Genomic DNA, 72,089 nt, shown 5'->3' on the forward strand with positions numbered 1-72,089 from the left:
GGCATTTCAGGTGAGCTGCTGCTCTTGGTAGCTGGGACTGCTTCATGGAGGCTGAGCTGCTGCTACTCAGTGGGGAGCATTCTCAGGGGTGGTCCACCACTGGATGGTGAGTGGTCCTGTTGGCTGGGCTATCACTCTGAAAGTGTTCGCATACAGGCTGGGCCACTTCAGCCTCCTCTTACAGTTGTGCAAGCTGCTGTGTCAGGACCTGTGACCCTGATTGCTGCCGCTGAAAAGGGGGAGGGGTCTTCTTACCTAGTTCCACTGCTTCCCAAGGATCCAGTCCACCCATCTTGAGATGTATGGCTGCATGGATCTCTCAGGCATCCTAGTGTTCTGTGTAGGAAATCCTCTGTTGCTTAATGAATGTTTAGTTTTAACCGAGAGAGGAGAGACAAAGGAAACAACTCACTCTGCCACGATGCTGACATCACTCCTTCAATGATTTTTAATAAACTTACCGAGTTATGCAACTATCACCTCAATCCAATTTTAGAACATTTCCATCACTCCAGTAGGATCTCTTGGGCCTGTTTACAGTTAATCCAGAAAGGGGGTTTTAATCTCAGTTGGGCACATGTATTAAAGGCGAAGCAGTGCACATCTGTGGGACAAAGGTATGTCAAGATGGGAACCCCCCTCAAGGGGCATAAAACTATGTGTATCTGAGTTAGTCATTGACATCATGTCATTTCCACCAAGAGTTCCTTTTCATGAGCTTTTCTTTGCTCAAATCTTGGGTGATTGTGTGTTTTAAGAAGGGAGACCATTCACTAATGGGACCTCTTCACCCTTTTATTTCCTAATGTAGCTAGTGCTAAATAATTCTTAGGCAATCAGGAAGCAGTTATGGGCTTGCTGCATGGATAAGAAAGTAGCTAGATGTTCTGGAGATGTTTCTGTTTTCCAGTGTTGTAGAAGAAAAAAGCCATCAGTCATAGCACTGGAGAAGGAAATAGGCAAGGCAAATCTGGAGTCCAAGAAAGAATAGGGATTTCAGCAAATTGGACCCAAGAAGGTACCTAGTAGGTGTCTTCAGCTCTTTGCAACTGTGCCTGATTGCTATTTGTCTACTGCTATGTAGAATTATGACTTTAATCTGCCTGAGTTTTGTATGCCTATATATAGTTAAATTATCTATCAGGATAGACTCTTAGATGTGAAAGGAACTCTAAGTATCATCTATCTTGTCAGATTTATTTATCAATATTTTACACAATAGATGCCGACAGAAGGGAAAAGATTTGCTTAAGGTCACACAACTTGTTAGTAAGAGAAATGGGACTAGAACCTTAGTTTTCTGATACTCAGCCCATCACATCAAATATACAATGCCCTAGAACTAGAAAGAAGCCAGAAACAAGACTCATAAAACAATATCTTAAAGGCAATTAAAAACATCTTGAACTGATTTTTATAATTTCTTTGGGAGGAGATAAACATGTAATATTAAAGGGATAATTATTCCAAATAAATAAACTTGCACAAATCCCATTTCAATAATAGTAGATGAATAATTTTTGCTGGTATTTAAAAATGTTTCCTATGATAGTTATGCTTTAATAAATGAAATAGTAGGTTCTGCATTAGTTTGATGAATGTAGGTATGTGAGACATAGAAGCTGCAAAACATTTATTTTAGCAGATTAAAATGTATTCAGTCCAGTTATCAATCTCAAAGGATATTTTAAATCAAAAGATATTTTCAATAATCTCTAAGAAAGATAAAAATATGAAGGAGACATACTTTGTAGGATGTGGATTCATACTGTACCACAATTTAGTTTTGGTGAAAACTATTTTATATTTTCCATATTTTAAACTATACCTCAAGTTCTAAATTGAACAGCAACCACCTCAGTCAACATTCCATAACATACCACAAATCAGTGCAATACTCAGTGAAAGATAATGTCATTGGACATGCCAAAATTATTAGCTCACATAAAAATTGACACTTTTGTCTAAAATTTATGATTTTCAGTTTTGAAACACAAAGAGAAAACTCTGAAATAGGATATAATGTTTAAACATTTTCAATATAGGTAAGAAACAGTCTTTTGGAACGGAATGGATAATGTCTCCCTTGCAAGATTGCCAAAACAGCTCCTGGAGGATGAATTATGGTAATAAACAAGAGATGCTTCATTTGTAACTAGAAATGGATGTGAACACATAAATTTTCAGAATAAATCATTTTAATAGACCGTGTAAAAATATGAGTCATCATATGTATAATGTTTCATCATTCTGATTAGAGGGGTGATCAACACTGGGTGTGTTTTAAAGAGTTTAGAATGCTAGTATAAAATGGCTCCCCACTTCCCTACTTCTACTCCCAAAGTGCTATAAATTACTATTTTCATACTATCAAAGTAATTATCAGGGCACAAGCCAAACAGCTGAATATGTTACTTTGAAAAAATTACAGTACAGAAGGTTGGTATATGCTTTTTTATTATTTCATATGAATGTAAGTTGACATGTAGAATTGATTTTTCCCACTTTGTTCTAAATAAAATTCCAAAATGCTGGTATTCTCTCATACTTCTAAAAAGTTTGCAAAATATTCATTTGAAAAATTAAGGCAGAGAATAGTTTTCATGAGAGGTTTTAGATGGTTGTACATAAAAGTGAAAGTGTTTTTATTGCTAAAATTCACAAATTTAAAATAAAATTATTTCCTAAAAAAATATCTTCTGCTGTCACATCGATTTTCTTGAAAGTAAGGCAGTTCTTTTGGTATCAGGTAAATGTTTGTAAGGATTTCTACTAAATGAGATTTACTTGTAAGTAAGAATTGAAGTGTATCTAGCAATTTCTATATTTTATGTAATTTATTTTAGAACTTCCTAAAAAAGTAAAAATGCAAAAAAATAGATTAATTGATTAGGAAGTGTTGAATTGCAACAGCACATAGAATGGCAACTAGTGCAAATCCTATCACAAGGATTAGAACAAACGTATCATCACTCATCTCTATCCTGGTCTTTTCATTTTTTTCTTCACTCAGGCTGCTTCTCCCCTTTCCTCCACGGCCTTTGCCAGCCCCTGGCTGTTGCTTATGAGTTGAGAGCAGAGCACTGGGGCTATATGGTCCCCAGAGCTCTTGTATCCCAGCAGAAGTCTGATATTGGCGTCCAGCACAGACCTTGAAGCGATAATGTGAATTTGGGAGAAAGTTCGAAAAGGAGAATGAAGTGTTCGGTCCTTTGTAAATCTACAGGAAAAGGAGTCAAAGTGAAAATTATATTTTCTTACCAAATAAAATAATATGGTATGGTTTTTGACAACAGAAAATATATGAATGCATCCATTCATTTCATGAATATGTGCACAACAAAAACAGAAATTTACTCTTACAGTCTCTAATGTCCTGAGGACCCAGTACTGTTTAGGTAATTTTGTTCAATGTAAGAAATAACAAAGACTTATAATTGTTAAACTTTAATTGCATTTGGTTTGGAATGACTTGTGCGTGTGGTCAGCAGAATCTAGAAATGACAAATCATTCAATAGTAATAAATTAATTAAATGAATAAGCTGATTATTCAAAAATAAGTATTACTTACATGAAACTTCAGGGACCAGATAGGGATTATAGACAATATTTAGTTACTTTAAACATCCTAAAACAATATCTTACTCCTTGACAAGAGCTTAATCCCCAGCAGGATAAAAAACTATAAAATTTTAAAGATTAAATGTGCAAGAATTTACCAGGTCAGTTCCTTTTTCACTGATGAGTTGAAGATTGTAAACAATGTGATCTCCTTTTATTGGCTCCAAAGATTCCCATTTGACCTCGCAAATATTGCTATTCACCTGACGTAATTTAGGTGCTAGAAAAAGAGAATTTCAGTTTAGAGGATTCCATTTGTCCTAGATGGTCTTGAACACATTGAAGTTTCTCATACAATTTTCTATGGTTGTTAAAAGGCTGCCTGTGTAGGCTTAAATCTAAGAAATATATAGTTATAGTTCTTATTGTTAAGCCTTTTGCTACACCATCAGGCATCTTAATAATTGTAATAAAAACTTTAAGAACTTAAAACTATCAATTAATAATGCATGTTTCATTTTTCTAGTAAGATCTTATTACAACTTTTAAACTATTGTTTAATCCCAACTGGTATAATCTCTTGCATCATATTTATATGATGCATCATACATTTGGAAGCATTTTCACATACATTAATAATTTTATGATCACAGCAACTGTGTAGAGCAGGATCTTTATTTCATGTTATTAATCTCTCTACATTTCAGGAAAACGGGGCTTAAATACATATAAAGAGAACAATGCATTATTGTGGTCTAAGTCGTGTTTAATTCCAATATGTTCCAGTTAGCTTTACACTGAAAACAAAGTATTTCATAATAGTGATTGGACTCCTGTGTGGATGGACTGGAACAACTTTCAAACTGGGAAGGAAAAAATCATCAAAGTTCAAGCTTTCATGACTGCAAATTGGCCTCGTTATACATTATAGACAGCAGTTTATTTTACTGTTCAAAGAAGAGTAGATTCAGAGTTTCAGAAATTACCAAATATGTACTAATTGCCAAATACGACAGTACAAATTTGTACTAAATATGTACCAAATTCTAAGTTTACATAGTCTTATTTTTTCAGCTTTAATCAATATAATCACACCTATCAGTTGATGAGTTTTGTGTATTAATCCATTTGAGAAAATATAAGACATAACAAGGAAAGGATATCATGACAAATTTGAAGGAGAACTATGACGAGAATCAGGAGCCTACAATTCTAATTTTGGCTCTGCCATTGGCTCATAGTGTCCTTTAGCTGAGTTACTTACCATTTTGGGGATTCAGTTCCTTCCCCTTAAAAAATGGCAGTGGTGATAGAGTGATTGGCTGAATTGGTTGATCTCAAAGATATTTTTTAAATATTATGATTCTGGGAGTCTCATTAAATTCTACAATGCTCTTTGAATCCATAATTGAGTACTAGTTTCTTTTGGTATTATATTCTTGAATACTTAAAATAAACCTTACTGTGGAGTTTTATATATGAGCTTTTGGAACTCAAATTAATGCAATCTTCATTGTCATGGCTTATAATACTTACCTTTAAGTGTGGCTGGTGGGGTTTTGGTTGTAGTGAAGGTATAGATACCAGACAGTGGTCCGTCACCAGCTTCATTACATGCCTGGATTTTAAATTTGTATTGAGTATATTCACTCAGTCTTTGCACTTTGTGAGTCTGACAAGGTCCATTGTAAATGATACAAAATCTGGGAGTGAGAATTGAGATGGGGGAAGCAATATTATTAATCAACAGGGATACAGGTACAAATAATTCTATATAACTGACTTAGAACTGGTTTTAAAACTTCAATAAGGCCTAAATAAATCAACTTGAAGCCTAATAGGTAAAACACAAAAGAAAAAAATCAGGCTGTAAATATCATAATAGCAAGGTGTTGGCTTTCATATATCTTTGGTAACTTCTATTCCCTGGTATTAATGTATGTTGTATAAAGAAAGAAGTGTTTTAGAAGAACACAAAAATAGAAAGCTAATGGCCCCGTCGTGTAGTGGTTAAGTGCGTGTGCTCCATTGCTGACGGCCCGGGTTTGGATCCCGGGCATGCACCAATGCACCACTTGTCAGGCCAAGCTGTGGTGGTGTCCCACATAAAGTGGAGGAAGATGGGCACAGATGTTAGCCCAAGGCCAGTCTTCCTCAGCAAAAAGAGGAGGATTGGCATGGATGTTAGCTCAGGGCTGATCTTCCTCACACACACACACACACACACACACACACACAAATAGAAAGCTAAGTTATCAGTAGAAATTTAAGAAAGCATATCTAACATAATGGGCTGCTTTCACATCTATTAGTTCATTGAAACCACTTTAGATTATAGGATTAATGTAGAAAATTTTAGAACATTCTTGTTATAACACATGTTAAATAGTAAAAATAGTTTACCTGCCAGATCGATCTCCCATTAACAAATTGTAGCTTATAAGGTTGGAAAGTAACCCTTTGCTTGAAGAGTTACCCCATTTCAGTTTGAGGCTCTGGTGTCCACAGACCACACAGTCAAGATGTGGAGGCTCAGGTGGTAGTGGCTTGGTTTTGGCTCTTATTGATTGGCTAAAAGGGCTTAGTCCATAATGATTGATAGCTTGAATTCTGATTCTAGTGGTGAGAAGAAAAAAAACTATATTAATTTAGATTTAGAAAAGAAAATAATTTTCTACATTTAAGCTAAACCCCTAGTAACCCTACTTAGGATATTAACCATCATATTATACTAATTATTAGAGACAAATTTTTGAGACAAAAATCTTCAATTTTCATGATCACTACTGACAATTCTTTTTTTTTTTTATGAGGAAGATCAGCCCTGGGCTAACATCCATGCCCATCTTCCTCTACTTTATATGGGATGCCACCACAGCGTGGCTTGACAAGCGGTATGTCAGTCCACGCCCGGGATTCGAACCTGTGAACCCCAGGCTGCCGAAGCAGAGCACGCGAACTTAACCGCTACACCACCGGGCTGGCCCCATTACTGACAATTCTTGATGAGAAGGAGAAAATGGCTGTTAGCAATGCCAAGTTTTTCTAAACAGTGGAACTTTCTTTCAAAGGAAATATTATGTAGACCATATAAAACATACAAATGTAGATTTGCTCAAAATTTTCAAAAAACTTTCCATCTACCCAGAGTAAGATATAAGCCACTTACTTGTATGTGGTATCAGGCTGTAGATTTTTCAGAAGACATTCTGTTACTCTATCAACAGTCAAAAGTTTTCTGTCTCCATATTCAACGTTATATCCAGTGATTGGAGAGCCATGGCAATCCGGTTCCTCCCACTGAATAGCAATGCAAGATGATGCCAATTTGGCTGGAACTTTGTTTTCAACCTCATGTAGCATTGGTACTACTGCTGGTACAGTTGCTGGTGTGGTTACCATACCAGTTCCTCCAAACATTCCAACTCCAACTATATTTACAGCCTGAAAAAGTGTACGCTCTTAGAGATTCATTATTTTTTTGGTGCATAAACCAATTTGTTGCATAAAAACAAAATAAATTTTCTTAAACTCAAGTTCTAACAATATAGTTCTTTTTTAATTTGAGATATAATTGACATATAACATTGTGTAAATTTAAGATGTATAACCTGTTGATTTATATATTGTAATATGAAACAATATAGTTCTAAGATGCTGACATACATGCTGAAATCTTTAGGTTGCATATTTAGGAAGATGAAGAGTCTAAATATGAGAAGGTAAGTGAAGAGTGCTAATATGGACACTTCAGGAAAAATATACCCAAACTGAACTCATCATTTACCCCACTGAACTTTCTTCCTTTTCTTCATCTTGTAGTTTCTGCTGGTGGTAGCCTGAAGTTCACATCCATTCACTAAGTTTCATTGATTTTGTAAAACCTTTTCATTTTGAGATCATTGTAGAGTCACATGTACCCTTTACCTACTTTACCCCAAAGGTAACATTTTGCATAACTATAGTACAATATTACAATCAGGAAATTGACATTGATAAAATTCATTAGACTATTCAGATTTCACCAGCTTTACATGCACTCATTTGTGTGTGTATTTAGTTCTGTGCAGTTTTATCACTTGTGTAGCTTTATGTGACCACCAACACAGTTAAGATATAGAAGTTCCACTACAAGAATGCCTTGTGCTACCCTTTTATAGCCACAGCAACCTCCCTCCCTCTCCCTTTTTCTAATCTGTGGCAACCAGTAATTTCTTCATCCCTATAATTTTGTCTTTTCAAGAATGTTATATAAATGGAATAATGCAGTATGTAAATTTTTCAGATAGGCTTTTTTTCAGTCAGCATAATCCCCCTGAGATCCATCAAAGTTGTTGTGTGTATCAGTAGTTTGATTCTTTTTATTGCTGAATGGTATGCCATGGTATGGATGTACTACATATTGTTTAACCATTTGCCTGTTGAAGGACACCTTAGCTGCTTCTAGTTTTTGGCTCTTACAAATAAAAGTACTATGAATATCCAGGTACAGGTCTTTATTCTGGACATAAGTTTTCATTTCTTTGGGATAGTGCCCAAGAATGCTGGGCATATAGTAGGTGCATGTTTAGTTTTGTAAGAAACTGCCATAGTCTTTTCGAGAGTGGATTTAATTCCCACTAGAAATGTATGAGTAATCCAGTTTCCCAATCTTTACCAGTATTTAGTGTTATCACTGTTTCTTATTTTAGCCATTCTGATAGGTGTGTCATGGTATCTCATTATGTGTTTCCCTAATGGCTAATGGTGTTGAAGGTCTTTTCATGTGCCTATCTGCCATCTGCATATCCTCTTCTGTGAATTGTCTGTTCACACCTTTCGCCCATTTTCTAACTGAGTTGTTTGGATTTTTAATTGTTGAGTTTGGGGAGATCTTTTTATATTCTAGATATTAGTTCTTTGTCAGATAAGTGTTTTGTAAAGATTCTTTTTGAGTTTGTAGCTTGTCTTTTCATCCTCTCCACAGGGTCTTATACAGAGAAAAAGTTTTTAAGTTTGAGAAGGTCAAATTTATCAATTGTTCATTTTATGGCTTGTGATTGTGGTATCTAGATTAAGAACACTTTGCCTAGACTATATCCTGAAGATTTTCTCCTGTGATTTTTTTCTAAAAGTTTTATAGTTTAATTTTCAGTTTTCTATGACCTATTTTGAGTAATTATTTGTATAAGGTGTGAGGTTTAGGTTGATTTTACTTTTTTTTTTGCCTATAGATATCCAGTTTCTCCAGGGTAATTTGTTAAAAAGGCCATCCTTAACTTATTTGCATCTTGTCAAAAAACAGTTGGGCATATTTGTCTGGGTTTATTTCTGGGTTCTCTCTTTTGTTCAATCAACTTAGGTATCTGACCATACACTAATAACTATACTGTTTTGATTACTGTAGTTATATAGTAGTATATAGTATACATTAAGTAGAGTGATTTCTTGAACCTTAATTTTCTCTTTCAAGATTGATTTATCTATTCTAGGTCCTGTAACTTTCTATATAAATTTTAGAATGAGATGGCATGTATTGATAAACAATCCTGCTGGGATTTTGATAGGAACTGCATTAAACCTATAAATCAATTTGGGGGAAACTGACATCTTTACTATGTCAAGTCTTTTCAATCTATGAACATGATATGTCTCTCTAGTTACTTAAGTATTTTTGATCAATCAACATTTTGTAATTTTCAGCATACATGTACAGTACATGGTTTGTTGGATTTATACCTAAATATTTCATTTTATTTGGACTGATCATAAATCGTATTGTATTTTTTAAAAATTATTTTATCGAGGTCATATTGGCTTATTTTGTGTAAATTTCAGGTGTACGTTATTATATTTCAGTTTCTATGTAGACTGCATCGTGTTCACCACCAATAGTCTAGTTTTTATCCCTCACCATACATATGTGTCCCTTTACCCCTTTCACTCTCCCCCCACCCCTTTCCCTCTAGTAACCACTAGTTTGTTCTCCTTGTCTATGTGTTGGTTTATTTTCCACATATCAGTGAAATCATATGGTATTTGTCTTTCTCTGTCTGACTTATTTGGCTTAGTATAATACCCTTAAGGTCTATCCATGTTGTTGCAAATGGGACAATTCTGTCTTTTTTATGGCTGAGTACTATTCCATTGTGTATATATACCACATCTTCTTTATCCATTCATCCCTTGATGGGCACTTGGGTTGCTTCCACATCTTGGCTATTGGGAATAACGCTGTGATGAACATAGGGATGCATAAATCTCTTTGAGTTGTTGATTTCATGTTCTTTGGCTAAATACCCAGTAGTGGGATAGCTGGATTGTATGGCATTTCTATTTTTAATTTTTTGAGAAATCTCCATATTGTTTTCCATAGTGGCTGCACCAGTTTGCATTCCCACCAGCAGTGTATGAGGGTTCCATTTTCTCCACATCCTCTCCAACATTTGCTATTTCTTGTCTTGTTAATTATAGCTATTTTGACAGGTGTAAGGTGCTATCTCATTGTAGTTTTGATTTGCATTTCCCTAATAATTAGTGATGTTGAACATCTTTTCACGTGCCTGTTGGCCATCTGTATATCTTCTTTGTAAAAATGTCTGTTCATATCATCTGCCCATTTTTGATTGGGTTGTTTGTTTTTTGTTGTTGAGTTGTATGAGTTCTTTATATATTTTGGAAATTAAGCCCTTGTCAGATACATGGTTTGCAAACATTTTCTCTCAGTTGGTGGGTTGTCTTTTCATTTTGTTGATGGTTTCCTTTGCCTTGCAGAAAGTTTTTAGTCTGATGTAATCCAATTTGTTAATTTTTTCTTTTGTTTCCCATGCCTGAGTAGAGATGGTATTCAAAAAGATGCTGCTAAGACTGATGTCAGAGAGTATCCTGCCTATATTTTCTTCTAGGAGTTTTATGGTTTCATGTATTACATTCAAGTCTTTAATCCATTTTGAGTTAATTTTTGTGTATGGTATAAGATAATGGTCTACTTTCATTTTATTTTTCTTTTTTTTGGTGAGGAAGATTGGCCTTAAGCTAACATCCATTGCCAATCCTCCTCTTTTTGCTGAGGAAGATTAGCCCTCAGCTAATGTCTGTGCCCATCTTCCTCTATTTTGCATATGGGATGCTGCCACAGCATAGCTTGATGAGCAGTGCATAGGTCTGTGCCTGGGATCTGAACCTGCAAACCCCGGGCCATGGAAGCAGAGCGTGCAAACTTAACCACTACGCCACCAGGCCAGCCCCAGCTTTCTTTTTTTTTTTGATAATTTTATTTATTTTTTTCCCCCAAAGTCCCAGTAGATAGTTGTATGTCATAGCTGCACATCCCTCTAGTTGCCGTATGTGGGATGAGGCCCCAGCATTGCCAGAGAAGCTGTGCGTCGGTGCGTGCTCGGGATCCGAACCCGGGCCACCAGCAGCGGAGCGCGCGCACTTAACTGCTAAGCCACGGGGCCGGCCCCCCAGCTTTCATTCTTTAGCATGTGGCTGTCCAGTTTTCCCAGCACCGTTTATTTGAAGAGATTTTCCTCTTTCCATTGTATGTTCTTGGCTCCTTTGTCAAAAATTAGCTGTCTGTAGATGTGTGAGTTTATTTCAGGGCTCTCAATTCTGTTCCATTCATCTGTGTGATTTTGTGCCAGTACCATGCTGTTTTGATTACTATAGCTTTGTAGTATATTTTGAAATCAGGGAGAGTGATACTTCCAGCTGTGTTCTTTTCTCACAGGATTTTTTTGTCTATTCAGGGTCTTTTGCTGTTCCACATAAATTTTAGGATTTTTTGTTCTACCGCTATGAAAAATATCATTAGAACTTTGATAGGTATTGCATTGAATCTATAGATTTCTTTAGGAAGTATGGATGTTTTAAATATGTTAATTCATCCAATCCATGAGCATGGAATATCTTTCCATTTCTCTGTGTCTTCTTCTATTTCTTCCAACAATGTTTTATAGTTTTCAGTGTACAGGTCTTTCACCTCCTTGGTTAAATTTATTCATAGCTATTTTATTCTTTTTATTGCGATTGTAAATGGGGTTTTATTCTTAATTTCTCATTCTGCTATTTCATTGTTAGTGTATAGAAATGCGGCTGATTTTTGTATTTGATTTTGTATCTTGCAACTTTAATGTATTGGGTTATTATTTCTAATAGTTTTCTGTGGATTCTTTAGAGTTTTCTATATAAACATTCATGTCAGTTGAATGTTTTTCATGTCAGTGACAGTTTTGTTTCTTTCTCTCCAATATGGATCCCTTTCATTTCTTTTTCTTGCCTGATTGCTCTGACTCGCACTTCCGATACTATGTTAAATAAGAGTGGTGAAAGTGGGCATCCTTGTCTGGTTCTCCTTCTTACAGGGGTAGCTTTCAGCTTTTCACTGTTGAGTATGATATTAGCTGTGGGTTTGTCATATATGGCCTTTATTATGTTGAGGAACTTTCCTTCTATTCTCGTTTTATTGAATTTTTATCATAAATTGATGCTGTATCTTGTGGAATGCTTTTTCTGTATCTATTGAGATGATCATGTGATTTTTATTCTTCATTTTATTGATGTGGTGTATCATGTTGATTGATTTGCGGATCTTGAACCATTCCTGTATCCCTGGAAAAAAATCCCACTTGATCATGATGTATGATCTGTTTAATGTATGTTGTATTTGATTTGCTAGTATTTTGTTGAAGAGTTTTGCATCTATGTTCATAACTGATATTGGCCTGTAATTTACTTTTTTTGTGTTGTCCTTGTTTGTTTTGGTACCAGGGTAATGTTGGCCTCATAGAATGAGTTAGGAAGCTTCCGCTTCTCTTCAATGTATTGGAAGAGTTTGAGAAGGAAAGGTGTTAAGTTTTCTTTGAATGTTTGGTAGAATTCACCGGGGAAGCTGTCTGGTCCTGCACTTTTGTTTTTTGGGAGGTATTTGAGCACCTCTTTGATCTCCTTACTAGTATTGGTCTATTCAGATTCTCTATTTCTTCTTGATTCAGTTTTGGAAGGTTGTATGATTCTAAGAAATTTATCCATTTCTTCTAGATTATCCAATTTGTTGGCGTATAGCTTTTCATAGTGTTCTCTTATAATCCTTTGTATTTCTGAGGTCTGTTGTAATTTTTCCTTTCTTTTCTGATTTTATTTATTTTAGCCTACTCTCTTTTTTTCTCGGTGAGTCTCGCTAAAGCTTTGTTAATTTTATCTTTTCAAAGAACCAGCTCTTGGTTTCATTGATTTTTTTCTCTGTTTTTTTTAGTGTCTATTTCATTTATTTTCACTCTGATTTTTATTATATCTGTCCTTCTACTGATTTTCGACTTTGCTTGTTCTTCTTTTTCTAGTTCCATTGAGTGCACCGTTAGGTTGTTTATTTGAGATTTGTCTCATTTTTTGAGGTAGGCCTGTATTGCTACAAACTTTTCTCTTAGTAATGCTTTTGCAGTATCCCATAAATTGTGGCATGACATTTTCGTTTGTCTCCAGGTATTTTTGGATTTCTCCTTTGACTTTTCATTGACCCAATAGTTGTTCAGTAGCATTTTGTTTTATCTCCACATATTTGTGACTTTTCCCGTTTTCTTCTTGCAGTTGATTTCTAGTTTCATACTGTTGTGATCAGAAAAGATGCTTGGTATTATTTCAATCTTCTTAAATTTATTGAGACTTGTTTGTGCCCTAATATGTGATCTATCCTGGAGAATGTTCCATGTGCATTTGAAAGGAATGTCTATTCTGTGGTTTTGGGATGGAATGTTCTGTATATATCTACTAAGTCCATCTGGTCTAATGTGTCATTTAAGGCCAATGTTTCCTTTTTCATCTTCTGTTTGGATGATCTATCCATTGATGTAAGTGGAATGTTAAAGTCCCCTATTGTTATTGTGTTACTATTTCTCCTTTTATGTCTGTTAATAATTGCTTTATATATTTAGGTGCTCCTATGTTGGGTGCATAAATATTTACAAGTGCTATATCCTCTTGTTGGATTGTTCCCTTTATCATTAAGTAGTCCCTTCTTTGTCTCATGTTGTTGTTTTTGTTTTAAAGTCTATTTTGTCTGATATGAGTATTGCTAACTCAGCTTTCTTTTCATTGCCATTTGCAAGGAGTATCTTTCTCTATCCCCTCACTTTCAGTTTGTGAGTCTCTTTAGGTCTAAAGTGTGTCTCTTGTATGCAGTATATGTATGGGTCTTGTGTTTTATCCATTCATCCACCCTATGTCCTTTGATTGGAGCATTTAGTCCATTGACATTTCAAGTAGCTATTGATAAGTACGTACTTATGGCCATTTTGTTACTTGTTTTCTGGGTGTTTTTGTGGTTCTTCTTTGTTCCTTTCTTCTTCTCTCACTCAAGGGAAGCCTTGTGATTTGATGGCTTTCTTTAGTATTATGTTTGGGTTTCTTTCTCTTTATTTTTTGTGTATTTATTATAAGCTTCTGGTGTGTGATTACCATGAGGTTCATATATAATAACTTGTGTAAACAGCAATCTATATTAAGTTGATGGTCTCTTAAGTTTGACCTTGTACTAAAAGCCCTGCCCTTTTACCCCCCTCCCCCAACGTTTTATGTTTTTGATATCATATTTAACCTCTTTTTTTGTGTATACTCCTTAACTTCTTATCATGGATATGGATATTTTTCGTACTTTTGCTTTTTGACTCTCATATCAGCTTTATAGGTCGTTGATCCACTACCTTTACTGTATATTTGCCTTTACCAGTGATTTTTTCTTTGATAATTTTCTTATTCCTATTTGTGGTCTTTTCTTTTCTACTTAAATAAGTCCCTTTAACATTTCTTGTAAGGCTGGTTAATTGGTGATAAACTCCTGTAGTTTTTGATTGTCTGGAAAACTCTTTATCTCTCCTTCCCTTCTGAATGATAACTTTTGTCGGGTAGAGTATTCTTGGCTGTAGGTTTTTCCTTTCAGCATTTTGAATATATTGTGCCACTCCTTTCTAGCCTGTGAAGTTTTTGTTGAGAAGTCAGCTGATAGCCTTATGGGGTTTCCTTCCTATGTAACTTGTTGCCTTTCTCTTGCAGCTTTTAGGATTCTCTCTTTATCTTTAATTCTTTTTTTTAAATTTTTTGTTTATTGCAGTAACATTGGTTTATAACATTGTAAAAATTTCAGGTGTACATCATTATACTTCTATTTCTGCATAGATTACATCATGTCCACTACCAAAATACTAATTACAACCCATCACTACACACATGCACCAAATTATCCCTTTCCCCCTCCTCCCTCCCCTCTTCCCCTCTGGTAACCACCAATCCAATCTCTGTCCCTATGTGTTTGTTTATTGTTGTTATTATCTACTGCTTAATGAAGGAAATCATATGGTATTTGACTTTCTCCCTCTGACTTATTTCACTTTGCATAATACCCTCAGTGTCCATCCATGTTGTCACAAATGGCTGGATTTCATTGTTTCTTATGGCTGAGTAGTATTCCATTGTGTATATATACCACATCTTCTTTATCCATTCGTCCCTTGATGGGCACTCAGGTTGCTTCCAAGTCTTGGCTATTGTGAATAAGGCTGCAATGAACACAGGGGTGCATGTACCTTTACAAATTGGTGTTTTCAAGTTCTTTAGATAAATACCCAACAGTGGAATAGCTGGATCATATGGTAGTTCTATTCTTGATTTTTTGAGGAATCGCCATACTGTTTTCCATAGTGGCTGCACCAGTTTGCACTCCCACCAGCAGTGTATGAGAGTTCCCTTTAATTCTTGACATTTTAATTATAATGTGTTTTGGTGTGAGCCTCCTTGTGTTCATCTTGTTTGGTGCTCTCTGTGGTTCCTGCACCTGGATGTCTGTTTTCTTCCTTGGGTTAGGAAAGTTTTCAGTTATTATTTCTTCAAATATGTTCTCTGCCCCTTTGTCTCTCTCTTCTCCTTCTGGGACACCAGAGAATATATATTATATAACATAATAAGGATGTTAGTACACTTGATGTTGTCCCAGAGGTCCCTTAGACTTTGTTCTTTTTAATTCATTTTTCTTTTTTCTGTTCAGCTTGGGTGATTTCCTCTACTCTTTCATCCAGCTTGCTGATCCATTCTTCTGTGTCATCTACTCTACTGTTGATTCCCTCTGGTGAATTTTTCATTTCTGTTATTGTATTCTTCAGCTCTGATTGGTTCTTTTTTATATTTTCCAGTGCCTTGTTGAAATTCTTACTGTATTCCTCTATTCTTATCCCAAGATCTGTTAGCATCCTTATGGTAATTAGTTCTTACTCTTTGTCAGGTAGATTGTTTATCTCTGTTTCATTTAGTCCTTTTTCTGAAGATTTGTCCTGTTTCCTATTTGGAACATATTCCTTTGTCTTCTCATTTTGCCTACTTCTCTGTGCCTATATCTATGTATTAGGTACATCAGCTACGTCTCCCGTTCTTGGAGATGTGGCCTTATGCAAGAGATGCCTTATGGGGCCCAGCAATGTGCTTCCCTCTAGTCACCAGTTCCAAATGTTCCAGGAGTGGCCCCTGTGTCGGCTTCATGTGCCCTTCTGTTGTGGTGGGGTTGCTCTTGCTGCGGGTGCACAGGTAGGCTAGGCTGGTCCCCAGGCTAGCTGGTTGTAAGGCTCAGCTGCATGTGGCTCCTGTGGTCACTTTATTTACTTTATTGAGTAGGGCAAGCCCCAGCACAGTTGGCTGCAAGGTCTAATAGTACACACTGCCTGCTATTTTGCTGTTAAGTGAATCAGGTCCTCAGCATGGCTTGTTCTTAAGCTCAGGTGCTCATAATTGCTGTAGGCCTCCAGCCTGTGAGGCTGTTGTCAGCTCTCTCAGGAGTGCGGCTGGGTGGGGCTGGCCCCAGGAGTGGCAGCACACAGTCATTTCAGGCACTGGAAGGCAGGGCAGATCCCCTGTGTAGCTGTTTGAGATGGCCAGTGGCACACGTCTGCTGCAGCCAACACACCCCAATGCCTGCTGGCCCACACAGCCCATCAACACAGTCCTGCCCCGGGTGCATGTCCTGCCCCACTGAGGTGTACCCACTTGCCCCACTGTAGAGGTCCCACACTCCCCACCTATGTAGGCCCACTAGTTCCCTGTGGGCTTGCTGGTAGGCAGGGCCAGTCCCTAGGATAGGCTGCTTGCCCTAGCTGTGCTTGATTAAATTGGTGTTCTAGTGGGCAGGGCAAACCCCGTACTAACAGGCCAGAGGAAGAAATCCAATGGTGTCCAACAGCGTCCATGTCATCATGCCTGCACTAGGTCACAATAATGGCTGCCACCAGTGTCTCAGTCTCTGGGGAACTAGGCCCAGCCACCTCCTGCCTCTTTGAGATGTGCTGAGAGCTTAGCAAGTGAAAGGACTATGCACCTTTCTTTCTGGTGATTTTGTGTTAGTTTCCAGAATGGGTGAATCTGTGCATGGGCCCTTTAAGAGAAGGCTTTTCTTTCTCTGAATTTCACTAGTTTTTCTGGGCATATTCCCCATTGGTTTCAAAAGCCAGCAAAGCCAGGTATTATGGGCACTTGTCTTGGTTGTGCTGAATTCAAAGGCTGGGATGCTTATTGTGGCATAGATCTCCCACTCAGATCCTTCCACTCCTCTGGGAAAAGCTTCATACCTTAAGATTGCTCCTGGCCATGCAGCGCTGTAGCTAAAATGTGTTTTTTTCCTCAGCAGAGGGGTATTTCTGACTCTTCCACCTCTGTCAGCGTTGTCCCTTGTTGTGGGGGTTCTTTTTATCCAGTTTCCTGTTCTCTCTCAGAGGTAATTGTTCCACAGGTAGTTGTAGATTTGTTGTGTCCACGGGAGGAGATGAGTTCAGAGTCCTCCTATGCCACCATTTTTCCAGACATCTCTCTTGATTTCTTTCAACAGTTTTTTTATAGTTTTCACTGCAAAAGTCTTTCACCTCTTTGGTTAAATTTATTCGTAGGTGTCTTATTCTTTTTGTTGTGATTGTCAATGGGATTGTATTCTTGATTTCTAATTTTCTCAGCTTTTTGAATCTGTTGGTTTATGTTTTCCCCCAAATTGGGAAGTTTTCATTATTTCTTTGCATAATTTTTCATTCCCACTCTTCCTCTTCTCTCCTTCTGGGAGTTTAATGATATGAATATTAGCTCTTTTTAAATTGTCCTATATGTCCCTAAGACTCTGTTCATTTTTTCTTTTTTCTAAATCCTTTCTGGTGTTCAGATTGGGTAAATTCTGTTAATTTGCCCTCAAGTTCACTGACTCTATCTTCTGTTATCTCTACTACTGAGCCCATCTAGTAAGTTTTTTATTTTGGTTATATTATTTTTCAGTTTCATAATTTCCATTTGGTTCTTTTCTTGTTTTTGTGAGGAAGATCAGCCCTGAGCTAACATCCATGCTAATCCTCCTCTTTTTGCTGAGGAAGACCGGCTCTGAGCTAACATCTATTGCCAATCCTTCTCCTTTTTTTTCCCCCAAAGCCCCAACAGATAGTTGTATGTCATAATTGCACATCCTTCTAGTTGCTGTATGTGGGACGCGGCCTCAGCATGGCCGGAGAAGTGGTCTGTCAGTGCGCACCCGGGATCTGAACCCGGGCTGCCAGTAGCAGAGTGCACGCACTTAACCGCTAAGCCATGGGGCCGGCCCTAGCAATTTGGTTCTTTTCTATAACTTCTATTTCTCTGCTGAGATTTTTTTTTCATTTGTTTCAAGATAACTCATAAATGCTTGTTGGAGCATTTTTGATCGCTGCTTAAATCTTTGTCAGATAATTCAAACCTCTGATTCATCACAGAGTCTGTTGATTGTTTTTTGTCATTCAAGTTGTCATTTTTCTGGTTCTTGTTATGACAAATGATTATTTATTCTGGACAGTTTTACTATTATATTATGAGACTCTGGGTCTTAATCTGTTTTTAGTAGGCTGTATCCCTCTAGAGGTATACTGCAAAGGTTGGGTAGGGTGGAAGTTCAGCTCTTGTCTAGGCCCCTTTGATACCTATCTAGGAAGAGTAAGGCAACTATTGCACTGCATCACTGTTTATGAGTGTGAGTTTAAGCTCAGCTCCCCACTGGGCCCTGCTGATACCATGGAGGGGGGAAGTGGAGGACCAACTAACACCTCTTGTGTTCCTGCAGGGTGAGGGTAGAAGATCAGTTCCCAGCTGGGTCTTAATGACACAAGCAGAAGGGAGTGAGGGGAGTGGCATGCCAAGTAGGATAGCCTCTCACCACCTAGATCTGCCTCCTTGATGCTGAGTAGAGATGGAGGCTGAGCTCTCCACTGGACACTACTGATAGCAGGTGAAGGGGCGACCTGAATGATGATGAGCCCTGCTTCCCATATCCTCTTTCAGTCTCAGTGCTGGTATGTGGAAATGTATGTTCAGCTTCTCACTAGGTCTTGCTGACACAGGAATAGGAGGAATGTGGAGTGCTATCTAGCCTGAATCACACCACCTTCTTCTGTTTTTCTGTTCAGCAACACCAGTCTGTTGCTGCTAGATGGGCATGGAAGCTCAGCTTGCCAACACTATCCCTGCAGCAGAAGTAGAGTGCTCCTGCCTGCTTCCCTCAGAGAGGTATAGAAGATCATAAGTTCCCCACTTGGCCATACAGACACCCATCAGCAGGGGAATGGAAGCAAAGCACTGCCTGCTTCTGCCAGGCAGGGGGTGGAAGATTAACTCCCTGCTTGGCCCAGTCAAAACTGAAATCACTGGGTAGGGAAAGTGGAGCATGTTGCTTGCTTCTGGGGTGAGTTGGATGGTCATATTCCCAGTTGGCCTGTTGAAACTTCAGGGTGAGGAATGGCAGGATATGTGTGATTTTTCCATTGATGTTTGGCTAGAGTAAAGTATTACCTAAAAAATTTTCTGTTGTTAGGCTACCATTTTCCCAGTCATTTTGCTGGGGGTGGGGGAACAGGCTTTTCTTTAAGGTTTTTTTCTGTCTGTCCCTGTTGGCAGTTTTGAGTTGGAGGTTTCTCCCACACCCTTTTTGGGATATATCGGAGGTGATAAGAAAACCCAGGGGGCTCACCACTGTATTGTTCCTCAAGTTGCAAGGTCCTTCACAACTTGGAAAGATATTTTGCTTTCTTTCCACCAGTCAGAGTCCTCCTATGCTTCTTTGTTGTGTTATGTTCAGGGTTTTTAGTTGTAAGAGGGAGGACCTGGGTGGTATGGGAATACCCTGTCTTGGCAGGAACAGATTCCATTGATTTTTACCTCTCTAATATCTTTCAAATCCATTAATGTCTCAGCATTCACACTGTAGCAGACTTAAAGGTTCATAAACTCACCTATCCTTTGGACTATTGCAGTAGCCTTCTAACTAATAAATACATATTGTGAGAGCATTTTTCTAATACAAAAAATAGGGACACCCAAATAATATGATGAATCTTTTTTAAAAAACAACTTCCAGTTATAAAAGGCAATCTGGGAGATGTACCTTAGATGCCCAGTATTAGGGCTCCTAGGATTTGATGGCTTAACTTTATGGAGACAACATATCAGGTTATTCTAAATTTGGAATGTCTCCGAAAACCTTAAAGTTATGAGTCTTATAATTCTAGTAGTTCAGAAGAGGAAGACATGGCTTCCAGCTAAAGTTTTCAAGGAAGCATTCATGCAAAGCTTGGTTTTATGGGACAAGATAGGCAGAGAACATAGTATGAACAAATGTACGAGACATACTTGTGGGTGGTGGTAGAGTTGTTTGTTTGAAATAGTTTATGCAGTTTTTCCTAATTGATGATAATTATTACTTTGGGTGCTTTTTAAATATACAGACTAGCAAGTCTTTGGATAGAAATTTTGATTCAATAGGTCTGAGTGGAGGTGCAGGAATCAGTGTTTTATCAGACGAGATTGGGCGTGTTCAGTGTGGTATGGCTGTAGACCAGGAATCGGTGTTTTAAACAAGCATTTTAGGTGGTTCTTAAGTTCAGGGAGATTTGGGAAAGAACTGTAGAGACTATAATGACAGATCAAGTTGGAATAGAAAGTAGGTGCCAGATTATGTGGGGCTTTAAATGGCAGATGAAGGAGCTCAGAATGTTCTTGGTAAATATGAGGAACATTTAAGATTTGGAAGTCTGTGACTCCCTTCTGGTCTCCACACCGGAAATGATGCCAATATTATGAATGTAGATAGCGTGGGTTAATAACCACTGTCTTGTTTACATTGGAAGAACTGTTAAGATTACCTGAACTCTGCAAAAATATGTAGTTGCAGGAACGAGACCTTTAACTTCATAGTTCAGACAAGGGCCAGTGTAAATCAAGTGCATTGATTCTTCAATTTGTCCCCACTCTAGTCTGTAATCAGTGATTTCAGCACCATTACATACAGGAATCTGAAAGATGCAACAAACATGGAAATTGAGTTATTTCTATAAATGGTCACTATACTAGATACTAGAGAGTTAGAACATCATCCTTTCAGTGGCAAAGCTTATAATCTATTAAATGATATGAGATATAGATACATGTAAAAATAATTAAATATAGGGCAGAACACTGTAATTAACATTAAAAGGCTCAAATAAAATAAGAGAAAGGATTGGCTAATCTCACATATTGATGAATTCTTATTTTTAATTTATTAAAATTATTTTCAAATGTGTTACTTAAAGACCAAACTTAGATATATTAATGTGGCTTAATATTACTATTGATTAGTGGAATCAAATACAAACCCCAGTACTCTCTGGCTTTTGTGCAGTGATGTAATCACACTCATCATGTATTATTATCAGACTAAAGCTTTTGTGTCAATGCTAAAAATCCTCTGTTAGAGTCTGAGAAAAAGGGAAGAAAAATTTGAAGGTACTTAGGTGGCCTAATAACTAGGCCGATTATTATTTTTTGAGTTTGATTAGTTTGAATGAAACGATATTCACATGGACGTAAAAATTGTGTTTTTTTAAGCTTCATTACCTCATAGTCACATTTCTTATGTGTCATGCTGTAGAGTTACATGCAAACAAAGACTACCAGAGCTATCCCAATGAAGCTTTTTAAAAATTACTAAGTTTATACGTTGCTTTAATTTTATTATCTCTTTGTTTTGGGTTTAAAAATTCAATTAGCTACCTATTAACAGTCTATTTGGTTTTCCAAATTTATTATCCTCCATAAACATAGGATCTGGAAAACAGGATTATCATAGCCTTGGACCTCCTAATGGCACTAGTATCAGGTCCTAGGTGTGTTCTAGAATCATGGTGCAAGATTTGTGAAACCGTAATCTAAACTCTAACTCTGTAGGGAGTTCTAGCCCTCCCATAAAATTTATAAACCAACTACTCTGTTTTTATATCACCAAAATTAATAAAAATAAATTGACAACATACTTCCCAACTAACAGCAACACAGGTTGGACCCTTGCAGGTTAGCACAGGTGTACCACATTGAGAAGGAGGGCTTGGGACTGTCACAGTTTCACACTTCATTGAATGAGATCCAAACTACAAATAAACATAAACAAACAAATAAGCAAACACATAAATGATTGTGCAGGCGTGGGTCATAGTCACTCCCCACCTTGAGAGGAAGTAGAAGCATATATTCATCCAAAGTGAAATGAAATACAAATGGGTCAACTGAACAATATAACTTCCCCAGCCTTATTTTCTGCTTTTAACCAGAAACTGTGACTTCTTCGGGAATTAATTTACTCACTACGCATCTTGCTTCAGAGCCAGCGTGCCCTTGTGTGTCGTCTTGGTTACCTTTTGCCTTTTTGACACATGCAAGTGCTTCAGAGTTTCCATTAGCAGGATTGTCTATAAAAACATACAAAATAGTAGATAACAACAACAATAAACAAACACATAGAGACAGAGATTGGATTGGTGGTTACCAGAGGGGAAGCAGAGAGGGAGGAGGGGGAAAGGGATAATTCGGCACAGGTGCGTGGTGATGGGTTGTAATTAGTATTTGGGTGGTGAACATGATGTAATCTATGCAGAAATAGAAGTATAATGATGTACACCTGAAATTTATACAATGTTACAAACCAATGTTACTGCAATAAACAAAAAAATTAAAAAAAAAAAAACTTTATCCGAAAAAAAAAAAAACTGCATGAAGCATAGAATTGTCATAAGTAACAAATAACAAGATGTGCAAAGCTATTAGAACATATTACCCTGAATGCAAAAATAAAGATTTTGAAAAAAATATATAAAAAATAAACTTAAAAAATTTGCCAGTAATTTTAAGTGTGTTTAAAGTAATATAAAATAATTTAAGAAGACTCTATGTTAAAACACTAAAAAAAGTAACAGAAAACTCAAATTATATTAATTTGTGTCAACTAACTTTTTAATTTAATTTCCAGACATTTAAAAAATTTGTGATTTCAACTAAGTAAGAAACAATTTTCTAAACATTATTTGATTTTGTAGTAAAAGAAAACCATTTGCTCCACTTTAATAACATTAAATATATAAAAATCAGAGGTTACAAAACAAGAAATTTAGGTGCAGTCATTCCAATCACACAAGAAGTCTCACCACATTGTATATTGGTTTCCTTGGACTTCGCTTTACCATTCAAGGGTGGAGGACAGCAAGATGCAGGAGAAAGAGGAGGTGTTTGAATAGTCAATATATCTGAAGGCTAAGAGAAATACAAAATACCTTATGACTATACTGAATTCAAGTTCAGTTTTGTAAAACATTTACAGGCATACCTCGTTTTATTGCACTTTGCTTTATTTTGCTTCACAGATATAGCTTTTTTTTTTTTTTTTGCTGAGGAAGATTCATCCTGAGCTAACATCTGTTGCTAATCTTCTTCTATTTTGCATGTGGGTCACTGCCATAGCACTGTTGCCGATGAACAGTGTAGGTCCGCGCCTGGGAACCGAACCTGGGCCGCTGAAGCAGAGGGTGCTGAACTCAACCACTAGGCCACAGTGCCAGACCCAGATATAGCATTTTTTACAAATTGAAGTTTTGTGGCAACCCTGAGTCAAGCAATTCTATTGGTGCCATTTTTCCAACAGCATTTGCTCACTTAATGTCTCTGTGTCACATTTTGGTAATTCTTGCAATATTTCAAACTTTTTCATTGTTATTATATTTGTTATGATGATCTGGGATCAGTGATCTTTTATATTACTATTGTACTTGTTTTGGGGTGCCACAAACTGCACCCATATAAGATGGTGAACTTAATCGATAAATGCTGTGTGTGTTCTGACTGCTCTACTGACTGGCCGTTTCCCTGTCTCTCTCTTCCTCTCCCCAGGCCTCTCCATTCCCTGAGACACAACAATATTGAAATTAGGCCAATTAATGACCCAATAATGGCCTCTAAGTGTTCAAGTGAAAGGAAGGGTCACATGTCTCTCACTTTAAATCAAAAGCTACAAACGATTAAACTTAGCGAGGAAGGAATGTTGAAAGTCAACATAGGACAAAGGCTAGGCCTCTTGCACCAAACAGTTAGCCAAGTTGTGAATGCAAAGGAAAAGTTCTTGAAGGAAATTAAAAGTGCTACTCCAGTGAACACATGAATGATAAGAAAGCAAAACAGCCTTATTGCCGATATGAAGAAAGTTTTAGTGGTCTGAAAAGAAGGTCAAACCAGTCACAACATTCCGTTAAGCCAAAGCCTAATCCAGAGAAGGTCCTAACTTTCCTCAATTCTATGAAGGCTGAGAGAGGTGAGGAGGCTGCAGAAGAAAAGTTTGAAGCTAGCAGAGGTTGGTTCATGAGGTTTAAGAAAAGAAGCCGTCTTCATAATATAAAAGTACAAGGTGAAGCAGCAAGTGCTGATGTAGAAGCTGCAGCAAGTTATCCAGAAGATTTAGCTAAGATAATTAATGAAAGTGGCTACACTAAACAACAGATTGTCAACGTAGATGAAACAGCCTTACATTGGAAGAAGATGCCATCTAGGATTTTCATAGCTCTTCATAGAGGAGAAGTCAATGCCTGGCTTCAAAGCTTCAAAGGACAGGCGGAATCTCTTGTTAGGGGCGAATGCTGCAGGTGACTTTAAATTGAAGCGACTGCTCATTTATCATTCTGAAAATCTTAGGACCCTTAAGAGTTATGCTAAATCTACTCTGCCTGTGCTCTATAAATAAAACAACAGAGCCTTGATGACAGCACATCTATTTACAACATGGTTTACTGAATATGTTAAGCCCACTGTTGAGACGTATTGCTCGGAAAAAAAGATTCCTTTCAAAATACTACTGCTCGTTGACAATGCACCTGGTCATCCAAGAGCTCTGATGGAGATATCAACAAGATCAATGTTGTTTTCATGTCTGGTAACACAACATCCGTTCTGCAGCCCATGGATCAAGGAGTAATTTCGACTTTCAAGTATTATTATTTAAGACATACATTTTGTAAGGTTATAGTTGCTATAGATAGTGATTCCTCTGATAGATCTGGGAAAAGTAAATTGAAAACCTTCTGGAAATGATTCACCATTCTAGATGCCATTAAGAACATTCGTGCTTTATAAAGCATCCCAATTCCATATAAAACCAAGTAAACAGTGATATGATGAATGCTGTTTGGAGTAAGTCTCAAAGGATTTGGCTTGGTTGTTCTAATAATATAATAAAATAAAGCCATAAATCGAGACATTATGGCAGTGTGAGAGGATTCCTTTGTCTCTCCTCTTTAATCTACAGTAAGTGAAACATCCATAACCCAACAAAGATTACAGTGCACAACACAGCAGGATTCTGGAAAGATCCATATGTTGGTACATACAAAGGTGGGTGAATTGGAGCACACAGAAGAGGCTAAATGGGGGAACAGGAGAAGTAGAGCCCAGGATCCTTGATCACTGGCCACAGGGGCTGAGCCAGCTTCTCCCAGCCCCAGAGAACTCAGTGGGTAGCAGTAGAGCTGCGCATGTGACTCCAGCCAGCCAGCCAGCCACAGTGGCACCTATGGCCACAAGAAGCAGAGCATCAGTAGAGGTGGAGCCCTGTAATCCTGGGCCACCTGGCTGTGGCTTGGAGCCTAATAGCTGCAGTGGAGGTCCACAAAGGACTCCTATATCCCAACCGCCATGGTGCCAGTGACCACAAGGTAGCTGGCAACAGCTGAGATGGTGCCCCACACACCAGGCTCCCTCCCTACCCTCCCCCTTCCCCAACCATGGTGGCAGAGTTTCCAACTCCGGTGATCCTGGATGTGGCTGAGGCGTCAGTCATCCCTTTGCCCTAGATGGCAAAGCCAGTGACTTCAGCAACACCAGCAACAGCAAGGCATCAGTGACCCCCCAGAAGCGCAGGTTGCAACAAAGAGAGTACCAGCAAAACCCCAAATAGAGGTGTTAGAGGGTGGAACATGTAGATCTTCAAATATAGCCAGATGCAGTTCAGGTAAGAGAAACCAAAAACTAGTGCTATAGTGCGACCTACTGAAAAATAAAAGAAGGCTTCTAATCTCTAAGCAGTTGAAAAGTTTGAATCAAAACAAAGATATACCTAAATTAAAAAAACATGTTTGCTACAACAAATGCACCAGCAGAGGAGTAACTCAGCAAACACCACAAAAAGCCTCAGTACCATGGCATTACAAAAAGAAAACAATTCTCCAGAAACCAAAGATAAAGTCATGGGAGATTGTGATCTAACTGGTAAAAAATTCAAAATAGCTGTCATGAAGAAATTCAATGAGCTACAAGAAAACTCAGACAGGCAGTTCATTGAGCTCAGGAATAAAATCAATGAACAGAAGGAATACTTCACTAAACAGATTGAAACTATAAAAAAAAGAAACCAAAGAGACATTCTGGAGATGAAGAACTCAATAAATGAGATGAGAAATGCATTAGAAAACATCGGAAATAGAGAAGATCATATGAAAGAGAGAATTAGTGAGCTTGAAGCACAAACCTAGAAATGATGCAGGTAGAAGAAGAAAGGGAAATAAGACAAAAAAATGTAGACATTCTAGAGAATTATCCAACTGTATTAGGAAGGGCAACATAAGGGTAATGGGTATCCCAGAAGGAGAAGAGAGAGAGAAGGGCAGAAAGCTTATTTCAAGAAATAATAGCTGAGAACTTCCCAAACCTGGAGAAGGAACTGGGTATACAAATCCACGAAGCAAATAGAACACCCAATTATCTCAATACAAAAAGACCTTCTCCAAGACACATGATAATAAAACTGTCAAAAATCAGGGAGAAAAAGAAAACAACCTACAAAGGAATATCCATCAGGCTATCAGCAGATTTCTCAGTAGAAACCCTACAGACCAGGAGAGAGTGGAATGATATATTCAAAATATTGAAAGATAAGAACAGTCAGCCAAGGATACTCTATCCAGCAAGTTATCTTTCAAATATGGAGAAATAAAGGCCTTCCCAGACAGACAAAAGCTGAGGGAGTTCGTCACCGCTAAACCTGCCTTACAAGAAATGTTGAAAGGAGCTGTCCAACCTGAAACAAAAAGGCAAGGGTATACAAAGCTGAGCTGGGGGATAAATAGATAAACAGAATCAGAAAATTGCAAATCTGTATCAGAATGTAATAGTATACACTTAATTATTAACATTTAGGTTAAAGGCAAGGGAAGCATTAAAAATAACTATAACCACTTCAATTTGGTAACAAACTCGCAATACAAAAAGAGATAATATGTGACAGCAAAAGCATAGAAGGGGAAGAGGAAAAGGACTGAACCTGCATAGGCAAATGAAGATAAGGTGCTATCAGCAGAAAAAGGACTATCTCATCTATGAGAACTTTTATACAAACCATCTGGTAACCACAAAACAAAAATTCAGAGCAGCGTCAATGTTACCTCAATAAAAAAAAAAAAAAAACCTACACACGCGCGCGTGCACACACACGCACACAGAACACTTGTGATGCATGGGAAGAGGTCAAAATATCAACATTAACAGGAGTTTGGAGGAAGTTGATTCCAACCCTCCTGGATGATTTTGAGAGGTTCAAGACTTCAGTGGAGGAAGTAACTGCCAATGTGGTGGAAATAGCAAGAGAACTAGAATTAGAAGTGGAGCCTGAAGATGTGACTGAATTGCTGTAATCTCGTGATAAAACTTTAACAGATGAAGAATTGCTTCTCATGGATGAGCAAAGAAAGTGGTTTCTTGAGATAGAGTGTACTCCTGGTGATGATGCTGTGAAGATTGTTGAAATGACAACAAAGGATTAGAATATTACATAAACTTAGTTGATAAAGCAATGGCAGGGTTTGAGAGGACTGACTCCAGTTTTGAAAGAAGTTCTACTGTGGGTAAAATGTTATCAAATAGCATTGCATGCTACAGAGACATCATTCTTGAAAGGAAGAGTCAATCAATGTGGCCAACTTCCTTGTCTTATATTAAGAAACTTCCACAACCACCACCTGATCAGTTAGCAGCCATCAACACTGAGGGAAGACCCTCTAGCAGCAAAAAGATTATGACTTGCTGAAGGCTCAGATGATAGTTAGCATTGTTTAGCAATAAACTATTTTTTAATTAAGGTACGTACATTGTTTTTTTAGACATAATGCTATTGTACACTTAATAAAATAACTATAGTATAAACATAACTTTCATATGCACTGTGAAATTCATGACTTGCTTTATCATGATATTTGCTTTATTGGGGGAGTCTGGAACCGAACCTGTAATATCTCTGAGGTATGCCTATAGTAATATGATGCAGTTCATTTCAATTTTCAATTTAAAAACTTTTCCCTTTTTCTTTCCTCACCTGGCTTTGGCCTATAGGTGAAGTGCAAAAGACTCTCAGTTTATATGTAGTACCAGGTTGCAGGTGATCATATAGAAATTCCCTTGTGGTTCCATTGTAGATTATGTTCCAGAAATTCACTGAAGGGATAAAGAAAATTTATGCAATTTATTTATAGGTAGCTTATAAATTTGTGGGTTCCTGTTGTTATCTCGTGTATACTAACAAATAACCATTTTGGAAATTAACTGTGGTCCAATTACCTATTTACAATAGTTAAATAATTATATTCCCTGTAGAATTGGCCATAAAATCATAAAAGATCAGTAACTAAACATGATTTACTACCCAAAACTGGAGAAATTGAAGTAAGTTCTGGGGTTTACTTAGTGTATTGTACCAAAGCCAATTTCCTGATTTTGATAATTGTACTATGGTTATGTAAGATATTAATATTAGGAGAAGCTGAGTGGAAGTTATACATGGGAATTCTCTATACTATTTTTGCAACTTCTAGGTAAGTCTAAAATTATTTCAAAATAAAAAACTTAAAAAAAATCATGATGCCTTACCATCTGAATTTTCACTAACTTCTAAACTATAACTTGAAATGTATGTCCCACCATTATCTTTGGGTGGTTCTGAAAAGAGAAATAAAATTAAAATTATTCTTGAATAGACTTAAGTCTTTCACTAGAAATGTTATAAATTAAAAATTTTCATGGAGGAAAAAACACAAACATTAAACTTAATAGGATATTAATATTCAGATATTAAGAAAGATGATAAAAAACATAAGCCAAGTTACATGCTTAGACTATTGGACATGAAACATTTAATATTTTAAAGTTCTTTGGAAGAGACTGAAATGCTAAGTATATGTACCTTAAAGTTGATTTTGCCAGTTTAGAGGCAAAATAACTTGTATAAATATATTTTCTTGTCAAGTTGACAGTTTATCATTGATGTGTCCTTCTAATTGTGGCCTCTATATTAGAAATAATCTTACTTGGAATAACTGTAATTTTTAAAGGCCCATATAAAGTTCAGTAATTTGTTCATGTGTGAATTAATGAGATAACAATAGAGAACCCAAGAGAGAACAAGAAAAAACAATATAGTTAACAACTAAACATTTATATGGTGAAATATTTCATATACAAATGATTAAGAGAATATTTTATAAAGCTGAGGGCAATTAGAGGAAGATTACTTCTCAATAGTTAATATTAAGACAGAGAAGATAAATTGTAAACACAAACACATTACTTACCCCATCCAATTTTCACTCTGTGTGCATGGATCTTTCCCTTTGTATATGGTTTTTTAGGGGATCCAGGCTTGTCTGGACAGGTAGTATATTTTACCTCTCCACTGGGGTTACTCCTTCCTTCCATACTGTAGGCAAAGATCTATTTGAGTAAAAGAGAATATCTTGGTTGACCACAGGAAATAAATGTCTGATTTGAAAGTATGCATAGTTTGTAAATAATATTATAAGGCAAGTTATTTGACTGTAAATTTCTGAGAACTAAGTGCCAAATAAGGTTTAATTTCAACCAAAAAAGACATTCATTTTTATCTTTAGTGAAGAGTATAATTTTATATTAAAAATATGATACTAATTTATAAATTATAGCCACATACCCTGAACTTGTATGTAGTACTCCTCTGAAGATTTCTTATAGTGCATGAGAGGTCTTCTCCATTGTATTTAGGTTTAAAACCCAGCCCCTGGAAATGAAAAACAATGAACTTAGGAATCAGGCAGGCTTGGGTTCAAGTTCCAACTTAACTTATTTTCCACCTGCGTGGTCTTGAGTAAGTCCCTTAGCGTCTCTGAACCTCATTTTCTCTATATAAAAAAATGGAGATAATTTTTACTTTAAAGGGCCTCTTTTTTTCAAGATGTAATGAGATAATGTATATGAAGGCACTTAGCATATTACTTACACAGAACACTTCTTAATGTTAGTTGCTTTATTTCAAATGTGGTGAAATATGCATAACAAAATTTACAGCTGCTCTTTAAGTTTAGTAGCCTATCCAGTATAGACTGGAAAGTTCAGAAGGGAATGAAGCAGTTTGCCTACCTACATCAGGAATCCAGGGAGATGAGGAAAGGGCTTGCCCTCATAGAAATATGCAAAGGATCTGTGTGACCATGCAAGGTCATCTGGGACAGGCCTAAAGTTGAAGAACTAACACAATTCTGTGAGTCTCTATTCTGTTGTTATGGCTATTGCTGCTTCTAGCTAATTTGCAGGGACTTGGGTACCTTCAGATCTCCCTGTGCAGGCTTGCCTAACTGGAGGTCTGCATTGGTCCCACCCAGAACACAGAGACTCAGGAATCACGCAGTGATTGATAGAAATTAAATTAATCAAACAAATTTTTTCAGTGTAAAATGCATATAAAATGTACCTAAGACTGAAGTTGAAGATTAAAGCATATGAAAAGAAAACTTACGGATCCTGCTTCCTCCATTTCTAGTACATAAGTAAGACCGTCATTTGGGCTTGTGTTAGTTGGGGCACACCATTCTAATGTCATATTACAGATTCCTGCTTCTTTTAGTTTCGGGGGTGAAGGTGTTGGAGGCATAGTTCCTGATGTATGAAAGACTGCTATTTCACTGAAATCACTGAAAAATAAATTAAGATGGAAAAATTAGTTTCAGGGTTTTATTGAAGTATAGGCCTTTAAATATTGCAATAATTCAGTGTACCTCAAGCCAAAGTTATTTTTGGCAGCTAATCTGAATGAATATTTTGTAGAAGCATTCAGTTTAAGGATCTTGTGCTGTTTCATGGTACCCACATAGCAACTTTTGAAGTCTTCACCTTTGCCCTTGGTAATATACACAAAATATTAGAATATTATAAAATGCTACAAATAACAAAAATTCATCATAATATTAATAATCATTTACAAACAAGTGCTTTTTAAAAATAAAAATTCTTACCTCATCCCATTCCAAAAGGAAGCTGTTTATTTTGGAACCATTATCGTTGGAGCCCTAAAAATATCAGAAAGATAAAATTATGATGGCTTGCTTTTATACAATAAATATGTATGTACGTGTATATATATATATATATATATAATTAAAGTGATAGAAATTACTGTAAATTAATCTGCTTTCATTGTGTTTGAAGCAATCTAGATTTTAAAGTTAAAATGCACTTTTTTACACTCTATAGACATACCCAAATTCTATGTTTTGCTGTGTTTTCCAAATTTTATGCAATGAAGAAAGTTACTACTTAAGTAAATTGAGAGGTAGATTTATTGGTAACTACAATTATAAATAAATTTAGGTTGTAGAAATTGGCACTTTATTAATTATTGAAATTCTGATTGACATTTCTCAATTTACTTGATCGTTTATATAGATAGAAAGAAAAGAGAGATGATTACAGAGAAGGAAAAGTGTTAGGGAAATAAGTCAGATGAGGTATTCATAATTTCATATTTAAAATTCAGAGCAAAGTAGAAAGAATGTCTTCAAATTAAAAAAAAAACATGTTGAGGAGCTTTTGGCAGTAAAAGCTTTACCTTCCAATGTAAATTCAGGCTGCTCTTGGATCGGTTAATCAGTTTGGGTGCAAGTGGAGGGTCTGGTTTGCAACCTGGAGTTGTGAAGCTAACCACTTCAGACACCATTCTGTGTGCTGAGCCTCTTAGACTTGTAATTCTAAAAATGTAATGACAATTGTTGTAAGCTTTCAAATATTTATCCTAACATATGTACTAAATTGCAAACATGAGTCTCCAGACACATTTCTTAGAAGATAATTATAAAAATTTTTCTAATAGAGCAAAGCTGTATCCTTGCTGATAATGGCTCCCAAATCACCCTCCCACCTGTTCTAAATGAAAGAAAGTGAACTAATGCTGGAGTTGGACGGGGTTGTTTTGAAGCTTGAAAGAAAGGCCACTCTGCTGGCAAGTATCAAGGCTGACTGCAGGAATCATAAATAGTGAACTAATACAGACTGGGGAGTCTGGCTGGCTACAGAGTAGGGGGAGGTTGTGTAGAATGGAGTTCTTACCTTACAAAATAGGCCATGGATGGTTGTAGATCAAGTAGAGTAAATGTAACTCCATCACCACTGTGAAGATAACCTTTGTTTATAATGGATCTCACACATACTTAAAAGCTAAGTAACAGTACTAATCTTGTATATTCAACTGATAAACAAAGAAGACAATTCTCCTTGAAGTTTAGATAACTTTAACCCATTTCATATAAATGCAAAACATGATATTAATAATTCAAAATTCTTCATTTGAATGTCAAATTAACAGTTTTAAGAAATGAAATTTTATCCTTTTACCACTGCAACTTTTGCACTGTAATAATACAGATTTGTCTTTAACTAGCTTATTTTAAACAGTGTTGATATGAAAAGCGTCAAAGACATCATGCATCATGCAATTTATTCGTTCAGTCACACAGAACAATCTTGCTGAGGTGGGCACCTATGTGCTACAGTGGATAGAGTGGCTGTGCTCCCACACTTACATCTTCCTGAGCAATCATAAGTTCCTAGGTGTATTCTATCACCTCAAGGAGGTCCTTCAGGCTCTAAACCCTGAAATAGCCTTTGAAAAGAGCTAAAAGATTGTTACCTCTAAGCAAAGGCTTATACTTCTAAGCAAAGACCACTCAAGGTTTTAGAGTGATTAGAGGTATAGGCAAGGGTATATTTTTTTAAGGACTTTTGTGAAATACATACAACCAGAAAAAGACCACCATGTAAATTCATGCAAAACTTAATTTTATACAAAGTTTTTCATCACGTTTTACATCTTTCTATCCCTCTACCCAATATAGAAGATTGTGTATTGCAATTATAAAATTTAAAATTTCTAGCTACTAATTAAAAAAGAAGTAAAACTTTACATAATAACTAATTACATTCAAGTTTTCACTTTAAGTCTCTGAATAAAGATGACAAATTCTAGCAAATAAAGTTTAAGATGTGTTATGATTTTTAAAGTGCTGTACAGACAGCTCCAGATCTCTGATTTATATCTTGCCTAGTTGTTTCATGGGCAAATGAATTTCTCTTTCTTCCTTTCTTGGGATTTCCTTTCCACTGTGCCTCTCTCAGTTTGCTCTCTTTCAGATTGCATGTCCCTATCTACTCGAGAAGCTGTTGGGAGTGGTTGGGTATGTTTTTGCTGTGTCCTCCACTGTATCCTTCCTAGTCCTGGTCCTGTCTTCTGAGCACATTCCTAAGCTCTTCCTGCTACTATCATAGCTCCACCTATAACTAGCTCCTGTAATGAAATTCCCAGGAGAGCCCAAGTCTTAAATTCCCATTGCAATGTAAATACCTTGCTTGTGTACCCAAAGGCCTACCATCATGTGCAACTTTCTTTTTCCCTAAAATGACCTAAGTGGAAAAAAAGAGAAAGGAGAATTGGAGGGAATCTCTTCTTCCCCGAGTCTAAACCTGTCAAATAGGAAAGCTGTAAACTGAAGAGAATGGACCAGTTGATATTGAAGGTCCCTCTCAGCTCTAACATACAATCACGCATCACTTAACAATGGGAATACGTTCTGAGAAATGCATCGTTAGGTAATTTCATCGTTGTGCAAACATCATAGAGTGTGCTTACACAAACCTAGATGATATAGCCTACTATACACCTAGGCTATAGGGTACCAATCTTATGGGACTACCGTCGTGTATGCAGTCTGTCACTGACAGAAACTTCATTATGTGGTGCATGATTTATGATTCAATGAATTTTGAGGACTAACCTGACAACCTACCACCATTTATAAAACAATTTCTGTAGAAAATTGCATTCAAAGCTTGGAAAAAATTGCATAAAAACCTTTAGAACTCAGCCTAGGTATAAGTTGAGTAAGTAAATGTAACATGTCACATGTTTAGATAGCATATTTTAATTGAATTATGAGAAATGACAGATGATTAAAAGGAGACTTACGTATACACATTTTTATATTTTCCATTTTTACTGCTGTGAGATATTGCCAATTCAAATATTACAGGAGATTTAGTATGGTCACATTTCTCAGAACCATGCAGTTTCCATGAAATAACAGCAGATCTTGATTGAATATCAGAAACCTAAAATAAATAACAAAAATTCAAGTAGGGTACTTAAAAATGATAATCTCTAATTTATGATATAATCTTTCCCTAAGTCTTGGTTTATGCTAAGTAATTTTATCCTCTTATTAGGTGCTTAAATACTGTGATTAAACAATGAGCCATTAATATTATCTTTAACAAAGCCACACTGGATATTTATGTATTGAGTAGCTAAAGGAGGTTATGAAATTTTAATTAGGTAAAGGATTCAAATTAAAACTGTACTATAGAAAAATATCAGTGAATTTGCATGTTTTAGAGTGACAAAGTAAAGTAAAAGGAATACTTAAATATTCACTTTAGTTACTTACTACAGGTTTCTCTATGCTGAAACAGCATGATTTTCCATGTTCTGTTCTGCATTCTAAAAGTAAAAAAGAAGCACCCCAAAACAAGATATTACACTGGCAGAAAAAAGAGAAAGAAGTTAGATGTCTATTATTCAACTACAAATACATCATCACCAAGAGATCTACTAAACACCTAGTAGCAATTTACATTAAAAATTTTAAAAGAGGAGAGTAGTCTAAAGTGTGTACTGTTAAACTCTAAAAAAAAAATGAACAAAAGCTCCCAATTTAAAAAAATCACTTGAACTAGTTAGGACTGTAGAGTAATTTGCAATGTTTCACTGGTAGGCAACTAGAAAAAAATTATGTGGTGTGCATATAAGATACCCGGCACATTTTTCATGAGGATGGTGTATGATTTAAAAAGGCAGCCTAATTGTGGTTTCCTTAAGAATTTAGAGGTAGGGGTACAAAGAAGACAAGAGGAAATGGAAGCAGAAAATGGCACCTAAGTATTTAAAATGCACCGAGATTCCCAAACATTAGGATGTTTATTCACTGGCACCAAAATCAAACTCCTGACCTTACCTTTTTCTGCAGCATTTGATGATGGGCTCTTGTTTTGTTTTCCGTCTGGTTTCTGCTTAATGTCTCCACTTCCTGTAGCACTTTGTTTCTTTCCATCACTAGTCTCAATATGAGCACTGGAAGCATCGGAAATGCTGGCAGCATTGGAAGTACTGAGAGCACCATCAGTAGCAGAAGTGCTGAGAGCACTTTCAGAGATGGGAGTGTTGGGAGTACGGTCAGAAATAGAAGAACTTGGAGTACTGTCAATAGATGATGGTCTGAGAGTACTGTCAGAGGTGGAAGTCTCGGGGGCATGATTAGTGCTGGGAGGGCTCGGAATACCATCAGTGGTGGAAGGGTGCAGAGAAGTGTCTGTGGTGGAAGTACTAGAAGCATGGTCAGTAGAAGAATCGCTGGGAGTATTATCAGCAATGTAAGTGCTTGGAGGGTTGTCAACAGTGTAAGTATTGGGAGTATTGTCAGCAGTGTAAATGTTCAGAGCATTGTTTGCAGTGTTGGTGCTCGGAGCATTGTTCACAGTGTAGGTACTCGGAGCATTGTCCACAGTGTAAGTGCTCAAAGTATTGTTCACAGTGTAGGTGCTCAAAGTATTCTCGACAGCGTAGGTGTGTGGAACACTGTCCACAGTGTAGGTGCTCGAAGTATTGTCCACAGTGTAGGTGCTTGAGGTACTATCAACAGTGTAGGTGTGTGGAGCACTGTCCACAGTGAAGGTGCTCAAAGTATTGTCAACAGTGTAGGTGCCTGGAGCACAGTCCACAGTGTAAGTACTTGGAATACCAGGAATACTGGAAAAATCATTAGTTTTGTTCACAAGCAAAGAGGTGTTGTTAACCACATAGCTATTCTTGTGTCCATCAACTTGGCATTCTCTCATTTTTTTCTTCATATATTCTCCCATTTTAGCAGACCTTTCATCAAGTTGGTTATAATTTGCTCTTTCATGGGAATAGGTTTCTAAAAGAGACAATGAAATACTATTTAATAATTATAATAATTACATATCTGAAGGTCTTTTAAATCTTTTTTTAAAACCAACAGGAAAGCACTGATAAGCCATACTTTACTTTTAAAATTTTTCCTACTTTGCTTTAATACAGATATTAGGGGTATGTGTGTGTGCATATTTTTATAATGCATCGATATATACAGAAAGAAAAACATTAGGAAATACAGATAATGTTTTCCTAGAGAGTAACTCCACTTCAAAATTTCAAAGTCCTAAGGTGATTGTAATGTTGACCCTTTAGTGTCTTTTATATTTCCACTGTATAGCATTAATAATCAAAATATTCTTATATGATTTTCCAATATTATTGGAAATATAATTGGAAGGTTGCTTGACAACCCTCCAAGCCAATAAAAAGAAATATCATACATCACATGCTATATCAAAGTATAAAAAAATTTATAGAAAATTCTGTTTATGAGTATTTTGCCTAAGACACAAGCCAGTACTTACTGTCATCAATCCTAATATACATGAACGAAATGCAATCATTCATAGAAATGTTACTACATTCTACTTTTCTCATTTTAATAATTTCCCAAACCTGTTACTTTTAACAAACTCAAAATATTTCCTTTTTAAGAGAATTATATACTACCATGTTGCTCATGGTATATGAATGTTGCTGGTGGTGGTGGCAGCGGTGGTGGTGGTGGCAACTGCTGTGGCACAGGCTCTTGGATGTAAGGTGGTGGAAATTCCCCTTGAGCTGGGGGATACATCAGTTGAGGGGCTTGTGGATACACAGAAGAGGATGGTGCAATGAAGTGTGATACTTGTTGTATAGGAGCAGGCATGGTCCTGTGATAGTCAATTGTCTGAGGCACAATGATAATTTTGCGAATCCCATTATCTTCCACAACCTAAGGCAGAAGACAGGATCATATAAACAGAATCCATAAAATCAGCATTTTTCCTACTAAGTTTTAGATTTACATCCTGTGCTCTTAATTTAGAAAACCTGAAGGGTCAAAAAACCAATAATCAAGTGAAACTATGTCAATCAGGAAGCAAGATAATTCTTCCCTTTTCCCACATGTATATCTTTCAAAAAGGTAATTTTTGACAACAGATAATATATTGACATGATTCAAAACCATAAAGTATAAAAAGTATACATGGGAAGTTTCCATTCTAACACTTTCCTGCTCAATGCCCACAGTAGATAACTACTGTTCTTAATTTCTTATGACTCCTCCCAGAATTTCTTTACACCTATACAAGCAAATAAGAATACAGATTCTTATTTTTCCTCCTTTTTTTTTGCTGAGGAAGATTGTCCTTGAGCTAACATTTTTGCCAATCTTCCTCTTTTTGCTTGAGGAAGATTGTCCCTGAGCTAACATCTGTGCCAATCTTCCTCTATTTTGTATGTGGGATGCCTGCCACCAGCATGGCTTGATGAGCGGTGTGTAGGTCGGTGCCCAGGATCCAAACCTGTGAAACCTGGGCCACCAAAGCAGAGTGTGCAAACTTAACTACTACACCACCAGGCCTGCCTCTTTTTCCTCCTTTTTATTACATAAAAGGTAGCATTATTTGAATCTTGAAGATCTTTCTATATCAGTACATAGAGCTTCCCCATTTTTTTTTGCACAGCTGCATAGTGCTCCATTGTGTGGATGTACTACATAGTCCCCCATTAACATGCATGTGGGTTGTTTCCTGCCTTTTGTGATTACAAACAATATTGTAATGAATAATCTTGTACATTTATTATTCCAGATTTGTGAAAATACATCTGTAGGATAAATTCCCCTAAGTGGAATTGTTGGGTAAAAGGGTATATGCATTTATATTTTTGTTAGATATTGTCCAAATAGATAATTCCACTTAGAATCAAACCATATTATATCAACTTATTTAGTGCAATCTTGAACTCTGCAGCTGTGCAATAGAAAAAGAAAGTCTCAATTATAAAATTTCTGAGACCATGGAATATCTTATTAATTTCTGTAGGAGCCCTACTTCCCTGCCTATATTAGGTGCTTGATAAATATTTGAAGAACTTTTTAAAAGTGCACTTTGTAGTCTGGCAACTGAGAATGAAATACTACTGAACTGAAAATACTAAGTAATTTTAGGGACTTAAACCCACACGCTATCAGAAGCCATTACTGCCTCATTGTAATAGATAATTAAGATTGGTTAAAGTACTCAGAAATGAAAAACAATGGAGGATTAATGAATATGGAGAGATATGAATTCATTAGATGAATAAGGCATTATTTACGAGGTGGTTTGGTTAAACACCACTGCAATTGCTTTTTAGCAATGATGATAACAGTGAATAAATAAATAGTATTCCAGAAGTTCCCTTATCATATAGATATAATGAAAACTGTTAAATGATGACTTACTGCTAAACATCAAATAAAACCACACTAGTATACCTGAGACATGTAACCAGGAGGAAGATATATTGGTGGCAAAGTACCACTTGGTGACATCAGAGGTACATCGGCGGGTCCTAAAAGAGAATTATTATTACTAAATTCTTTAATATCTTTAAACTAAGTTCATTTAACTTTGCACAGTGAAAACCAAATCCAAGCTTTAACAATAGCCAGCCATTTTGAAAGTGTATGTTGTTTACTTGCAAAGGAGGCTAGGTAAGAATGTAGATGAATCAATGCAAATTCAGCACAACTGATGGAAAATAACCAAAGCACATAATGGAGATTGGGTAAAATTTATATCATAAAAATGTCAGCAAATTTTACTGCTAATAAAAATGAACTATAACTTTCCAGTATAATTGTACTTTTACTTACCCATTCTTTCTCATTTATCATAGTTATATGTTGAGTAATAGAAGTTTTACTCTGTACCATAAAATATATTTCTCATAGTGAGGTTATATAAGAAAACTTAAATCAATTTTCATTTTAAGGCTTTTCTCCAATAGTAGTAAAGTGGTCATTTTTAGAAAACAGCACAATATAGAGAAGGAGCCAATGCTACTCATGTGATGCCTTACTCTTATATTAGACATTATTACTGTCTTAAACATACCATTACATAGGAACTAGCAATACAACACACAATGGAGACTTTAATAAGTAATCATTCTTTTGTTTACCTGAAATTATTATAATTAGTGCTTAGTTCTAAAAATATATGTGGTTTTCAAGTCCTAGAATGGTAATTTACTTTTAATAATGGAGAAAATAATAAATATGAGTTCATGATAAACTTTATGTAGCTGCCACATGGAATCCATTGATAAATGATAATGTTTTAAAAAATTTTTGAGACATAGCTCAAAATCACTTTAGGATATAAAATAATTGGCATAAAAACAGAAACAATCATCTTGTTTTGAAATAATTAATAGTAAATCTTATATGAAGTAAATATTTATTAATTTTTAAATAATTCTTAAGCAATTCTATATGCTATACATTTGCTATATATATAATATACATATATACAGAAAATTATTTATATATGTATATGTATTACATACACATCCTCCTGCACATTGTTCTATCTTAAATGTCTAGTATAGTGCTGGAACATGCTAGGCACTAAAGAAATACTTGTTGAATGTATGAATGAATGAGCTGTCTGAAGGCCTCAGCAGTCACGTCCTGTAGGAGAATAGTCTAAAACTATCAGTGGCTGTCAATATCTCCAAAATCTGGACTTTTTCAAATGAAATTCTCGCATTAATCTTCGATTTTTAAAAGTACCTTGCATGAAGATCTCTAGTAAGACTAGCAAGATGAGCTCTGGTGGTTCTATTGATACTATGCACCTATGAGGAATATGTAAATTTAAGAGCATTCAATCTGGCTCAAACAGGAAAGGATATTAGTGGAATAGGTTGCTAGTAAAGTCATTTCACACTAATATTTAAATTCAGTCTATTTTATATCAAACAACACACATCTAATTATACTTCTACTGACCTTGAATATTCTGAATATTCCCGTCATCAGACTTGATGGTGAGGGTCTCCCCAGGGTTAACTTGCACGAGTATAATCTAGAAATAAACCATTCTTTGATCATGTACTTTTCTGTTAATTAATCTATGAAAAAAATCATTATTGACTTTTTGAAAAATATTCAGACTCACTAATTATTGGGGATCTCAAAATGCTCAAGGAGAAGAGTACAATTGGATTAATGGGCACTTAGGAGAAATTCAATACCCCTAAGTAAGAACAGGTCCTCTCCCACCCAAGTAAAACTTAATATAAGGTCATAGAAAATAGGTGCGTTGAGATGGAAAGACCAACCACTATCCCCAAAAAAGCCCTTCAAAAAATGAAAAACAGAAAACAAAACTTATCTTAAGGTAAAATTCAGACATACTTGTTGTATCTGGTATGGAGGACAAGACGGCCATCTGGTATATCTCTGGGGATGAGTCATCATTTGTGAATAATTAATAGTATACTGTGTTCCAACAGTGGTGTCCTGATGATAACTCTCCATCTAGCAAAAAGAGGTAATTTTAATTTCAATAAGGCCATTTTTATCTTGGTTCATTTTGACATGAGACATGATGCTTAGAAGTACAATATTTACTCATTTTTTTTAACTCCAAAGAAAAATTAAGCCATCTCTTCACATTACATATGTAGATAATACTTTTCTTGAATAGATTAAATGAGTAAATGCTAAATCTAAATTATACCCTCTCTTTCTTTCTGGAGACAATCCCATAGGTAGAAATCATTGCTGCTCAAAATGATGCTTTTAAATATTAGAAAGTTGAACTCACAGCTATGAATGAGTATGAAGGAACTTGAGTCTGCTTTAGAGTCATATTTTTAAACTATGCATCAGAAGAAACTGTAGGTAGTATAAACTTTAAAACACAACACCATGACTTTTGAGCCGATCAAGGGAGGCTGAAAAAGTAGCTAAATCAACCCCAAAGGAGGGGATATGTGACCTAAGCTAGTGTTAAATGTCTCAAGCAATTTTAAAAGGCCTACAAGGAAGATAAATCAATGCTAGTGAAAAGACCAAAAACTTCCAAAGTAAGTGAGCAATAATAAAATGTGACATACTTTTTCTAAATAAAAGCTAACACTAGATCCAAGAAAGCTCTGACCAGTTACAATGAAAAAGAAAAGCAAAACTCTACTTACCTGATGCATGGGATCCCCATTGATAACTGGAGCTATAGGAGGTATTTCAGTAAGAGTAGGTGCAAGCTCATGTTCAGTCATGTCTAAAAAGATTGGCTTTCACAATAAGTGATGTTTCTAAAAAGAAAGTGAAATCTTAAATTAATCAAATGAAATCAAAGTAGTGATTTTAAATGACAAAACATGATGAAACACTCCTGAGAAAAGCCATCTTAAATAATTTTTCTCTCTGGAAATGTTTACTTCACTGAAATTGTTTTATGGCAACATTTCAAAATAATCATTGATCTTCATAAATGAAAGAATATAAAATTTGGAGTCAAGAATTTTGACTTGTTCAACTCTTCACTCTTGAAGACAAATAAAGATAGCTCCATTTCACAGTGTGAAGAATGGTTTAGTTAATCAAGTCATTGGTCATTTGATCCACTCATATAAACTTCAATTAACTTCCAGTCTATGATGTTAACTGCCAAATAAGACTTCATATTGCTTAGAAGGCTGTTAGAATTAACTAAATCTCTTTAAAAATGAAATGAACATAGATATTTACCTTAACTCTCTCAGATACTAAAACCAAATATCTTAAACATAATCCAAAGCTTCAAATCCAAACCTTTAAACTTAAAATATTTTCCAGGTTCAACTATTTCATGTGTAGATGGCACCAAGTGACAAAGTATGGTGTAATAGTCCAGGTGCTTGATTCCGTAAACACTTGAACAAAAATCAAAAAGAAATATATGATTCTTTTAAGGTAGAGAAAGAAGATACCTAAGAGGGGAACCTCTTGGAGGTAGGTAAGTTCTCCAACTGAAGTGTACTGTTGTGGTTTTACAACTCCTTGGTAACACTGATGCAAAGAATGATCACTATGTCATAATTCTAGTCACTACTTACATCATTTCCTTACCAAGTTTTTTGATCTAGTCTTAGGAGACTTTTTACTTGTGGATACAGCTTTTCATAAATGAAAGACTCAATTTTTTTTGAAAAGAAAAGAGTTGGGAGTCATAAAGATATAGAGTGTATCTAGCAGGAAAATGTGTATGTTTTCTTAGGTTAGGGATATAGGAAATAGTTACCAACTTAATGTTTTTAAATTTCTACTCAACAGTGAAAAGTACCTTAGGCTAATTTAAATCTCTCTTGTATCACCACAAAGTTTGCTTCATTCATAGCAAAAGTCATTTCTCTCTAGGGGTCAGCCCGGTGGGGTAGTGGTTAAGTTCACGTGCTTAGCTTTGGGGGCCTGGGGTTCGTAGGTTCAGATCCCCACCGCAGACTGATGCACCACTCATCAAGCCATGCTGTGGAGGCATCCCATGTACAAAATAGAGGAAGATGGGCACAGATGTTAGCTCAGGGCCAATCTTCCTTAGCAAAAAGAGGAAGATTGGCAACGGATATTAGCTCACAGCCAAGCTTCCTCACACACACACACACAAAAGTCATTGCTCTCTAGTTCATTCTAGTGACTAGATTGATCAAGATTTAAAACAACCTACAACAACATTTAAAAAATAGAGACCGTGGCAACAACTATTTGTACCTATGTGTATATATATATACGTATATGTGTATATATATATATGTGTGTGTGTATATATATATCCCCTCCGATACCCTTAACCTGTTCATTTTCATCAGAACGTCCAATCATTGGTGCACATGGTATGTCAAATTAACAGAGTTTACTGTTTCACTACTTTATCTTTTCTATAGCTATGTACCAACTTAGATCTAGAATTAATTTAATCATTGATTCAATCACGGGAGATATCCACACATCAACAGATTCAAAGTAGGCAGCCTGAGGTAGATAACTATCCTTTAGCAAAAACTGAGAAGGGAGTTTTAATTGTTTTGAAACTAAAATTAATTGGTATTAGATTCCCTAAAATATAAATGTTTTAAAAGTTCCTGTTAACAAGTCAACGTTATATACCATTAAGTGCCCCATTTAGAGAGATAGTTTTTAGTATTTCAGTTTTACAGGCTAAATGATCTCTATTACATAAAGAATCAAATTTCCTTTTAGAACTTGGAGAACTTCTTGTTCTTTCCCCATATGTTTTGGTCATTACTTTTATCATTTTAAAGTTAAAAGCTAAATTCATGTTTAGATCTTCAATTTCTATCAATGTTATGAATAATTATTTATATGAGAACAACCAAAATTTAAGAGTAAGAACGGCATCACAATTACTTTTTCATGAAGATACATTTATCCTTTTTAGTATATACAATAAAAATATTGAATAATCAAAATGCAGAAACTATAGACCTTAGTAACTTTTATAGATAAATCAGTATTATTACAGAAAAAGGTAGAATAAAAGGAATATAACATAATTTTCTTATTTAGAACCTAATTTAACATCTGCTTTAAATGCAGCTTTCTTCCATAATATAATGGAAGATAATTTATCTTACTTTAATGGAATAATTTATCTTACTTTAAAATAAAAGTAAGATAAATAATTACATAATGAAGGACAGTTTGACAAAGCTTCGTTGCCAAAGATTTATTTTCCAGGTTGGAGAATTTCTAGGGTTGCTTCATTAAATACCTCTCCCCAACAAAATCTATTTTTTATCTCGTTAGGTAGGTCAATAAACTACTCTATAAGGTGAACTACCTTTGTCAATGCAGTTTTAATACTTTTGCTTTTCAGGCTCTTGAAATCTCTTGATAAAACTCTACAAAACAGAAACCTCCATTTTGCTGTTCTATTCTTTTTACAAATTTACCATTATTTCCCTGTGACTTTGCAAAATATTGCGTGGCATTACTACAAGTGAAACACAAATCCTCAAAAATTTGTCTTAATAAACTCTGTGTATGAACAAAAATCATTAAATCTGGTTAAAAAAAGCAATTACAGAACACAGAAAAAAAATACCTAGCTTCCTTAGAAGTAGAAAAAACCTCATAAGCTGGGGAGAAAAATGTTATAATAGATATAATCAGGCTTCTTAGTAGTTTTGATAGTTTTAATCTCAAGCTGAGTCCAAACTTGGTAAGTACCCTCACAGTTCCATAAATGCATAGAGAATGCTACAGTTAAAAAGTGCCGATGCCCTACTGCATGTTGCAATAAAGGTTTTTTGTGCCTCACTGCATAAAGCCCAAGCTAAATCATGTGACTATACACAAGTAACACTAAAATCAAGTGTGTCAGTAGGGCAAGGTCTACAAGTAAGTACTTTGCTTTATGAATTTTTATAGAGTTTAACTCAATTATTGGTCAGATGTCAATATTAAAAATTCATCTTATAGTAAGAAAATAGACATATTTAAATAATTTAAAAATAGATTACTTTGATATCCAGTTGTGTATGTGCTACAATAAAAGTGTAACTCTTCAGAATCCATTTAAATATATTTTATATTACGCCATATTACGTGTAATCATTTTGAAAGAAATATGTGAACCTTAGGCACTATTTTCAACCTTTTTAAAAAGTGGGAAAATACCTCAAATATTTAACCTGATTAAGAAGCAATGCCTATTTTCCAGAATTAAATTCTAGGCTCAGAATTTCCCTACAACTTTATAATTTGGGTATTTCAATTCAGAATACATAGTTTTGGTCCATAAGCACTTGCATTTCCCACTTTTTTCCTCAAATGTGTCATTCTTCAGATAAAGTTCCCTATAACAACCTTTTAAAAGTCCAATTCCAGGGGCTGGCCCCATGGCTTAGCGGTTAATTGCATGCGCTCCGCTGCTGGCGGCCCGGATTCAGGTCCCGGGTGCGCACCGACCCACTGCTTGTCCGGCCATGCTGAGGCGGCATCCCACATACAGCAACTAGAAGGATGTGCAACTATGACATACAACTATCTACTGGGGCTTTGGGGAGAAGAAGGAGGTGGACTGGCAATAGATGTTAGCTCAGAGCTGGTCTTCCTCAGCAAAAAGAGGAGGATTAGCATGGATGTTAGCTCAGGGCTGATCTTCCTCACAAAAATAAATAAATAAATAAAAGTCCAATTCCAAAGTCACAAATAACTGTTTCTAAAACTGGAAATAGATTATTAAAAAAAACACTTCTAGAATGTACTCTTGCCAAAGAACTACAGCTTGAATTTAACTTCTAGCTTGATAAAAATTATATTCTGTATTCCCTTGAAATCAATATTAATTATATAAGCCACTGATAAGGCAAACTGAATCTTAGTGAAAGAAAACATGTGATCTTATTATCATTATTTTAGTTTTCTCTCAGAGAAGGTAAAATTGCATTGTTTTATAGTAGTAAGTCTGAGACTCAAAAGACCTGAGGTCAAATTCCTGCTTTGTCTCTTATTAGGCAAGTCTTTTTTATGTTTGTGTTCTGCATGGCCCAGCACATAATAGGCACTTAAGAAATGTTAAATGGGGGCTGGCCCCGTGGCTTAGCGATTAAGTGCACGCTTTCTGCTGCTGGCGGCCAGGGTTCGGATCCCAGGCGTGCACCGAGGCACCCCTTGTCAGGCCATGCTGTGGCAGCGTCCCACATAAAGTGGAGGAAGGTGGACACAGATGTTAGCCCAGGGCCAGTCTTCCTCTGCAAAAAGAGGAGGATTGTCATGGATGTTAGCTCAGGGGTGATCTTCCTCACCAAAAAAAAAAAAAAAAAAAGAAATGCTAAATGGAGTGACGTCATCAACTTGGCAGAATAAGAGTTTTTTTTACCATCTCCTCTCCCTCCAAAAAGCACCAATTTTGACAATTACCTACAGACAAGAGTTCCATTGTGGAAGTCGGGGAGATATCGGCTCACACCTGTTAGAATGGTTATTATAAAAAAGACAAGATAGAACAAGTGTTGGTGAGGATATGGAGAAAAGGGAACACTTGTGCACTGTTGGTGGGATTGTAAATTGGTACAGCCACTATGGAAAACAGTATGGTGGTTCTTCAAAAAATTAAAAATAGAACTATATATGTTCTAGCAATCCCACTTCTGGGTATATATCTGAAGGAAATAAAATCACTATCTCGAAGAGACACCTGCACCCCCATGTTCATTGAAGTGTTATTAACAATAGCCAAGACATGAAAGCAACCTAGGTGTCCATCAATGGATGAATGTGTAAAAACAATGGGTATTATGGAATATTCTTCAGCCATAAAAATGAATAAAATCTGCCATTTGCGACAAGGTGGATGGACCTTGAGGGCATTGTGCTAATTAAAATAAGTCAGAGAAATACAAATACTGTATGATCTCACTTATGTAGAATCTAAAAAAATCAAATTCATAGAAACAGAAAGTAGATTGGTGGTTGCCAGGTGCTGAGACGTGGGGGAAGTGGGGAGATATCTGTCAAAGGGGACAAACTTCCAACTATAAGATGAGTAAGTTCTGCGGATCTAATGTACGGCATGGTGACTATAGTTAACAATACTGTATTATATACATGAAAGTTGCTAAGAGAATAAATCTTATAGGTTCTTACCACACACAAAAAAGATAATTATGTGAGGTGATAAATGTGTTAACTAATCTTATTGTGACAATCATTTCACAATATATACATGTACCAAGTTATCATGTTGTACACCTTAAACTTACACAATGTTGTACACCTTAAACTTACACAGTGTTACAGCCAATTATATCTCAATAAAGCTGGAAAAAATAAATTTTGAACAAATGATTAAACTTTTACCTGAAGGTGTCCTACTTTAGTAGGCAATAATTTAAAAACATTACTATTTACTAATGTTGAAAATCAAATATTCAATTTTCAAGGAAGGGAGAACACTTTAAATAACAAATATAGTTTGATATCTAAAGGAATAATTGTCTCTAAAATCTCCGATGTATTGGTATCTAAGATTAACAGACGTATGTGTTTCAAAGTTAAAAATGAAACATGGCCACTTTGAAGAGAAAAGTAGTTCTATAAAAACCATCTATTGTATGTATTATGCATTTTAAAATTTACAGTTGGCTTATCTCAGAGAAATCTATTTCATTTAAACCAAAAAAGTAAAGAGTAAAATTGTCTACTATTTTCTATCAGAAGTACATTCCAAGTAAAATTTCTCATGAATAAAATGATTGGATCAAGATCATAGAAATGGGCTGTGAGGGATGCAACCATGGGAACAATGCAAAATTATCAATATTTCTAGCTTTTTACTAAATAAGAGGGCACAAAGAAGTCAGTCAACATCAGATGATGCAGTCAGAGCTTACCTCCATGCTTCTTTCAGCCCAACCCCAGTTCTTCTTTCAAAAGACCAGTTTAATTACTCCTTAAAATTATTTATTTATTTATTTATCTATCTATCTATCTATCTATTTATTTATTTATTTTGCTGAGGAAGATTATCCCTGAGCTAACATCTGTTGCCAATCTTCCTGTTTTTTTTTTTGCTTGAGGAAGATTAGTCCTGAGCTAACATCTGTGCTAATCTTCTAGTTTGTATGTGGGCTGCCACCACAGTGTGGCTTGATGAGTAGTGTAGGTCTGTGCCTGGGATCCAAAACCACAAACCTGTGCCACTGAAGCAGAGTGTGCAGAACTTTAACCACTTGGCCATGGGGCTGGCCCCAAGACCAGTTTAATTCTGAGGCCAAGGTTAGAGTTTGCATCTACTGTACGGTAACTTCTAATTAGGTTGGCTGGTCAAATTTCATCATCTTTTTAACTCACAAGGATGTGTGCAAGAAGTTTAATGAACGAAAGCTAATAGCAGTAGTAATAGTAGTAGTAGTAATTATATTAATAATAATAAACACATATTGCTCTCTTACCATGTGCCAGGCACTGTTCTAAGCATTATGTGTGCATTAACTCATTTGATCCTCACAATAAACTTATGAAATAGGCATTTTATTGTGCTGTTATTATATGTTCAGCATGTATTATGTGATTGGGTTGTGTCTTGCATTGTGTGGGATACAAAAGAAAGATACTGTACTTAATTAGTTTCCTACTTAGTTAATTCTACCACTGACAAGATTTTTCTCATATTACATCTTATTTCTTTTGTCTCCCAACTCTTGCACAATTCCCCTAGAAAATTCCTCTGTAATTTGTGAGTCTAAGGATGGAAAAAACTGTATTATATTTCATTAACAAAGAGTAATGCTGGTGATAAATCTAAAACAAAGTGTTAAGTTTAAAAGTGAAATTATATATGGCCAATAAATGCCTTCCACTTGCCTGCCCAGAAGTTTCCTAAGAATTCCCATGTCTCTAGCTACTACTTTTTCATTGTCCTTTAATTTAGTCTCTTTCCTCTCTCATGTACCATTATTCAATTTTCAATAAGAAAAGATTTTAAAGTACTTTGTGGTTCCTGTGTTTTAGTTACTAACAATGTAAGAATACTGTGTTCTTACTATTTGTCATTGCAGATATAGAGAATTTCTGCTTCATGATGTGTTGAATAAGCTTTCCGTCACTGGTCCTGGACTCTACCATTTTATAACATTATTTCTTTGGGAAAATGCACAATGGGGTCCAGATTAATAAGCCTACACATTTAAAAAATACACTTGTTTGCAAAATGTGAGTCACCTATATAAAACAAAACACTTAACTGAATAAATTAAGAAATTAAATTATATGATACAGGCAATAAGTTCCAGAAATAGTCAGGAAAGGGAGAGATCAATGTTGTTTGAAATTATCACAGATAAATGAGGCTTTAAGTGACCTGGGAAATATTAATATTAGCTAACCTCAAAGGCCTTTTGTTATCTTATAAATGTTCATTTAGGTTAGAAATATATGAAGTATTTATATAATATAAATATATATGTAAATATATATAGAATTTGGATAGAAAATAAGTATATAAATATATAGATTATATAATAAAGTAAATAAAAGAATTGAACAGAATAATGTTTTACACACTGAAGCAGGGAATGTGAGTGCGAGTTCGCCCAAGTTTCAACCCTCTTTGTTGTTATATAGAGCAATTACTATAGCCCTTAACTTTAAAATTTCCTTTCGTAAAATTGGAGGCCTATTAATCACTGCTTTCCTGCTTCAATAGTGCTGCTCTCATTTAAACAAGGACCTCTGAGGAAATAAAGTTATTTTTACTCAAGAACACCCCCACGGTCCTCATTGGAATTTAGAGCAATCCTGGGAGAACGTGGAAGATCAATGACATAGTACCAAGACAGACACAGGCCAGATATATACACACAGACACACTATGCATATATACACATATATATCACCTATTATGAACCAAAAGATTTTCAAAACTACTTAACTTTAGAAATATTCATTCATAACATTTGAATGATTATGGCTTGACTCATAAAGTTTTCAGAATTTTGAAAAAATAATAATTGTCTCAGAAAAAAAAGTCACATATAAATATCTTTATCATTTATTGTGCCATCGTCTCACTCTAAAGCCATGGAATGGGTAGGTTGCTAAAAATATATTTTGAGAAAAAATAATATACATAATTAGGATGAGAATTATAAAGAATAAATATCATTGAGATGTTTTCCTAAAAGTGGACACAAGAGGTAATATTGGAGAGTAAAATGTAAAAAATTCACATAATCAAAAGTATTTTAAATTTTCAAGTTGCTACATGCAATTATAAGTAATGGATTTTTTGGACCTTGAAGACATTATGCTAAGTGAGATAAGTCAGACATAAGTCATAGATAAGAAAGACAAATACTGTATGATGTCTCTTATATGTGGAATCTAAAAAAGCCAAACTTGTAAAAACAGAGAAAAATGGTAGTTACTAGGGGGTAGCTGGTGGGGGAATAGGACAGATGTTGTTTAAGGGCACAAATTTGCAACAAGTAGTAAATAAGTCCAAGAGATCTAATGCACAGTATAGTGAATATAGACAACAACATAACATAATAGAACTGCTAATTATCGCTACAAAGGCAATCATATTACAATACATAAATCTATCAAATTAACATGCTGTGCACCTTAAATTTACACAATCATATGTGTTAAATGTATTTCAATAAAAAAATGAAAATTAAAAAGTAAATGTAAAGAATGGATTTTTTTAAAGCCAGAGATTTAATATGCTATTATTACTTTGTGTGAATGAAAACAGAATTTTAAAGTTAAAACTCTGACAGGGGCTCTGTTTAATAATTTTCACTTAGAATACATTTTGAAAGATATTGAGTATAATATTTAAAAAGTGCTATGTAAAAGGTAAATATTTTTGGATGACTTCCACAAATCAGGCAATGTTAAACCAAAAGAGAGACAAACAACTCTTGAGCAGACTATACAGCACATCTGTGAAATACACAGAGAAATAATACATCATTTGAAATAGAAAAAGGATTCCAAATCTCGATAAACAAGGATACTTAAAGATTGACTTCAAAAGTTAGAACTTCAGTATAGAAAGACAGAGGATGAGAAGGAATGAATACCACTGGAGCTTAATAAATTCTGAAGACATGGGAAAATACCCAAGAGACGCTGTTGGGTAAATATGACTAAATATAAAACTATACATATTATGCATCCAACTATGACTAATATATTTACACGTGTATATACATCTATGCATAGAGAAAAGATTAGATGGAAATATACTAGGATTTTACCAGTGGCTATTTCTGATTGGGTAGGATTATAGGTGACATATTTTTAAAAATATTTTCTCTATTATTTTCAAATTTTCTAGAATTACTCTATTTTACTTTCAAAATTAAAACACATTATTTCATAAAAAGAGGAAATGATAGGTAAACCTAGTATAAATTTGCATCTGTACAGAAAATATTGGAATACCAGAATCAAGATCCTCCTCTACCCCCAACTTGAAGGCTGAAGAAATGGTTTTAAAGACAAATCAAATGAAGAACTACAAGGGAACATCATCCAAGTAGTACTCTTAGCCAAGATTATATAGAGCATTTGTGATAGAAAATACATATATATATATTATATTAATAGATTTGAGAAGGGACTAGAGAAAATTCCAAGATGATCAATCAATATTGGGTTATTAATGGAAGCTGAGGATGTATGTTATACATATACACTTTTCTGAGGCTGATGTCCTAGAAGGTCATTATATTCTTCATGAAGTGTCTTTTGGTGTCACCACAAGTCACAGGAATGGATAATCATTGGCAGACCTAGTATGGCATTTCCAACTCCACAGCTTCTCCATAAAGAAATACTTAGGTTACAAGTCTTTTTTTTAAACTAAGGCCTCCAAGAAAAGCCAGAAGTACAAATGTCAGTCATAATTCAAAAATTCTGGCAAAGGCCCATGGGGTCATATGTTGCATGTGTTATTATTCCTAGGCAGACTCTTGAGCTTCTGTTTGAAGGTTGTGGCCCTTTACCCTTTGATGAAATTAATGATATTTTTGGTGAAATAGTTTTAAAGAATGAAAATGTTACAAACTATTACATCAGATTAATATATCTATAAATACATTCCTCATGCTGGTGTCATATAATCCTGACTATTTAAATTATTTTAATCTCCAAAAAACATTTAATTTTTTTGTTGAGTACAACAGCATTTCTGTAATAGAGGAATAATATGTTATCATTAAAAAGGTTTATTTTAAATGCCATTAATTCTTTAATTTTAGAAAGGCTATTAACTTTATGTTCTCAAATTATCATTACAAATAAAATTATGCTGAACATTAAAAAGTGTGACAAAAATAGGTTAAGTAAAAAATTGTATGTTTCAGTCATTTCAAAAATTTAAATTTTAGCTTGAGTGAATTATTTTCAATTATCGAAAGATGTAAGGAGAAAGAAGATCTTTTCTACTTACTTTTAGAAAAAAATAAATCAACAAAAAAACCAAGTGAGTATATTTGGTAAGTTTAAATTTACCATTTTTTCCCTTTTATAATATTTAATTCACTAAGAAGTATAATTAAAATAGAATGAGAATTTGTGAAAAATTTTATTTTCACTTAGAGATAACAATGTTGGTGATAGAGCCAAACTCTAAATCTAAATCATAGCAAAACAAACAAAAACAAATAAAACCCAACACACACACAAACACAGTGTGTTAAGATTTTAGAGACCTTGAAAGCTGGCAAGTTTATCATTGCAAATTTACCTTTCCTCAATATTTCCAGAAAAAAAGAACTGCGATTTCAATTTATAGCACAGCTGAAATATAGTAGAAAATTGGCTGCGATTCAAATTTCTTTGTCAATTTAATTCTACTGGAATAAAACACAGGGAATTTTGCCTAAAGTTTACAACTAGATTTGGGGACCCAGAACGTCAGGTTTGTACTGACGAGCAGAGCAATTTAAACTAGGAGCTGGAAATGATTTTTCAATGAGCGCTTCAAGGGTTTAATAAAAGAAGTCAGCGCTGCAAAAGGTACTTACTCTTCTGCTGAGATCTGGCGCTCAGCAGTGATGAGCTGCATGGAACCACCTCCGTCTGGAAAGATTTCACCACACACTTGCTCTGAGATAGACACAAAACAGGTGGAAATATTTACCAAAAAAAGCCATGCTTTGCTAATTCTGCCATTCAGGTTTCTATTTGGTGTTGAATGAAAAATTATTATTAGGAACTTTTCAAATAAGTCATCTATTTTTGACCTTGAAAAGCAGTATAAAATAAAACTTTAATTTTATTAATGAGAGTTATTTAAAAGTGTTCTCAAGATACAAATTAGCGTATCTTTAATCTGCCTCCCTCTCTGAATATTTCATTATTTTTGATTAAAAACAATTTATATTATCACTTGTGGAGAAAAATATAAACAAAAGTTTCCAAGAATTAGAGTTTATTTTCCATTCTTTGCAAAAAAATCTTTTTTAAGTAACAAAGTACATTAAAAAATTGTGGTGGTCACTTAAAAATAAACCATAAAAACTCCTTGGTATTTTTGTCATCCACTCTTTATGACACAGATACTACTTTAAGAATCCTGTTTCACTTATATTCACTATGGTTTCAACCTTCTAAGAGTGTGGCATGTCAAACCAGCGGCGGTGTGCACAAGAGTGAGGTGGGGCCGGGGGAATAGCGGGTAGTGGTGCCTGGACACTGGAGGGAGGAAAGAGTTGATTTCTCCCTGTAAGGTGTTATAAGCTATGAATTAATGCTTATGGTCCTTGATTCCTTTGAATATTTGTCAGGATACTGATAAAATAATTACTCTCTTAAATGAATTTGGCATCAACAAAACTCCTTGAAAATTAATTTGTCCTATTGTCAAGGGAGTGTTCATATAAGGACAAATTTGTGAAAGAAAAAGCTTGCAAGTATACCACGGAAAGAGGCCTAGACAACTTGAGTCAAAGGATTTCACAAGGCGCCCATTCAAGTAAGTTTTTAATAATAATAATAATAAAAATAATAAAGTACAGGGAGATAAAGCAAGGGCATTACCAGTTAGTTTTCTTTTTAGCTTTAGAAAAATAGTCAACATTCAAAGAAATAACGAGTACCCTCAAGGTGCGATGCAAAGATAAAGAAAAAAAAACCCAATGATTTCCAAACAAATCAACCTCTCCACCCTAAGCCACAAATACTGATCCCTTAGGTGGTTAAATAAAAAAAAATTCCCAGCGCTGGGCAATGCTCTTGTGTACATTCCGCAAGGAATCTACACTTCTCCCTTCAATAAAATAAGCACCTGGTTCACTTACCAGTCAATGTCTACGGAAAAAGGGGAAAAAAGGGCAAGATTAAAATCAACACTGGGCAGAAATAGACAAGACTTTCCTGAAAACCGTCCTCCGACCCTAGGAGCTCCAGATTTCTACAACTAACTGCATAGAACACTGTAGTTGCTGCAAAGTCCAGGAACATAGAAAGTAGAAAAAAAGATGACTCTCCAAAACCAGGTCACTCTTCAGTTATTTCCTAGTCGGGGGAGTGCGTTCCAAATAGGAAAAGAGACCGAGCTACAGTGACTCGTCCTATATTAAGAAAGATGAAAGACTGGACTAGAAAAGCAGTCACCAAGTACAAAGACAAACGGTGAAGTAAAGCTAAGCGAAGAAAGAGAGGAGCGGGCGGGACCTATGTGGCCCGAACGGCAGACGCGCGGCGTTGGGGGCGGTGGAAGGAAGGTCCTTCCACGCGGCACCCAATGGTTGGCGAGGGAACGTGCTTTTTATACAGTCCCAATCTAAATGAGGCTCCAGATGTAAGAGGAGCCCTTGGTCTCCCCTCACCCTCCCCCCGCAACTCGGAAACTCTTCCCTCCAAAAATATCCCCTCACCTCCTTGAACCGGCCCCAGCAGCCATGTAATCCTATCCATCAGCATCCCAGCAACAGGCGAACTCAGCTCCAGGCCTGGCAGCCCCGCCCCATCCCCCCCAACCCCCCACCCCCACCTCCGCCGCGTGCTACTAGGCGCGTTCCATCCGGCCACCGCATCGGTCCGTGTCCTCTCCCAGCGCAGAAGTCCCCGCGCGGAAGTCCTTGCGGAGGCTGTTCACGCATCTTTGGCATCTCCGAGCACGCCAACAGCCGTTGGGGGCAAAAGAAAGGCACAAGTTAGGAGACACAACAGCAGCTGTTCCTAGCCTAACGACTTGGAGGGTAGGGGCAAGAAAGAAAAAGAGGAAAAAAAAAAAAAAAAAGAAGAGTGGCCGCTGTCGCCTCAGCAAGGTCACAGACCCAGGGCGAACACTGACAGGTCACCAGGTCAGGGGGAAGGGGATGGCGATGCCTCCTTGGCTGCCTCCCCTCCCAGAGTGCTGAAAGAGACCCCATTCTTTCCCATCTTCCTCGTCTCTGTACTTAACCTCTTAAGTGTCCCAGAAACTCATGGACTTCACCTTTATGATGGCTATGCAACAAGTTACCTCGGGAAGAAGTGGGGTGGTGAACGGAGCTGCTCCCAGACCTCAACGTCTTGAGTCAGCAATAGGCAGGGGACAACCTCCACATGGCACGACTCTGCTTCTGAGCGCTGGGCAGGGCAAAGTCAGTCCCTGAGGGTGCCAGGTTGGACGACAGGGGCTCTTTGAAAAGCACTGTCCTCCAGGGAAAGTTATACAACGGACAGAACTTTTTCTGCGGGCCCCTCTGTAGCCCTTTCGCATTCTTCTCTAGTCCTTTGAGCCAAGGAATTAGGAGTGACCGTGAAGCGGCCCCTTTTCTTGTGGCTAAGGATTCTGAGACTGCTGGGACTGGGCAAGTCCTCCCAGGTCCTTCCCAGATATGTCGGGCACAACTGCCTCGCGCTTTGAAAGAGAGACATCAAAGGACATTGACTCAGTGTGTGCCTGCCCGGGCCCGGGAATGGAGAGCCACTGCTCCGGAGTTCTTTGACAGCACGGCCGTTACCTCATTGTATCAGGCTATTCACTCATTTGCGCAATTGTGGGATCCGCCAACCTTTTCTTCCGTTCTCTTGAGATTAGCGCCCGGAATTTGCAAACCTATCTCCTTGCCCGTTTCATTGTATGGATTCCGTTTCTTAAGGGTCTGCAGCAGCTGCGGCCACGAATGAAAGAGGAAATTGCTGAATCATAGGATTGGACACAAGTGTTCGCTAACAAAAGGATTTGTGAGAGGAAAGGGCAGGGGCATTTAAAAAAACACTATAACTCACAATAAACGGTATGGCCAGCCTCCCTCTTCCCCACCAATCCCCTATCCTCTCATATAAATTGATTTGAGAGTCTCCCCAGCCTGGCAGATGCCAGAGTAAACAAACTGTCTTTAACAGCTGTAGAGATGCTAATATTTGACAGGAGACAAATGTCAGGAGCTGAGTTTGGGGAATGTTGATTTTTAGAGGGGAGTTCAGTCAATTCAATTAAATCCAACTGCCATTATTGAGAGTTTACTGCTGCTGGCATCAAAGAGAGGGATGTTTCTAGGGGAGGTGAGCCTGCAGTTCCCAACTGCCTTAACTGAGGCAACCTCATGAAAAAATTCGTATCCCTGTGGGCAGCAAGGTCTGAAGACATCAGGCAAGCTGGAACAGCTCTGGAGAATGGAGCTGAGTGCTGCCTGCCTCAAACAGACCAAGGTGAGACCAGTGCAAAGGGATACTGCAGGCAGAGCCAAGGACAAAGTGAGCTCACGGAGCACCAGGCTGGAATTGTGGGAATTGGGAAGGAGGAGCTAACAAGAAAGTCAAAGAAATCCCAAGACTTAGACTGCTGAATGAGCCAACCCGTCTGATCTGGAGGAGAAACAAGGAGAGTCTGGAAGAGACTTGAGCAGGAAAACAATTAAAAATGAAATGAAGAATATTGACAGATCTAATTTTAACTTACTTATGGGATCAAATATGTGAACCTTTGAACCAGGGGCTGTCCAAACATCTCATTTCAGGGGGAACGTGAAGTCCAGTGAGAAGGAACTTGCTATTTAGTGGCAAGACTGGTCTCCTGACTCCCAACCCTGTGCTCTCCACCACCCACACCCTCAAGGTGTAGGCAAAAGAGCTGTGCACTTCAATTTGCAGCATTGCAGTTTGCCTAACTTGAGAGGTTCTAGACTTGAGGAGGGCTGCCACAGTTGAAAGAAGGGAAAAGTTGTTGGTTTTTCAAAGGGCGGGAACCGTGTCTTATTCACGTTTCTACCCCTTTCACGTGATCTCCTGGGTGGTAGCCTCCAAAGGACTCAAGGAATAGTAAGATCAAGCTGGGGAGCATGTTTAGGGGCTCCCTATAAGCTGTTTTTGTCACGAAGGGTATGTTTATATGTGACCTTAGACAAGGTTTCTTAGTGAAGACATCTGAAAGTACGCACAGAGACAGCTAACTTATATGCCAGGCAAATGACAAACAACTCACAGGGATTTACCACTAAAAGAATTTAGTCTAGCTCTGGGCAATCATGAAAACTGAGAGAATTTGGAAAAGTAGAATGTGGAGATGGTATACTGAAAACACCCTCAGTGAAGCTTAGTGGCCAAGTTGGGCATGAGTAACTCAATAGCCAAGAACTCTTAGAAGCCAGAACTGTACTCCTAGCAAATAGTGACATCATCCAAATAGATGCACACAGTTCCATTTAATAGGACTTGGGCTGGGATCTTGGAAATGTGTCTTATTCAAAACAATTTTATAAACAGTGACATTATCCATAGGAATTGTGGTATAAATGGGCACTAAATTCTAAAGGAGTCCCCCCCATCACCTATCAAGCCCCCAAATGAAGACCAAGTTAAAATAATTCTTGGGAGTAAACAAAATACATCAAAAAAGCAAAGAAATCATTTTTTATTGTGTTAAAATTCAGATAACATAAAATTAACAATTTTTACTTATTTTTTTAAATTGTGGTAAAATACATATAAAATTTACCATGTTAACCACTTTTAAGTGTCACTTCAGTAGTGGTAAGTACGTTCACATTGTTGTGCAACTCTTTTCATCTTGCAAAATTGAAACTCTATACCAATAAAACAACAACTCCTCATTCCCCTTTCCTCCCAGTCCCTGGCAAACATGCTTCTACTTTCTATATCTATTAATTTGACTACTCTAGGTGACTCATATAACTGGAATCATGCAGCATTTGTCTTTTTGTGATTGGTTTATTTCACTTAACATAGTGTCTTGAAGGTTCATCTATGTTGTAGCATGTGTCAGAATTTCATTCCTTTATAAGGCTGAATAATATTCCATTGTATGTGTATACCAATTTTGTTTACTCATTCATCCATCTATGAACACTTGGGTTGTTTCCACTTTTTGGCTACTGTGAATAATGCTGCTATGACGGGTGTGTACATATCTCTTCAAGACTCTGCTTTCCCTTCTTTTGGGTACATACCCAGAAGTGGAATTGCTGGATCATATGGCAATTTCATTTTTAATTTTTCGAGAAGTACTATACTGTTTTCCACAGTGATTGCATCGTTTTAGATTCCTACAAACAGTGAAAAAGGGTTCCAATTTCTCCATAGCCTCGCCGATGCTTATTTTCTGTTTTTTTGATAGTAGCCACCCTAATGGGCGTGAGGTGGTATCTCATCGTGGTTTTAATTTGCATTTCCCTAATGATTAGTGATGTTGAACATCTTTTCATGTACTTGTTGGCCTGTTATATATCTTTTTTTGAGAAATGTCTATTCAAATCCCTTCTCCAGTTTTTAATCAAGCTTTTTGTGTTTGTTGTTGTTGAGTTGTAGGAGTTCTTTATATATTCTGGATATTAACCCATTAACAGATATAAGGTTTGCAAATCTTTTCTCCCATTCTGTAGATTGATTTCATAGACGTTCTTAATTTTGATGTAGTCAAATTTATCTTTTTTCTTTTATTACTTTTGTTGCCTGTGCTTTTCATATTATATACAAGAAAACATTGTCAAATTTAATGTCAAGAAGTTTTCTCCTAAGAATTTTTTACTTCTAGCTTTTACATTTGGGTCTTTGATCTATTTTGAATTAATTATTGTACATGGTGTAAGATAAGGGTTCAGATTCATTCTTTTGCATGTGAATATTAAGTTTTCCCAACACCATTTGTTGAAAAGACTGTCCTTTCCCCATTGAATGGTTTTGGTATCCTTATTGAAAATCATTTGGCCATATATGTGAGAATTTATTTTTGGGCTCTTTATTCTATTCCGTGGTCTATATATCTGTCTTTATGCCAGTACTGTACTGTTTTGCTTATTGTAGTTTTGTAAAAAGTTTTGAAATCAAGAAGTGTGAGAAATCCAACATTATTCTTTTTCAAGATTGTTTTGGCTATTCAGGGTCCTTGAGATTCTATATGAATTTTAGGATGAATTTTTTCTATATATGCACAAAACACCATTGGCATTTTCATAAAGATTGCATTAAATCTGCATATTGTTTTGGGTAGTATTGACATATTAATATTAAATCTTCCAATCCACGGGCATGGGATGTCTTTCCAATTATTTTGTCTTTAATTTCTTTCAGCAATATTTTGTAGTTTTCAGTGTACAAGAATAGTGCTGCTATGAACATTTATATTATGCAAGTTATTTTTTGAATGCCTGTTTTGGGTTCTTTTGGGTATATACCTAGGGATGAAATGGCTGGGTCATGGAACTGTTTTCCACAACTGCTGCATCATTTTACCCTTCTGTCAGAAATATGTGAGAGTTCCAGTTTTTCTTCATCCTTGCCAAAACTTATTTAATATATTTTTTATAGCCATCCTAATGGGTGTGAATTGATACTCATTGTGGTTTTGAGTTGCATTTTCCTAATGACTAATGTTATTGAGTTTTTTTCCATGTGCTCATTGGCCATTTGTACATCTTCTTTGGAGAAATGTCTATTCAAGTCCTTTGCCCATTTTTTAATTGGTTGTTTGTCTTTTTGTGGTTGAGTTGTAAGAGTTCTTTACATATTCTGGATATTAATCCCATATCATATATTATTTGCAAATATTTTATCCTATTCTGTGGTTTCTTTTCAATTTCTTGATAGTGTCCTTTGATGCACAAATAATTTTTATTTTAATGAAGTCCAATTTTTTCTTTTGTTGTTTGGGCTTTTGGTGTCATGTATATGATTCTATTGCTAAAACCAAGGTCATGAAGATTTACTCCTGGGTTATCTTCTAATAGTTTTAGCTCTTACATTTAGATCTTTGATCCAGTTTGATTTAATTTTTATACATAGTGTGAGCTAAGGTTCCACTTCATTCTTCTGCATATGATTATGCAATGGGACCAGCAACATTTATTGAAGAGATTATTCTTTCCCCATTATATACTCTTTGCACGCTTGTCAAAATCAATTGGCCATAGATGTATGGGTTTATTTCTGGGCTCTCAGTTCTGTTACATTGGTTCATATATCTATCTTTATGCCATTACCACATGGTTTTGACTACTGTAGCTTTGTAGTGTGTTTTGAAATTGGGAAGTGTGAATCTCCAACTTTGTTTTTCTTTTTAAAGACTGTTTTGACTATTCGGGATCCCCTTGTATTTCCATATGAAGTTTAGGATCAGCTTTTCCATTTCTGTAAACAGGCTTTTGGGATTTTGACAAGAATTGCATTGATTCTCTAGTTCACTTTGGGAATTATTGCTATCTTTACAATATTAAGCCTTCTAGCCTATAAACATGGATGTCTTTCCATTTATTTAGGTCTTTTAAAATTTCTTTCAGCAATGTTTTGTAGTATTCAGTTTACATACAAGTCTTGCACCTTCTTGCTTAAATTTATTCTTAAATATTTTATTCTTTTTGATGCTATTGTAAATGAAGTTGTTTTCTTAATTTCCTTGATGGATTATTCTTTGGTAATGTATAGAAATACATTGATTTTTGTGTGTTGATCTTGTATCCTGAAAATTTGCCAAATTCATTTATTATCTCTAGTATTTTTTTCATGGATTTTAAGGGCTTTTCTATAGATAAGATCATGTGACCTGTGAATAGAGATAATTTAACTCTTTCTTTCCAATTTGGATGGCTTTTATTTTTTTCTTGCCTAATTGTTCTGGCCAGAACTTCCAATACAATGTTGAATAGAATGGTGAAAGTGAACATTCTTGTCTTGTTCCTGGTCTTAGGGGAAAGCTTTTAGTCTTTCAGCATTGATAAAAATGTTAGCTGTTGGTTTTTCATAAATGCTGTTGATCATCTTGAAGATATTCCCTTTTAATCCTATTTTGTTATGTGCTTTTTTCATGAAAGGATAAAGATTTTGTCAAATGCTTTTTCTGCATTAATTTAAATGATCACATGGTGTTTTTCCTTCATTCTGTTAATGTGGGTATTACACTGATTTTTGTATGTTGAACCATGCTTGCATTTCTGGGATATGACTTGGTCACGACATATCCTCTTAATACGCTACTGGATTCAGTTTGCTAGTATTTTGTTGAGGTATTTTGCATCTATATTTGTAAGGGCTAATAGTCTGTGGTTTTCTTTTTTTGTGCTGTGTTTGCTTGGCTTTGGTATCGGGGTAATGCTTACCTCACAGAATGAGTTAGGAAATGTTCCCTCCTCTTCTATTATTTGGAAGAGTTTGAAAGGATTGATGTTAATTCCTCTTTAATTGTTTGGTAGAATTAGCCAGTGAGACCATCTGGTGATGTGAATTTATTGGGAATTCATTGATTACTGATTCAATCTCTTTTCTTGTTATAAGTTTGTTTAGATTTTCTATTTCTTCTTGAGTCATTTTTGGTAGTTTGTATGTTTCTAGAGATTTTTCCATTTCATCTAGGTTATCTAATTTGTTGGCATACAATTGTTCAAAATATTCTCTTATAACCCTTTGTATTTCTGTAAGTCTGTAGCAATGTTCCCTCTTTCAATCCTGATTTTAGTAAATTGGATATTTTCTCTTTTTTTCTTTGTCAGGATAGCTAAACATTTGTCATTGTGCTGATCTTTTTTAAAAATGAACTTTTTGTTTTGTTGATTACTTCTCATTTTTCTTTTTTTTTAATAATTTTATTTATTTATTTATTTTTTTCCCAAGCCCCAGTAGATAGTTGTATGTCATAGCTGCACATCCTTCTAGTTGCTGTATGTGGGACTCAGCCTCAGCATGGCCAGAGAAGCGGTGTGTTGGTGTGTGCCCGGGATCCGAACCCAGGCTGCCAGCAGCGGAGCACGCGCACTTAACCGCTAAGCCACGGGGCCGGCCCACCTCTCACTTTTCTATTCTCTGTTTTATTTGTCTCTGTTCTAATCGCTATTATTTCCTTCCTTCTGCTAGCTTTGGTGTTGCTTGGTCTTCTTTCTCTAGCTACTTAAGATGTAAAGTTAGGTTATTGATTTGGGATCTTCATTTTTTTTTTGTTAGTGAGGAAGATCAGCCCTGAGCTAACATCCATGCCAATCTTCCTCTTTTTGCTGAGGAAGACTGGCCCTGGGCTAACATCTGTGCCTATCTTCCTCTACTTTATGTGGGACGCCGCCACATCACGGCCTGTACAGCAGTGTGTCGGTGCACGCCCGGGATCCGAACCTGGGCCGCCAGCAGCAGAGCGTGCACACTTAACCAGTAAGCCATGGGACCGGCCCGGGGGATCTTCATTTTTAACATAGATATTACTGCTAAAAATTCCTCCAAGCACTGTTATAGTTTTTTTATGTTGTGTTTTCATTTTCACTCATCTCAAATTATTTTCTGATTTTACCTGTAATTTCTTTGACTCTTTGGTTAAGCGTGTGTTGTTTAATTTCTACATATTTGTGAATTTTCCAGTTTACCTTCTGCTATTGATTTCCAGGTTCATTCCAGTGTGGTTGGAGAAGATACTTCGCATGATTTCACGGTTTTAAAATTTATTGAGACTTGTTTTTGCAGCCTTTCATATGGTTTATCCTGGAGAATGTTCTCTGTGTACTTTATTATTTTTTTAAATTTATTTATTTATTTATTTTGTTTATTGCAGTAACACTGGTTTATAACATTGTATAAATTTCAGGTGTACATCATTATACTTCTATTTCTGCATAGATTACATCATGTTCACCACCCAAATACTAATTACAACCCATCACCACACATGTGCTGAATTATCCCTTTTCCCCTCCTCCCTCTCCCCTTTCCCTCTGGTAACCACCAATCCAATCTCTGTCTCTATGTGTTTGTTTGTTGTTGCTATTATCTACTACTTAATGAGTGAGAACATAAGGTATTTGACCTTCTCCCTCTGACTTATTTCACTTTGCATAAGACCCTCAATGTCCATCCATGTTGTCACAAATGGCTGGATTTCCTCGTTTCTTATGGCTGAGTAGTATTCCATTGTGTATATACACCATAAGTTCTTTATCCTTTCAACCCTTGATGGGCACTTAGGTTGCTTCCAAGTCTTGGCTATTGTGAATAAGGCTGCAATGAACACAAGGGTGCATGTATCTTTATGCATTGGTGTTTTCAAGTTCTTTGGATAAATACCCAGCAGTGGAATAGCTGGATTTTATGGTAGTTCTATCCTTAATTTTTTGAGGAATCTCCATACTGTTTTCCATAGTGGCTGCACCAGTTTGCACTCCCACCAGCACTGTATGAGAGTTCCCTTATCTCTACATCCTCTCCAACGCTTGTTGTTTCCTGTCTTGTCAATTATAGCCATTTTGACGGGCATGAGGTGATATCTCCTTGTAGTTTTGATTTGCATTTGCCTGATAGTTAATGATGTCGAACATCTTTTCATGTGCCAGTAGACCATCTATATATCTTATTTGGAGAAATGACTGTTCAGGTCTTTTTCCCATTTTTTAATTTGGTTGATAGTCTTTTTGTTGTTGAGATGCATGAGTTCTTTATATATTTTGGAGATTAACCCCTTATTAGATGTATTGTTTGCAAATATCTTCTCCCAATTGTTAGGTTGTCTTTTCGTTTTGTTGATGGTGCAGAAGCTTTTCAGTTTGATGTAGTCCCATTTGTTTATTTTTTCTATTGTTTTTCTTGCTTGGTCAGACATGGTGCTTGAAAATATGTTGCAAAGACCAGTGTCGAAGAGCGTACTGCCTATGTTTTCTTCTAGAAGTTTCATAGTTTCAGGTCTTACATTCAAGTCTTTAATCCACTTGGAGTTAATTTTTGTGTGTGCTGTAAGGTAAGGGTTTACTTTTATTTTTTTTGCATGTGGCTATCCAGTTTTCCCAACACCATTTGTTGAAAAGACTTTCTTTTCTCCATTGTATGTTCTTGGCTCCTTTGTCGAAGATTAGCTGTCCATAGATGTGTGGGTTTATTTCTGGGCTTTTGATTCTATTCCGTTGATCTGTGTGTCTGTTTTCTGCCAGTACCATGCTGTTTTGGTTACTATAGATTTGTAGTATATTTTGAAATCAGGGAGTGTGATACCTCCAGCTTTGTTCTTTTTTCTCAGGATTCCTTTAGCTATTGGGGGGTCTTTTGTTGTTCCATATAAATTTTAGGATTCTTTGTTCTATTTCTATGAAAAATGTTGTTGGAACTTTGATAGGGATTGCAATGAGTCTATAGATTGCTTTAGGAAGTATGGACACCTTAACTATGTTAATTCTTCCAATGCAAGAGCACGGAATATCTTTCCATTTCTTTGTGTCTTCTTCAATTTCTTTCAGCAAGGTTTTACAGTTCTCAGTGCACAGATCTTTCACCTCTTTGGTTAAGGTTATTCCTAGGTATTTTATTCTTTTTGTTGCAATTGAAAATGGGATTGTATTCCTAATTTCTCTTTCTGCTACTTCGTTGTTAGTGTATAGAAATGCAACTGATTTTTGTATGTTGATTTTGTATCCTGCAAATTTACCGTATTAGTTTATTACTTTTAAAAGTTTTTTGGTGGATTCTTTAGGGTTTTCTATATATAAAATCATGTCATCGGCAAATAGTGAGAGTTTTACGACTTCCTTTCCAATTTGGATCCCTTTTATTTCTTTTTCTTGACTGATTGCTCTGGCTAGGACTTCCAATACTATGTTAAATAGGAGTGGTGAGAGTGGGCATCCTTGGCTGGCTCTTGTTCTTAGAGGGATAGCTTTCAGCTTTTCACCATTGAGGATGATATTAGCTGTGGGTTTGTCATATATGGCCTTTATTATGTTGAGGTTCTTTCCTTCTGTACCCATTTTATTGAGCATTTTTATCATTAATGGATGCTGTATCTTGTCAAATGCTTTCTCTGCATCTATTGAGATGATCATGTGATTTTTATTCTTCATTTTATTAATGTGGTGTATTACGTTGATTGATTAGCGAATGTTGAACCATCCCTTCATACCTGGAATAAATCCCACTTGATCCTGGTGGATAATCTTTTTAACTTATTGTTGTATGCGATTTGCTAATATTTTGTTGAGGATTTTTGCATCGATGTTCATCAGTGATATTGGCCTGTAATTTTCTTTTTTGTGTTGTCCTTGTCCGGTTTTGGTATCAGGGTAATGTCACCTTCATAGAATGAGTTAGGGAGCTTCCCCCCGTCCTCAAGTTTTTGGAAGAGTTTGAGAAGGATAGGTATTAAGTCTTCTTTGAATGTTTGGTAGAATTCACCAGGGAAGCTGTCTGGTCCTGCACTTTTATTGTGGAAGAGGTTTGTGATCACTGTTTCGATCTCCTTTTTGGTGATTGGTCTATTCAAATTCTCTATTTCTTCTTGATCCAGTTTGGGAAGGTTGTATGATTCTAAGAATTTATCCATTTCTTCCAGATTGTTGAATCTGTTGGCATATAGCTTTTCATAGTATTCTCTTATAATCTTTTGTATTTCTGAGGTGTCTGTTGTAATTTCTCCTCTTTCAATTCTGATTTTACTTATTTGTGCCTTCTCTCTTTTTTTCTTGGTGAGTCTAGCTAAAGGTTTGTCAATTTTGTTGATCTTTTCAAAGAAGCAACTCTTGGTGTTATTAATTTTCTCTATTTTTTTTTGGTCTCTATTTCATTTATTTCTGCTCTGATTTTTATGATTTCCCTTCTTCTACTGATTTTGGGCTTTGTTTGTTCTTCTTTTTCCAGTTCCTTTAGGTTCATTGTTAGATTGTTTATTTGATATTTTTCTTGTTTATTGAGATAGGCCTGTATTGCTATAAACTTCCCTCTTAGAACTGCTTTTGCTGTATCCCATAAATTATGGCGTGTCGTATTTTCATTTTCATTTGTCTCCAGGTATTTTTTGATTTCTTCTTTGATTTCTTTGTTGACCCAGTCGTTGTTCAGTAGCATTTTGTTTAATCTTCATGTATTTGTGGCTTTTCTGATTTTCTTCCTATAGTTGATTTCTAGTTTCATACTGTTGTGGTCAGAAAAGATGCTTGGTATTATTTCAATCTTCTTACATTTATGGAGACTTGTTTTGTGGCCTAATATGTGATCAATCCTGGAGAATGTTCCATGTGCATTTGAAAAGAAAGTGTATTCTTCCGTTTTTGGATGGAATGCTCTGTATATATCTACTACGTCCATCTGTTCTAGTGTGTCGTTTAAGGCCAATGTTTCCTAATTGATCTTCTGTTTGGATGATCTATCCGTTGGTGTAAGTGGAGTGTTAAAGTCCCCTACTATTATAGTGTTACTGTCTATTTCTGTTTTTATGTCTGTTAATAATTGCTTTATAAATTTAGGTGCCCCTACATTGGGTGCATAGATATTTACAAGTATTATATCCTCTTGTTGGATTGTTCCCTTGATCATTATGTAACACCCTTCTTTGTCTCTTTTTACAGTTTTTGTTTTAAAGTCTATTTTGTCTGATATGAGTACTGCTACCCCAGCTTTCTTTTCATTGCCATTTGCGTGGAGTATCTTTTTCCATCCCTTCACTTTCAGTTTGTGAGTGTCTTTAGGTCTGAAGTGTGTCTCTTGTATGCAGCTTATATATGAGTCTTGTTTTTTTATCCAATCAGCCACCATATGCCTTTTAATTGGAGCATTTAGTCCATTGACGTCTAGAGTAGCTATTGATAAGTATGTACTTACTGCCCTTTTTTAACTTTTTTTCTTCTTCTTTTTTCTTTTTTCTCAGTGTTTTAGGAGTCCTTCTCTGTTCCTTTTTCCTTCTGTACAGAATTGATGGTCTCTTTACTTTGACCTCTGTCTGAAAGCTCTACTGTTTAACTCCCCTCCTCCCTCCTTTTATGTTTTTGATATCATATATAACCTCTTTTTTGTGCATTTGTATCCATTACATTCTTATCATGGAAATAGATAATTTTTCCTCTTTGTGGTCTTCTCTTTTCCCCTTAAATCAGTCCCTTTAACATTTCTTGTAGCACTGGTTTCTTGGTGACAAACTCCTTTAATTTTTTCTTGTCTGGAAAATTTTTGATCTCTCCTTCCATTTTGAATGATAACCTTGCTGGGTAGAGTATTCTTGGCTGTAAGTTTTTTCCTTTTAGCATTTTAAATATATCTTGCCACTCTCTTCTATCCTGTAAGATTTTTGCTGAGAAGTCAGCAAAAAAACCCCATAGCCTTATGGGGTTTCCTTTCTATGTAACTTGACTTTCTCTTGTGGCTTTTAGGATTCTCTCTTTATCATCTTTAATTCTGGACATTTTGATTATGACGTGTCTGGGTGTCGGCCTCTTTGGGTTTATCTTGTTTGGGGCTCTCTGAGATTCCTGTACCTTGATGTCTGTTTCCTTCCTTAGGTTAGGGAAGTTTTCATCTATTATTTCTTGAAATAGATTCTCTGCCCCTTTGTCTCGTTCTTCTCCTTCCGGGACACCTATAACATGGATGTTAGTGCACCTGATTTTGTCCCAGAGGTCCCTTAGACTGTCCTCACTCTTTTTAATTCTTTTCTCTTTTACCTGTTCTGTTTGGGTAATTTCCTCTAGTCTTTCATCCAGCTCGCTGATCCATTCTTCTGTGTCCTCTACTCTGCTTTTGAGTCCCTCTAGTGCATTTCTCATTTCCAATATTGCATTCTTCATTTCTGATTGGTTCTTTTTTATATCTTCCATTTCTTTGTTGACATTCTCACTGAGTTCATCTATTCTTCTCCCCATAACAGTGAGCATCCTTAGCACTCTTTGTTTGAACTCTCTGTCTGGTAGGTTGCTCATTTCTGTTTTACTGAGTTCCTTTTCTGGGGTTTTGTCCTGTTCCCTTACTTGGAATGTATTCCTTTTCCTCCTCATTTTGCCTCTTTCCCTATGCTTGTGTCTACTTATTAGGTAGGTCAGCTACGTCTCCTGCTCTTGGATAGGTGACCTTATGTAAGTGATGCCTTAAGGGGCCTGCAGTGTGCTTCCCTCAGTTCTCAATATTTCAGGTGTGACCCCTATGTGGGCTACATGTGTCCTTCTGTTGTGGCCTGTTTTCTCTCCCTGTAGATGCCCAGGTAGGCCGAGTTATGCTCCTGGCCAGCTGTTGTAATGCTCAGCTGCTTGTAATTGTTGTGGGCCCTTCAGTCTCTTTATCAGGTGTGGGGAGCCCCAGCACAGTTGGCTGCAAGTTCTAATAGCACATTTGTGTTGCAGTATTTCTTTTAAGTGAGTAGGCCCCCAGCGTGGCATGTTGTTAGGCTCGGGGCCTTACAATTGCTATAAGTCTCCAGGCTTTAGGTCTCTTGTCAGCTCTCTGAGGTTTGCAGCTGGGTGGGGCTGGCCTCAGTCACAGGAGCACCCAATTGTTTCAGGCTTTGGAAGGTGGGTCAAACCCCCTATGTGAGTCTTTGAGAAGCACAAGTCTTTTGCAGCTGATAAGCCCTGCCGCCCACAGGTCCACACACACAGGCAAGACAGTCCTGCCTAGTGTGTGTGCCCTGACCTCCTGAAGTTGACCCAGTCTCTCCATGGTGGAGCCCCACACACTCCACCACCGCCCCACACTAGCCCCCCGCTCCTTGTGCATGTGCTGCCCCACTGAAGTGGGCTCAGTTGCCAGGCTGCAGAGAATCCAGTCACCAATCTATGCAGGCCCACAAGTTGCCTGAGGACTTATTTTTGGGTGGTGCCAGTCTCTAGGGTGGACTGCATGCCCTGGCTGAGCTGGATTAAATCGGTGCTCTAGCTGGTGGGGCAGACCCTGGGCTAGTAGGCCTCAGGGAGAACTCCAATGGCGTCTGGGTCAGCATGCCAACACCAGGCCACAACAATGGCTGCCGCCAATGTCCCAGCCCCTAGAGAGGTCTCACCCTTCACCGAGATGCACTCAGGTCCTATTAGGTGAATCTCTTTTCACCAAAGCACTGTGCACCTTTCTTTCTGGTGAGTTTAGGTTGCTTTCTGAGATAGTTGAGTTTGCATGTGGTCCCTTTAAGAGCCGGTTTTAATTTCTTTGTGAACCAGATTTTCTGGGGTTACTCCCCAATGTTTTAGTAGCAGGCAAAGTCAGATATTATGCCACTCATCTCGATTGTGCTGTGTCCACAAAATGCCCACAGCGGGGGCGCTCCCCGGCTCAGTGCCCCATTCCTCCAGGGAGGGCTGCGTACCTTTGGGCTGCTCCTGGGTGGCTGTGAGGCGCTGTGGCATGTGAAGGTGGTGTTTTTCCTCTCCAGAAGAGAGTTTCTGCCTCTTCTACCTCAATTAGCATTGTGCTTTGTTGCAGGAGTTCCTCTTATCCAGTTTTCAGTTCTGTCTCAGGGGTAATTTTCCCACGAGTAGTTGTAAATTGGCTGTGTCCACGGGAGGAGGTGAGTTCAGAGTCTGCCTACGCCACCATCATGACTTCGTCTCCAGCTATTGTTTCTTTAAATAAGCTCTTTGCTCCTTTCTCTGTTTATTCTCCTTCTGGGATACCTATTATTCTTATGTTTCCCTTTATAAGGGAGTCAGATAAATCATGTAGAATTTCCTTTTTTAAAAAATCTTGTTTCTCTCTCCTCTTCTATCTGCATCATTTATATGTTTTTGTCTTTAAGCTTGCTAATTCTCTCTTTCATATGGTCTGCTCTATTTCCAATGTGTTCTAAGGCATTCTTTATCTCATTTATTGAGTTCTTTAGCTCCAGAATTTTGTGGTTTATCAGAGCTTCAATTTCTTTGGTAAAGTTTTCCTTCTGTTCATTAATTTTATTCGTGAGCTCATTGCACTGCCTTTCTGAGTTTTCTTGTAGCTCATTGAGCTTCTTTATGACATCTATATTTAGTTCTTTGTCAGTTAGATCACAATTGTTTATGACTTTATGTTTGGTTTCTGGAGAATTGTCATTTTCTTCTTGTGATGCTGTGTTACTGTGACTTTTCACAGTGCTAGTTGAGTTATTTTTCTTCCAGTTCATTTGTCAGAGTGAACGCTTTTCTTATTTAGACATAGCTTTATTTGTTTTGATTCTAACTATTCAACTGATTGGATATGAGAGGATTTCCTTTTGTTTTTCAGTAGTTGCCACTATAGCACTGGTTTTTGGTTTCTCTTTCCTAACCTGCTTCTGGATATATTTGAGGATCAGCGCATCCCACTCTACTGTCTCTATTAGGGCTATCACTGGTATTATCATCATCACTCTCTGCACTTCTGGGAGTTACTGATGCCTTACTGTTGTTGGTGTTGCTGTGGTCACTGGCTTCACCGCCAGGAGTACAGGGATTGCTAATGTCTCCACTGCATCTGGGATCGCCTGTGTTGGAAGCTCTGCCACCGTGGTGGGGGGAGAGGGGAGTGTGGGGTGGGAGCTGGGTTTGTGGTGCAATGCCTCCACTCTTGCCTGTTTGCTTGTGGCCACTGGTGTCATTGTGGTTGGGAGGTTGGAGTTGGGTCTGCTGCTGCTACCAGGCTCTGATCTATGGCTGGGGGCCCAGGATTGTGGGGCTCCACCTCCACTGCTGTTCTGCTCATCATGACTGCAGGTGCTGCATTGACCAGGAGGTGAAAGTCATGTGTGTACCTTCGCTGCTGCCCACCAGGTTCTCTGGGTCGGGGGGCAGCTGGCTTACCTACCATGGCTGGTGGGCCATGATCCTGGGAACTGCCTCTGCTCTTCCCCTAGTTTGACTCCTCTGTGTTCTCCAATCTACTCACTTTTGTATGTACCAATATTTGGATCTCTCCAGTGTCCTGGTGTGCTGGGCAATGCAGCTTTTATTGAGTTATGGATGTTTTACTCACTGTAGATAGGGGATAGACAAAGGGATCCTCTCATGCCACCAGGATGATGATGTCCCCTGGAAATTACTAATTATTTTACACAATCACTATGGCAAATAGATTAGTTTAGTGCCTTTTTTACAAGATGCCTCACTCAATGAATGTGTTGACTAGTGGAAAAATTATTCAAGTAACCTTTGCGTTTTGCTATCTTAAGTCCTATAACCCAGGAATCCAGTATCTAGGTTATGAGGAAACAGTCTGAATACTAAACTTCATTTCTTTTCAGACTGCACAGAGTAAATAATCCTTTTTGGTTTTGGGTCCTTGAAATTATCCACAGCGATTTCTTTACAACAATCCTAAAGAATCTGACCCTTATTCACATCAAATCACTTTTAATAAATATCTAATCATATAGAATTTACATATTCAGGAAGGGAGGGGGAGCTGAAATACTCTTAGCCTTATTTCAAGTTCTTCTTAGCACTGTCATGTTTCTGGAAGCCATCACTAGGTGTGTATAATCCCTTGACAGAGAGAGTCAGGGCAGAAACAACTCCCAAAGTACCATATGTAGGGTGTAAAAGAAAGGACAGTGGAAGAACACAGAAGGTTCTGATCCTGCAAAGCTGATTATGAAGTTGTGATAATGGTGGAGAAGCAGTCTTGTGAGGTGCAGGTGGTCTAAGTGAAAAGGAGGAGGATGGGACTACAGAGGAGGACATTGCTGAGAAGCAGCTGAGGTGACCTATCTAAGTGACTTATTGTCAAACAAGCATATGGTCATGACTCAAGAGTTCTACAAACTTTTGCTGTAAAATAGCCATGTAGTAAAATATTTTAGGCTCTGTGAGGCCATATGATGTCTGCCACAACTATACGATTTGGCCATTTTAGAGTAAAAGCAGCCATAAACTATATGTAAAGGAATGAGCATGACTGTGTTCCAATAAAACTTTATTTACATAAACAGGCTTCAACCTAATTTGGCCTGTGGGCCATAGTTTGCCAACATTTGAAGGATGAGGTTACGATTGCACTTTTTAAGGAGAAAAAATCCAAGTATTCAAGAATTGCCTTATTTAACAAAACATAAAAATTCCTTTACATATTACAAAAAAAAAGAAGTCAATTGTCTAGACCTACTCCAAAATATTTTGAAGAAAATTGCTCCAAGAGAACGATGGGAAGGAATCTCCATAAATTATTTCCCTCTAATTTAACATGTTTTTCCTCAAGCATTTAAGATGAGGGTTAGATAGAGTTCTCTAGAGAAACAGAACAGAGAGAGAGAGAGAGACAGAAAGGTGGGGGGGAGAGAGAGAGAGAGAGAGAGAGAGATTTATCTTAAGGAATTGGCTCATGTG

The 72,089-nt window shown here is 36.6% G+C and overlaps 1 protein-coding gene across 1 annotated transcript; it reads right to left on the bottom strand.

Moving 5' to 3' along the window:
* Positions 1 to 2,452: 2,452 nt before the first annotated feature.
* Positions 2,453 to 52,766, bottom strand: LOC131401175 (fibronectin type III domain containing protein 3C1-like). The gene is made up of 27 exons (XM_058536242.1): positions 52,689 to 52,766; positions 41,343 to 41,459; positions 40,558 to 40,680; positions 40,150 to 40,225; positions 38,629 to 38,705; positions 36,834 to 37,098; positions 35,224 to 36,183; positions 34,657 to 34,709; positions 34,179 to 34,321; positions 32,267 to 32,326; positions 31,770 to 31,908; positions 31,177 to 31,230; positions 30,940 to 31,061; positions 30,681 to 30,855; positions 29,859 to 29,945; positions 29,485 to 29,623; positions 28,784 to 28,852; positions 28,233 to 28,351; positions 23,032 to 23,137; positions 22,196 to 22,299; positions 21,868 to 21,981; positions 20,719 to 20,868; positions 6,732 to 7,006; positions 5,966 to 6,178; positions 5,099 to 5,265; positions 3,721 to 3,842; positions 2,453 to 3,220 (listed from the first exon to the last, which is right to left on the bottom strand). The coding sequence occupies exons 2-27, from the start codon at positions 41,421 to 41,423 to the stop codon at positions 2,882 to 2,884; spliced, it is 4,332 nt and encodes a 1,443-aa protein (XP_058392225.1). The 5' UTR covers positions 41,424 to 41,459; positions 52,689 to 52,766; the 3' UTR covers positions 2,453 to 2,881.
* Between the last annotated feature and the right edge of the window lie 19,323 nt (positions 52,767 to 72,089).

This window comes from Diceros bicornis, chromosome X (assembly GCF_020826845.1).
Source record: "Diceros bicornis minor isolate mBicDic1 chromosome X, mDicBic1.mat.cur, whole genome shotgun sequence".
NCBI lineage: Eukaryota > Metazoa > Chordata > Mammalia > Perissodactyla > Rhinocerotidae > Diceros > Diceros bicornis.

Bases quoted from the DNA above. Each gene is read 5' to 3' on its own strand.
- LOC131401175 (XM_058536242.1), bottom strand. From the start codon at position 41,423: ATGACTGAACATGAGCTTGCACCTACTCTTACTGAAATACCTCCTATA. The intron at 34,710-35,223 runs GTAAGGTCAGGA...TTTTACTTTTAG, and splicing joins ATCAAATGCTGCAGAAAAAG to AATGCAGAACAGAACATGGA. The intron at 3,221-3,720 runs GTAAATTCTTGC...CTTTTCCTGTAG, and splicing joins GTGAAAAAGGAACTGACCTG to ATTTACAAAGGACCGAACAC.